Below are 72,089 nucleotides of genomic sequence, written 5' to 3'. Positions count from 1 at the left end.
GCGCCTCAGTTGGACCAGCGTTCGTGCTGGACGTGCAGACCGCGTGAGACGACGCTTCATCCAGTCCCAAACATGCTCAATGGGGGACAGATCCGGAGATCTTGCTGGCCAGGGTAGTTGACGTACACCTTCTAGAGCACGTTGGGTGGCACGGGATACATGCGGACGTGCATTGTCCTGTTGGAACAGCAAGTTCCCTTGCCGGTCTAGGAATGGTAGAACGATGGGTTCGATGACGGTTTGGATGTACCGTGCACTATTCAGTGTCCCCTCGACGATCACCAGTGGTGTACGGCCAGTGTAGGAGATCGCTCCCCACACCATGATGTCGGGTGTTGGCCCTGTGTGCCTCGGTCGTATGCAGTCCTGATGGTGGCGCTCACCTGCACGGCGCCAAACACGCATACGACCATCATTGGCACCAAGGCAGAAGCGACTCTCATCGCTGAAGACGACACGTCTCCATTCGTCCCTCCATTCACGCCTGTCGCGACACCACTGGAGGCGGGCTGCACGATGTTGGGGCGTGAGCGGAAGACGGCCTAACGGTGTGCGGGACCGTAGCCCAGCTTCATGGAGACGGTTGCGAATGGTCCTCGCCGATACCCCAGGAGCAACAGTGTCCCTAATTTGCTGGGAAGTGGCGGTGCGGTCCCCTACGGCACTGCGTAGGATCCTACGGTCTTGGCGTGCATCCGTGCGTCGCTGCGGTCCGGTCCCAGGTCGACGGGCACGTGCACCTTCCGCCGACCACTGGCGACAACATCGATGTACTGTGAAGACCTCACGCCCCACGTGTTGAGCAATTCGGCGGTACGTCCACCCGGCCTCCCGCATGCCCACTATACGCCCTCGCTCAAAGTCCCTCAACTGCACATACGGTTCACGTCCACGCTGTCGCGGCATGCTACCAGTGTTAAAGACTGCGATGGAGCTCCGTATGCCACGGCAAACTGGCTGACACTGACGGCGGCGGTGCACAAATGCTGCGCAGCTAGCGCCATTCGACGGCCAACACCGCGGTTCCTGGTGTGTCCGCTGTGCCGTGCGTGTGATCATTGCTTGTACAGCCCTCTCGCAGTGTCCGGAGCAAGTATGGTGGGTCTGACACACCGGTGTCAATGTGTTCTTTTTTCCATTTCCAGGAGTGTATGTGAACGACCTTCGTTCCTATCTGAAACAGGAAGCTGAACTGACACTGTTTGCTGATGATACAATCATCATTATTAATCCAGTAAAAGAAAGTCCAATTGAAAATGATACAAATAAGGTCTTTGGAAAAGTCGTTAATTGGTTTTCTGCAAATGGGCTTGCTCTAAACTTAGAAAAAACACAGTAAATCCAATTTTCTGCTGTAGAAACTACAGTTCCTTCAATAAATATAACACATCAACAGAAGTCAGTCGACAGAGTAGAGCATACTAAGCTTTTGGGTGTACATACAGATGAGAATCTTAATTGGAAAATTCATATTTTGGATCTCCTAAAGCGACTAGGTTCAGCAACTTTTGCGATCAGAATAATTGACAATTTTGAGGATATAGAAATTAGTAAGCTAACACACTTTGCATACGTTCACTCTCTGATGGCATACAGAATAATATTTTGGGGTGGCTCAACATTTAGATAAAAAGTATTCGCTGCTCAAAAGAAAGTGGTTAGAATAATGTGTGGGGTTCATAGCCGCACATCTTGTAGGCATCCTTTTACAAAATTGGGAATTCTTACAACAGCCTCACAATACATCTACTCACTAATGAAATTTGTTCTCAACGACATGGACCAGTTTAAAAACAACAGTGACATTGAAACTTCCTGGCAGATTAAAACTGTGTGCTCGACCGAGACTCAAACTCGGGACCTTTGCCTTTCGCGGGCAAGTGCTCTCGCAGGAGAGCTTCTGTAAAGTTTGGAAGGTAGGAGACGAGATACTGGCAGAAGTAAAGCTGTGAGGACCGGGCGTGAGTCGTGCTTCGGTAGCTCAGATGGTAGAGCACTTGCCCGCGAAAGACAAAGGTCCCGAGTTCGAGTCTCGGTCGGGCACACAGTTTTAATCACCCAGGAAGTTTCATATCAGCGCACACTCCGCTGCAGAGTGAAAATCTCATTCTGAACAGTGAAATTCATGATTACAACACCAGAAAAAAAAGAGAGACTTACACTATAATTTGTTCAACCTATCTTTGGCACAGAAAGGGGTAAAATATGCTGCTATAAAAATTTTCGACAAATTACCAGATGAAATAAGGTGTCTGACAGACAGCAGTAATAGCTTCAAAAATGAATTGAAATCATATCTCCTTGACAACTCCTTCTATACCATAGATGAATTCTTGAATAGGAATAAATAAATCTATAAATATTGTATATGCATTTTATGTCATTTAAGGGAATGGGATAAATAAAAGGAATATTAATCTTTAACTCTGTACTGTAATGTATACATATTAAGAAATTTTGATTCGTATGTGCATTTTTTTGTGCACTTGACATGTTCCACATCATAACGGCTACAGTGCCGTGCGAGTGATCAAAGGAACACGCAACCAACTAACTAACTAACTAACTAACTAACTAACTGTGAGGAAGAGCTCCGCTTATAACCGGTAAAATTTTTTAATACACGACCGGTGAACCTACGCGGTAAAAAGCAAAGTACAGTGTCACCAGATATTATGGGTATTAAAATGAATAAAAAATATACTCACAACGTTAAAAGGTCATATGCATACCAATCGCTCCTAATCAAAATTTACTGATCGGAGAATATTGTCAATACTTTGGCGATCCTTTCGATAAAAGACGTGTTACTTTCTTTAAAATCTGCCTGCATATAACACGAAAAAGGAAATATTTTATATATTAAAAATATATGAGTGTATGACATCACACTGTCCACATGGATAACTTCCGTTCCGCCAGCTAGCTAGTCTCTCTATGTGGTACGTGCAGGCTGGCTTTGCATTGCCCTGCACCGAGCTGCCCTACAGTGACTCTGTTAAGACACTGCCACCTCGTACATTCAGGTGTAGTAATTTGCCGCGACTAATCATATTAGCAGTGACAATTCTTTATCGCCAATCCGGCCTCTTTCTTTAAAAAAAAATTAGCGTCCGCTCACTATAAAATATACATTTATTTCTTTTTAGATGTAGGCAAATCTTAAATAAAGGTGCAAGTCTTTTTACCTTTCTATCGCCATAGTATTGACGATATCCTCCGAACAGTAAATTTTGACTAGGAGCGGCGGGTATGCTTATGATCTTTTAACGTTGTGAGTATATTGTACACATTGCTTTACTAATTTTATGACCCATAATATGTGGCGACACTGTACTTTGCTTGTTACCGTGTAGGTTCACGTGATAAATGCGGCTTGGAGCCGCGAAAGCGGTCGAGTTTTAATAAACAACAGTTTAGTAACTGTAAGTGGAGTTCTTCCCAACATGATACTTTTGGTACTGCTTGATGTTTATCTAGTTTCCTTTGAAATGGATTTAATAAGAGCACCTTATAATCTATGGGACTAAGCAATTACCTCGGGACTCATTCAGAGATTAATGTTGTCTATCACAACTTGCAGGCGCAACGAAAGTGTAACTTTCAATATTTTGTGTAATAGTAGAACCAATTCAAAATTTCTGAAACGTTGGCATAATCTACTCATGTAGAGGTATAATCTTATGTTAAGGGGCTCCGGAACGCCCTATACTTGCAATGTTAAAATAACGCTTATAAATTACATCTTTCCCCACAAAGTATTTGAGGTAGGAAGTTGAACTTTTTACAGATTATTTATTGGAATATGGGCTACAACTTAACACAGGGATTTTACAAAATTTTAGTTCAGTTATTAAAGATGATTTTTTTTCAATTGTAATGAAAATTCACAACATCTTTTTGCAATTTTTTATTTATATATTCAAAAATATACAGTTTTTTGGAAAAAGGCTGTGTTAAATTATGCAGAAGGTACTGTGTAACATTTACTGAAAGTTTGAAACAAATATGTTTAGAAGATCCTTAGAAAACATGTAATTAGTATGAAAAAATAAAAGTTTCGGGAATCGAGCGACAAAGATTTGATTAACTTTTTAGTGCATTCCAGGTCCATAGGATGGATTATCTTCATCCTCTGCAAACTCCTCCTGCAGCTTCCTCTTGTTCCTCCTCCTGTTTACTCTTGCTTGTATTTCTAGACTCTTTACAGCCCTGTCTGCAGCCCGAAGGCGTTCCTTGTCTAAAGCAAGCATCGCTCGTTGTTGTGTTCGTAGATTTTGCTACCATTTTCTTCCGTTGCAGTTACTGCAACAATGTTCCAAAAGGTGGTCATGTATGAACACTTATCACATTTCAGTTGTATTTCACTAGCAAATCCTACGTGCTTTATTATGGAGAGTTCCAGACCAACTTCACTACAATGAATACACCTTACACAGTTTGCAAAAATTCCTTTGAGAACCGACATATCAAATATTTCATTCACATCCGATTCGCCCATAAAACATTCATAGTTTTCACTCATTGAACCAAGCTTCTTCCGTGAAGTATTTTCTTTTCCACTCACTTGGTTATCGTCTTTATTGTTTACAGTAATAACACATACCTTTGGCTTTCCAACATTTCTCCTTTTCTTAAAAGCCTTCAGAGGATTTCTAATAACTTTACTTTTACTCATTATTATACTTCAACAAAACAGAGACTCAAGAACAGAATTAATTACGAATATTTTCGAGATAACGACAGAGTAAATAAACATGAAACAATCGACAATCACACCAGCGATATATATTGAATCATCACAGGTTAGCCACAACACATACTTTATCTCGCATCACTAAAATGTACCTGATGAACACGGACGTTAATAATAACACCATTTGACAGCAGTTTAACAGCGCCACAGTGGGTCACGCCCATGTAGAACACATTTCAAAAAAAATTTAAAAATAGTTGTAGTCTTCGGAATTGAATAAATTATATATCTATTAAAAGGTAATAGTCTGCAGATTCAGACCATTTGACAGCAGTTTAACAGCGCCACAGTGGGTCACGCCCATGTAGAACACATTTCAAAAAAAATTTAAAAATAGTTGTAGTCTTCGGAATTGAATAAATTATATATCTATTAAAAGGTAATAGTCTGCAGATTCAGAAAACGCAAAAAAGTAAAAATTGAACTTTTCATGATTTTGAGCCTTTCCGGAGCCCCTTAAAAGTTTAACGCAGTGACAAGTATTACATTTTTGAAACTGTGTGTTTTTCATGAAGCAGTGTAACTGACGACGCGGAAATACCCGAAATTTATTCATCCAATATCTGAGAACGAGATCTCATAACGTCTTCCTACAAACTTCGCATATAATTTCTTACTTTTACGATAATTTTTCTCGCCGACGTCCCGCAAAAAATGATGAAAGGATAAATTTTTATCGCCTGCTGTATTTTCGGTATTCGCACAGTAAAATTTCACACTCGCCAGGGTATCCGAGAGCGCTAATGCGCTGCTTCCTGGACTCGGGTAGGCGCGCAAGACCCCGCATCGAATCTGTCCGGTTCACGCCAGATTAAAACCCGGCGAGGATCACTGTTCAGACTATACCTGGACTCGTCCGTGAACATAACCTGGGACCAGTGTTCCAGTGACCAAGTACTGTGTTCTTGACACCAGGGTCAGTGGAATGCACCTTGCAGGTCTCCGGCGAATAAAGCGTGTCTGTAGACTGTGTGTCTGGAGACAACTGTTCCAGTGGCTGCGGTAAGGTCCAGAGCACGTCTACCTTCAGTACTCCGTGGACGTCTGCGGGCGCTGATGGTCATATCTCGGTCTTCTTGTCGTGTTGTACAATATGGACGTCCCGTACTGTAGCGCCTGGACACGTTTCCTGTCTGCTGGAATCGTTGCCATAATCTTGAGATCACACTTTGTGACACACTGAGGGTCCATGCTACGACCTGCTGTGTTTGACCAGCCTCCAGTCCCCCTAGTTTTCTACTCCTCATAACGTCATCACTATGTGTTCTTTGAGCCATTTTCAACACATGGTCACCATTAGCACGTCTGAAAACGCCTGCACACTTACTCGCAGCACCGCACTCTGACATGCACCAACACACCTCTGCGTATGTGGACTGCCTCCAGCGCCACCGTGCTACGACCACACGTTAGATGCACCGCATGGTCATACCCCGACGTGATTTAAACCCGCAAACCGCCCATCAGAGCGTTGTTTCACCAAGTACCATCATTATCCTTAATTTATGACCATGTGTGTAACTTACGCCAAGGGAAACACACCCACCCATGCACGAGGGAGGACTCTACCTCCGACGGGGACAGTCGCGCGAACCGTGAGACAAGATGCCTCAACCACGCTGCTACCCGCGCGGCTCCAACGATTGTTGCAAGGTGTTTGCGTGTTGTACACGCCAACAGCCCTCTGTAGCACAGAGCATAAAATGTTATTCAACTGAAAAGGCCATCTACGGCCAATTATTCGACGTCTAAAGGCGGAATTGGCGTGCAAATTCCAGCTTTCGTCGCCGATGGAAAGCAGACAGCATGGGTGCATAGACCAGGCGCCTGCTGCGAACTCCCATACACAGCAACATTCAATGAACTGTTGTTGAGAGGACACCGTCGGTTTCATCTGCTCGGTCAATTGCTCGACAGTTGCACCTCTGTTCTGTCATCTATGTACTGTGCTGAACCACACTTCCCTCGGCAACGGCTTCTGATGGCGCTATTTTGTCATGCACGGTACACTTTAACCACAGCGACATGCGAACAAATTCAGTCGTTTCAGACACGCTTCCACCCTTCGCTAAGAAGCCAATGATCACTGCCCTTTGTACATCAGTTAAATCGTTCCGTTTGCACTTTACAACTACGACTGCACTGCTATCCGAACCCGCTCCTCGCTCCCAACGGGCTTTACATATCCCCCACTATTAGTTCTGCTACCTCTCACGTCGACTAAGAACATAGGCGGTGTTCACACTATGCAGTGTACATGGGTGTGAAAGTTACGCTTCTCGTCCACATAATTACATACCCCTCTGTATCTCATCGGAGTTTCCAAAGTTCTCAGAACAGGATTCCACGGGTGAGAGAGGGTGCTTTGGGCAGCGGTTTGGGAGTTTTATTTGCTGTGATTTCTAATCTATTACCTGAGAACCAGTTTCACATACGAACAAGCACATCACACACTTTCCTATCTACGAGGGCTATTCGAAAAGTAAGGAACGAGAGGTCGCGAAATGGAAACAACAGTGAAAATCAAAACTGTTTTATTTGTAACATTTAGCTACAACTTTCAGTTACTTATCTCCATACACCCCGATCCGACTTAGACGTTTGTCGTAGCGTTGTGCCAACTTTCCAATACCCTCGTTACAGAAGCCAGCCGCCAGTGATTTCCGCCAGTTCTCAACGCTGGCCTACAGCTCGTTGTCTGTGCCAAAATGTTGTCTTCATAGCTAGCGGTTCATGTGAGCAGAGATGAAACTCAGAGGGAGAAAATTACGGTCAGTATTGTGGGTAATCAAACATTTCCAACTGAAAACGATGCAGGAGCATCTTCATTGCCCCTGCAGAATGCGGCTGAGAAGTGTCTTGAAGAATAAAACGCACGATACTGATGTAATGTTGGCTGCATAGCTTTAGGCGAAATTTCTCACCAGGTTCCCGTACTTGGCGGGAGGCACTATTGTTGTAGGTATCTTTACGTGCTCCGTGTGTGCTCAGAACTAAAAAGAACGACGTAATGTGATCAATGGGCATGCTAGAGACACTGCCCAACACACCTGTGCAAAACTTCATCGGATTTTCACTGTGGTTTCCATTTCACGACCGATCGTTCCTGCCATCCGAATAACCCTCGTAGCCTGGCTCTTACAATTCTCTGTACACGATTACTAAGACGTCATCGGCTTAGATCTCCGAGCAATTTCAGTTAGAGTCGTTAACACTGGGTTAAGTGCTAGGGTCCAGAAAATTGGTTCATTTACAGACTGAGGTGACAAAAGTCAAAATACCATCTGACGTCATCAGTCCACTACATTTAGAACTACGTAAACCTAACTAATCTAAGGACATCACACACATTTATGCCCGAGGCAGGATTCGAACCTGCGACCATAACAGCATCGCGGCTCCAGACTGAAGCGCCTAGAACCGCTCGGCCCCAGCGGCCGGCTGACAGAACTCACGGGATAGCGATATGGACACAACGAATAAAAGGGTAGTGCATTTCAGGATCTGTCATTTGGAGTCAACTTATTCATTGGTAAATGTGTCCAACGTTATCACGGCCGCGCGACGGTAGACACACTTTGAACGCGGAATGTTAATTGGAACTGGATGCATGCGATACACGATTTCGCAAATCGTTAGGGGATTGAAAATTCCGTTATCCATTGCGTCAAGAGTGTGCCGAGAATACCAGATTTCAGACATTTTCTCTCAACCACGGACAACGCAGTGGCCGACGGTCGTCACTTGACAGCCGAGAGCAGCGGTGTTTGCGTAGGGTTGTCAGTGCTGACAGACAAGCAACACTGCGTAAAATAAGCGCAGAAATCAATGAGGCGTGTACAACGAATGTTTCCGATAGGACAGTACGTCGATATTTGGCGTTAATGTGCTGTGGCAGTAGAAGACTGATGCGAGCGCCTTTGCTATCAGCAAGACATCGCTTGCAGCGTCTCTCCTTGGATCGTGACCGGATCGGTTGGACCCTAGACGTCTGTAAAGCCATGGCCTGATAAGATGAGTCCCGATATCCGTTGGTAAGAGCTGTTGGTAGGGTTCAAGTGTGGAGGAGACCCCACGAAGCCATGGACCTATGTTATCAACAAGGCACTGTGGAAGCTGGTGGTGGCTCCATAATGGTGTGGGCCGTGTTTACGTGGAATGGACAGCGTCCTCTGGTCCAGCTGAACCGACCGTAGACTGTAAATAGTTACGTTCGTCTACATGGAGACCACTTTCAGTCATTCATGTATATCATGTCCCGAAACAACGATATCATGTCGCTGGGCCACAGTTCTTCACGATTGGTTTGAAGATTATTCTGGGCAGTTCGAGAGAATGATTTGGCCATACACATAGTCCGACATGAATCACTACGAAGATTTATGGGACATAATCGAGAGGTCAGTTCACACCAGCCTCCACCGGCATCCGCCTGTTTAGCTGAGTGGTGACGCACTTGCCTATCACGCAGTAGGACCGGGTTCGATTCCCGGCCGCGTTGGAGATTTTCTCATCTCGTGGACAGAGTGTTGAGCTGTTCCCATCATCATTTCATCATCACCGATGCTCAAGCCACCCAATGTGGCGTCACCTGAAGTAACACTTGCACCCAGCATCCGAAATTCCCGGATGCACAACACCCTGCGCCAGCCACACATCCACTATTATGGACAGCTATAGATGCAGCATGACTCAGCCGGCCGGAGTGGCCGAGCGGTTCTAGGCTCTACAGTCTGGAACCGCGCTGCTGCTACGGTCGCAGGTTTGAATCCTGCCTCGGGCGTTGACGTGTGTGGTGTCGTTAGGTTAGCTACGTTTAAGTAAGTTCTAGGGGACTGATGACCTTAGAAGTTAAGTCCCATAGTACTCAGAGCCATTTGAGCCATTTGAGCATGGGAGACTTCCAACGACCTGTTGAGTACGTGCCACGTTGAGTTCTGCACTATGCCAGGCGAAAAGAGGTCCGAAATGTTAGGAGGTATACCATGGCGGGCGTCCGTCCCGATACCTGAGTGGTCAGCGCGGCGGTCTGTCATGCCAGGGGGCCCGAGTTCGATTCCTGGCTGGGTCGGAGATTTTCTCCGCTCAGGGACTGGGTGTTGTGTTGTCCTCATAATCATTCCATCATTACCAGTGGAAGGCAACGGAAAACCACCACCAGAGGCACTTCCCTAGAGGCTCGTGCGGTGGACTTCTCTGACAAGGCTTTCCCCATGGCAAGACCTACCGTAAGGCAGAACACAAAGTTTAATTTGTCACCGGAGATACACCACGATACCTCTCACCTCATTGAGGATGCCTGTGAACAGCCATTTGCAGTTCGCCTCACTGCTTTAGTTGATATTGTGCCTCTCTGCACGGAGCTCCCTTCGTAGTGGGCTACGCAGCTCTGGCACAAACATATTCGGACCTATAATTGTCTCATGCGGGGAAAAATGGCCACAGCCACGGCCTACGGTATTGATTCTATTGTACATATTTCAAACTCCAGCGCAATTACGGTTTTTGTAGCCAGGTGACAGGGTGGCCTGCAGTTTTGAAGGAACGAATAAAGGAAATCCAGCTCTCTAGTGAAAAATTCTGCCTGTTGCTAACTAATCGCGCGGCCCTGCAGAAGTCAAAAGAATGGAGCACAGTATTCTTTAGAGCAACGCGGACGCTTTGCCCCGGTAATACCGCTGGCGCCCACTCACGCCACGTGAACAAACAAGTGTTTCTGGAAAGCTGTTTCCGCTCACTCGGTGTTATTTCCTCTGTCCTGTTTGCTCCAGGAAAGAAAACCTCTCCGGGTCACACGTTTTCCATGTCTGTTTGCCTCGCGGAACAGCAAGCTACCCCGCCCCTTGTCGATTTTCCGCTCTTGAGCGCTGTAGCTTTATATTTCCATTCTCCGTTAACGCGAATATTGGCCACGGTACCTCCTTCTCAAAAAGTAAACACAGCCCAGTACCAGCAGCTGAGTGTTTATCGCTCTCTGTGCAGAAGGGGTAAACATGAATATTCTTTGGTCAACACATCACACGAACATGGCCATTCCTTACTGTTTACTGTAGTAAATCCAACGAATATATTATACTCGGTGCGTAATTGTAGTATGCTAACTCACTGAGGCCTGACTCGTCTCAACAAATACACCAATGACCCAAAACTTTGTGAAAAATGCCCACCGCGAAACTGAATGCCGTGCTAGGTAACAGTTGTACGATACAAAGTTAGAGGTGTGGAAATTGTGCCCTGTATCTGAAACGCATTAATTAAACACCCTCAGCTTGCCACTATGGGCGAGTGGTTCTAGGCGCTTCAGTCCGAAACCGCGCTGCTGCTACGGTCGCAGGTTCGAATCCTGACTCGGGCATGGATGTGTGTGATGTCCCTACGTTAGTTTGGTTTAAGTGGTTCTAAGTTCTAAGGGACTGATGACCTCAGATGTTAAGTCCCATAGTGCTTAGAGCCATTTTAATCCCCCTCAAAATTAATTAATTAAACGCCTGTTAAATGAAACTAGAATCACAATTAATTCAGTTAATGAAAACAATGATAGTGTTATTGTAGTAAAACCGTTGCACATTTGACAAAGGCCTTGGGGTACGATTCCAATAATCACGTAAATGGATGAACCGCCTTCACAAAGTTGCAGCATGATTGTCTTGACATTAGCGGAAAAGAGAGGTAGTACTGAACAAGGGAATCCATTGAACCTTCGGTCAGAGCTGCAAGCAAGCTGGTCACTGAATCTGCGTGCAAGTCTTCAAAGTGAAGCTTCAAGTTATGAAATTTTGTAAAATGGCTCCTATGTCCCTCTACATTGCTCACGGTTGTGGCTTATTGTAAGATCAGGTTGGAGAGCTTCAGAATCAGTTCAAATCAAATGGCTCTGAGCACTATGGGACTTAACTTCTGAGGTCATCAGTCCCCTAGAACTTAGAACTACTTAAACCTAATCAACCTAAGGACATCACACACATCCATGCCCGAGGCAGGATTCGAACCTGCGACCATAGCGATCGTGCGGTTCCAGACTGTAGCGCCTAGAACCGCTCGGCCACACCGGCCGGCTTCAGAATCAGTCCTTGGTGGCATACCAGCAACACTGCCCTAGCCAATGGCTAAGTCCAGATCAGCCCGCTACCTCTACACGGCCGGCTAGGGTGGCCGAGCCGTTCTAGGCGCTACAGTCTGGAACCGCGCGACCGCTACTGTCGCAGATTCGAATCCTGTCTCGGGCATGGATGTGTGTGGTGTCCTTAGGTTGGTGAGGTTTAAGTAGTTCTAAGTTCTAGAGGACTGATGACCTCAGAAGTTAAGTCCCATAGTGCTCAGAGCCATCTGAACCATTGAACCTCTCTACGTGACCCCATACACTTGCTCTGCAATGGATAAATTATTTCGAAATTTGTGATAAATCCCTATGGGGCCAATCAACTGACGCCCTAGGTTTATACACTACTTGATCTCACTTACGCTAAGGAGAACGCACACCCATGCCCGAGGGAGGACTCGAACCACCGACGGAGGGACCCGCGCGGACCGTGGCAAGGTGCCTAAGACCGCGCGGCTACCCCACGCGGCTCTGCAATGGAGAAGTAAAGTGAAGACAGCTCTACGAAAAAGGAGTAGAAGAACTAATTTTTTACTTAGTATTCGCTACAAAGAAAAATTGCATTTCCCCGTTATCACTCTTCATTCTTTCAGGAAAATACACTGAAGCACCAAGGAAACTGGAATAGGCATGCGTATTCAGATGCATAGAGATGTAAATGGGCAGAATAGGGCGCTTCGGTCGGTCGGCAGCACCTGTGTAAGACAAAAAGTGTCTGTCTCAGTTGTTAGATCGGTTACTGCTACTACAATGGCAGGTTAGCAAGATTTAGATGAGTTTGAACGTGGTGTCGTAGTCGGCGCACGAACGATGGGACACAGCATCTCCGAGGTAGTTATGAAATAGGGATTTTCCTGTACGACCATTTCACGAGTGTACCGTGAATGATTGGTTGGTTTAGAAGAAGGGGGGAAGGAACCACACTGCGTGGTCATTCGTCCCTTGTTCAGAACAAAACAAAGCCTCAAGCGTGAGAAACATACGATACGTGTAACACAGAACGGAAAGAAAGGAAAAACCACAAGAAAGGATGTACCGTGAATATCACGAATCCGGTAAAATATCAAATCTTCGACATTGCTCCTCTCGGAAAAAGATCCTGCATGAAAGACAGAGAATCGTTCAGCGTGACAGAAGTGCAACCCTTCCGCAAACTGCTGCGGATTTCAATGCTGGCCCATCGGCATGTGTCAGCCTGGGCACTATTCAACTCAACCTCATCAATATGGGCTATCTGAAGCGAAGTCCTATTGTGTATCATTGATGACTGCACGACACAAAGCTTCACGCCACTCCTGCGCCTGTCAACACCGACATTGGACTGTCGATGACTGGAAACATGTTGTCTGGTCGGATGAGTCTCGTTTCAAATTGTATAGACCAGATGGACGTGTACGCGTCTGGAGGCAACCTGATGAATCCATGGAACCTGGGTGTCAGCAGGGGGCTGTTCAAGCTGGTGAAGGCTCTGTAATGGTGTGGGGCGTGTTCAGCTGGAGTGATATGGTACCCCTGATACGTCTAGATACTACTCTGACAGTTGACACGTACGTAAGCATCCTGTCTGATCATCTGCATCCATTCACATCCACTGAGCATTCCGACGGACTCGGGCAATTCGAGCAGGACAATGCGACATGTCCATAATTGCTACAGAGTGGCTCCAGGAACACATTTATGAGTTTAAACCCTTGGGACGCCGAACCGCACAATAAGCCTGGGTTCGGTCTGGGGCGGCGGTGGGGTGGATGGACTGCTGTGGCCTGTTGTTGGGTTGTGAACCACTGAGGGCTACGACAGGGACGAAACCTCTCCGTCTTTTCTAGGTCTCCAGATCAATAGACACACACACACACACACACACACACACACACACACACACACACAATGTTGTGTATCACGTATCCCGGTGTGAATAAACTATTCCAATCAAATGGGTCGTTGCGTTGTGATCTTGCATCTATTACAATCGTGTAACAGCTGCCTGGTGGATTTGGAAGCAATATGCGGTATGGAAAATATCTACACAGGTCATCTGAAAAGTTTGGCGAATCGTTTCAGAAGATAAAGAAAACAATGGTTCAAACAAAAAACATTTTACTGGAGGCTGATGCTTTGTCCATCAGATTTAACAGATCTTGACCTAATGGAATACATCTGAGAAGTCACTGGGCGCCAGACAGGAGCTCACAAAAGCGGCGACCTGTAATTTACGGGAATTACGTCACCTGCGCTTAGACATGTATTGTCACTATCAGTTAGGTAATTAGTTTCTTGTTCCATAGTTCATTTGAAGCTTCTTTTTTCGGACTGATGTGGAACGGGTCAGTTTGAAGGACATGTGTACATGATTATTGTTAACACTAATGTACCTATTATTTTTCAGGCCTACTCATCAAATTACACATAAACTGTTTTTTGAGAGTACTACTCTATAAACTGAAATTCTTTCATAGACTAGATGAAGTTGTCTGCGAGAAATGATATTAGGTTCAAAAATTGTATTGATAACTATCAGAGATTTTATGTTATTGGGTAAATGGTAAAAAAATCTTTGTTGCTGCATATTGACACCTTACTGACCCAATGACAGTTTTAATAACGATCAGTAAAGATCATTTTTTGCTTTAGTGTTGTAGGTATGCACATCACTATTCTTTTCAGACTGTGACAGATTATTTATGACGAATATAATTTGTGAATATATGTCCTATGATGGCGCAGTTAAAATGCGTACCTCATTGAAGAGGTACCTACATTACTGCTAGCTTTTATTTAATTGACACTTTTTAAGTCATGAGGTGCCCCAGAAAATTAGTCTGTAAGGCATTAGTGAGTGAAAATGTGCAGATTGTGTAAGGAGGCTAATTGGTCTGTTTCCAAGACAAGTTGTCATACAAAGAACAAAGGTAGCTGAAGTTGTCTCAGAAGCTCAGTAATGTTCTCCTTCCAGTTAAGGTCTTCATCGATGTGTACCCCAAAAGTTTGGAGCATTCTACCCTATTTACTGACTCATGCTGACATGCTGCATTTATTGTTAGTTTGACTCTACTTCTTGTACAAAAATGCATAAAGTATTTTTTTTTCAAATTGTAAGGTGGGTTCAGTTTCTGAGGGCAGTTTTATAATTCGTTGTAAAATGTCATTTACCATCTCCTCTCTTGTTTTCTGGCTATGGGATTTATCATAATACATGTATTGTCCGCAATAAGTACCACTTCTATTTGCAGAATGTTAAGTGGAAGCCTAAATGAAGCAGAATTGGACCTAAAATTGAACCCTGTGGAACGGCCTTTTTGATTTCTCTGGTGACTGACATTTTCTACTCTTCCACGATTTTTATAACTATTAAGTACAACTTTTGTATTATTGATATGTAATGACCTACTGGAGACCATAGACTCCTTATGCCAAAATAATGGTAAAATATGCCTGAATAACGTGCAAAATTTGGCTACTGTACAAAATACCAGTTGAGAAAGTTATTTTCATCCTTGTCCTGTCTCTTCTTCTTCTTGTTGTGCTTCGTCGTCGTCGTTACTACAGCCCTTGACAAGCCCTGAATTCCTCTTCAGTCTACCTGCTTTTCTCTCGCACTTTAGTAGGGTCAGTCAGCACATTGTTCAGCCATCTTGCTCTTGAACAGACTAGTTTCACTATTGTTTTGGGCACCCTGTAATCGGCCATCCTCTGTATTTACCCTAAACAGCGTATTCTCTGAGATTTAATAAATTTCACTATATTTTTCCCTCCCATAAGTTGTTGTACTTCATTGTTTTTTATTACTCTCAAACACACTATCCCTCGAAGATGACCACACATTTTTCATTGGACTTGAGTTTCAGATACACTTAGGTTATTTGTGTCCACTTCTATGATGGCTCACTTTTCTCACCCATATGTATCAACTTTTCCTGCAGAAGAATAGTATACTCCTAACTTCAAACCTTCATGTAATTAGATAATTTATACACACCTGTAAAGCAGTGCAATAGGCTCTATTTGCTGCTTACATTCTTTCTCCGACACATTTTCTCACTCTTAATTAATTGTAGTGATGTGGATTGTGGCACTTTATTTTCACATCACAGACCATTTTCTAAACATATCTACATGATGATAATTTACGAGCGTTTTTTTTTAACATATAGATGTTAGTAATTCCCACCCAACACATTTTAAACTTCACGGTAATAGAAACTCTTCTTCGGCAGAGAAGGAGTTATCAAGGAGAAATTTTTCCAGTTTGTTCTCAAATTTACTTTGCTGTGTGTCAGACGTTTTACATTGTTGGACAAGTGAACTAAAATTTTGATTTCAGCTCTGTGTTTCCGTATTGGTGCTAAAAAATAACCTAAATGTGGAGTAAAGAAAGTCAGTTTTTCTTATGGTATTTCAATTATGTGCATCATGGTTCCTATTGAAATGTAGTGGATTGTTTACAACAAACATCATGAGGGAATAAATATACTGGGAAATGGCTGCCAAAATGCGTAATTCCTTAAACAGATGTCTACAAGGTGATCATGGGTGAGCACCAAGTTCTGTTCTTACAATGCGTTTTTCAGCAATCAAGAATTTCTATGTTAAAGATGACTTACCCAAGAAAATTATTCCCTAGTAAGTTACTGAATGAAAACATGCAAAACATGTCAGCTTACTGATTTGTCTTTTCCCATGATTTAAAATGATTCTAAGGGTAAATGTGGCTGAGTTCCAAAAGGTCCTTTTTGCAGTTTAAATTCTCACCAATATGGACACCTAAGTACAGGTTTATTACAAATGATTGAAGCGATTTCACAGCTCTACAATAACTTTATTATTTGAGATATTTTCACAATGCTTTGCACACACATTTTAGGCATTCACAAATGTTCGATATGTGCCCCTTTAGTGATTCGGCAGAAATCAAGCCGATAATCAAGTTCCTCCCACACTCGGCGCAGCATGTCCCCATCAATGTGTTCGAAAGCATCGTTGATGCGAGCTCGCAGTTCTGGCACGTTTCTTGGTAGAGGAGGTTTAAACACTGAATCTTTCACATAACCCCACAGAAAGAAATCGCATGGGGTTAAGTCGGGAGAGCGTGGAGGCCATGACATGAATTGCTAATCACGATCTCCACCACGACCGATCCATCGGTTTTCCAATCTCCTGTTTAAGAAATGCCGAAAATCATTATGCAAGTGCGGTGGAGCACCATCCTGTTGAAAGATGAAGTCGGCGCTGTCGGTCTCCAGTTGTGGCATGAGCCAATTTTCCAGCATGTCTAGATACGTTTTTATCGCAGAAACCGTGAGATTGCACAAAACACGTTAACTTTTGGTGAATTGCGAAGTTGCTGCACGAATGCGTGAGGATTCTCTACCGCCCAGATTCGCACATTGGGTCTGTTCACTTCACCATTAAGAAAAAATGTTGCTTCATCACTGAAAACAAGTTTCGCACTGAACGCATCCTCTTCGATGAGCTGTTGCAACCGCGCCGAAAATTCAAAGCGTTTGACTTTGTCATCGGGTGTCAGGGCTTGTAGCAATTGTAAACGGTAAGGCTTCTGCTTTAGCCTTTTCCGTAAGATTTTCCAAACCGTCGGCTGTGGTACGTTTAGCTCCCTGCTTGCTTTATTCGTCGACTTCCACGGGCTACGCGTGAAACTTGCCCGCACGCGTTCAACCGTTTCTTCGCTCACTGCAGGCCGACCCGTTGATTTCTCCTTACAGAGGCATCCAGAAGCTTTAAACTGTGCATACCATCGCCGAATGGAGTTAACAGTTGGTGGATCTTTGTTGAACTTCGTCCTGAAGTGTCGTTGCACTGTTATGACTGACTGATGTGAGTGCATTTCAAGCACGACATACGCTTTCTCGGCTCCTGTCGCCATTTTGTCTCGCTGCGCTCTCGAGCGCTCTGGCGGCAGAAACCTGAAGTGCGGCTTCAGCCGAACAAAACTTTATGAGTTTTTCTACGTATCTGTAGTGTGTCGTGACCATATGTCAATGAATGGACCTACAGTGAATTTATGAAATCGCTTCAATCATTTGTAATAGCCCTGTATTTTGACGTTTTCACACGATTTGTTATTTCCTCACCGAGTGTTAAACTTTTGATTGGTTTAGTACCTCAAGATGCACTGGACTGAAGATTTTGTTTCTTTTACAAATTGAAATTGAGGCCATTACCAGAAAAACCAGTTATAGTTACTTTTATGATCACTGATTACCGTTTCTTTTTTGCTGTATGGATGCTTGGACTCATTAAAATATTAGTGGTATCTGCAAAAAACAAATTTTGCTTGTTGTATATTAGAGGGAAGATTAAACACATGAGAAACAATAGAGGACCTAGAATTGTACCCTGGGGAACTCAATACGTGATTCCTCACTAGTGAGAATTATCACCCCTAAATACATTGGTTGAGCTGCTGAGTACAGCTTTCTGCATTGTTTTGGCTAGGTATTACACTATTCATTATTACCGCTAGTGAAATGAAAGCAGCTGACACCCTTAAAACACATTTGTGACCTTCACGTCCTATGGTGTTGTTTTAGTCTTAGAAATGGTCATTACCACCTATTATGTCCTGTTTTCGTTTTCATTAAGTGCAATTTTTGCTATTTCTGTTTCAATTATTTCGTACATTTCTTTAAGAATATTTATATTTCTTGCCACAGTACCAGTACCACCTGTATATGTTCATACTTAACAAGACTTCACCATTATTGCATCGCCGTAGTTTATTTTTTGTATCACACTGTGCAGTGCCAATTTAAAAAGGACTCCAGAGAGACTCTGTAAAGTTAAAGCTGTTGCTCATTTTGCTACTTATCTTTACTTTTGCCTTTGTGTCCAACGTCGTTAAAAAGTTTTTTATTGTTGGCTTGTATATTGTAACTGATACAAGGGGAAAGAATATACACCGCGTCACTGCCAATCCTCTTTGGCTGAGGTTCTGAGAAGAAAGTCGACAATAGCGCCGAAAAAGAAATCACCCTTCCGGTACGAGAAGAAGCGGGTGTTCATTGTTAACGCGGAGGGGCTATGTTTACTCTCCGTGCGATTCGCTGTTGCCTGGACCGCCAGTACGGGGAAACAGCCTTTGTGTGTCCGCGCTCCCGGCGACAATAGTCGCTGGCGTGGATCGTTCGCGGGAAACTTCCAATTAGCAGTGGCTGGCGACCGCCTTCTGGCGGGGCGGCCGTGTGTGTGTGTGTGTGTGTGTGTGTGTGTGTGTGTGTGTGTGTGTGTGTGGGTGGGTGGGTGGGTGGGGGGTGCTACCTGTCGCTACACAATCGACACGCCCCGCCCACGTAGCTCGTTACGGCAAGGCGAGTCCCCGCCGACAACAAACGTGGCCTCGTTACCACAGTGGCTGGAAAATACGCGACTTGGCAGAAAAGCGTTGTCAACAAGCCTGGCGTCGGAGGGATGGGGGAGGTTAGGGGAGGGGAAGCGTCGGTCGCCAAGTGCGCCCTCGCCGATACTTGCTACCCTCCCAACAAAAAAAAATAAAATAAAAAAGAATATCTCCGGAAGTTCGCCGCGCGATCCAATGGTCACCTTACAAATAGCACTTCTGAGCACTGCAGAACCTCCCCTCGGATCGGCACAATTCTGTCTGAGGCACCTCGACGCAAAGATGTAATATTAACTTCACGAACAAAAGACGAGCGTGCAGAATGTCGCAGTAGCTTTGTGACCACAATGTAGTACAGTTCTGGATCTCGACCCTCGTATTAGTCCTGTTGTTCATCAGAGAGTAAATATAGTTGCCCTCAAGGTTCAGTCCTTAGCCCACTTCTGTTCACTTAAATAAAGCTATCGAAGACAATGGCGCACTTTACAGAAATTCTAACGGTGCAGTGTATCACGTGCTCCAATTGCTGCCTTAGAAAGAATCGCTTTCGGATACTGCAAAAGCTCTCCCTCGTTTCGCTCTGGGAAGCTACTTCTCAGTACCAGATCGTCCAGACTGTGGAAATATTTCTGACTCAGGTACTTCAACGTGTAGCTGCAATGTTAGACACATGAACAGAAGGCAAGCATGTAGAATATCGTACCAACTTCGCTAGTGAATTGAAGACCAGTTCTGGTTGTCCATCCTGGTATTAATACTGTTGTTCATTGAAGATTAAATATGGTGTCCCGCAAGCTTCAATGCTCGGTCCACTCTTATTATTCACTTAGAGAATGATCTATCTATGGCACTGGAGCGCCCTCCAAAACCTGTGATTTGTGAAATGTGTTACCTGTTCCAATAGTTAGCCCACAAAAAAGCATTTCCCACTGAAAGTGTCCTGTTTCAACGACCTTTCACGTAACTATTACTTGTAATATCTAGCTGACTCTGAATTTTGCTATTTTTTGTTATTTTATTTCTAAACTTGGACCAGGATTGTGTAAGGAGCCATTTTTATTGACTATCGATTGATTTATAATGAGGAATACTCTCTTCTATCATGTGAAGCGAATATTTGGTTAGATTCATCGTTCCGTTTTTTGCGAACCATTATCATGCTAATAATGAATAACTGCTGTTGTCACTGGGTTGAGTGCCTAATTTTTGCATTCTTAATAAATTTTTGTCTGGTTGACCCATAGTAGAACCACGCAGTCTTACCACACTTTCTTTCCTGATCATAATGAATACTCTGAAGTCAGAGAAGATGTTGACAGATTTGAATTAATTGGAAGTTTTAGAACTATAACGGCATGGTTGACTTAGCTTCTTGTTTCCCTTAATATCGATCTATAATGACAGGGCATGACGGTATGCAAATCCTGTGCAACGTCTTCCTACAGGTCGCCTTTGTTTGCGATGTTCAGACTTTATTGCGTTTCTAAGAGTATCCAGAACCTGTCATGTCCAAACAAAGGCCCCTTGCTGATGTAAAGAATGTTTAAGAGAAATACAGCAACCTCTTAACCACCCATGTTGATAAAATTGTTCTTGGTATATGATGCGAGAGTCGAGAGTGAACATCCGACTCTCTGATAAATTTTTATTTTCATGGATTGTAATTCACTCTTCATTCTCCACCATGTGCATTCCCCCATTTTTCTGTGTCCCTTGTGAATCTACTTATGGAATGAGCCCTGTTCGGTAAATGAATAAATTGATTCCCTGAATCATAGTGCTGAAGTCTCAACGTTAATTCTTGTTGCTGTTTCTACAAATAATTCATTCAGTCCAATATAAGACAACTTTATACAGACGTCACCTGTAACTGAACCTGGTGGAACTGGTATATAGTTAATGCTTTGTGTACTTTTAATAAGAATCATACTGGTTTTCCGAGAAGTCCACGGAATATGGCAAAATGTGTGGTCCGAAAAATAAGACATCAGATACGAATAAGAATCAGGAATAAAAACCTCAGGGTTTGAGGAAGATATAGACACATTTTATTATGATTAATTATTAGATTAAGTGGAGTACATAATTTGCAATTCTGCAAGTATCACTCAATTCTGACTTGTGTATTTATTCACAGCACTGAACCGCAGTGTTTCATTAGAGTTAATTGGTGTCTGATGATATTTTGTTCTTAGATGTATTTTGGGGCACAAACTTTTGTGTATTTGTAATTGTCTGCTTAATGAGTCACTGTTGAAAAATACTAACATAAATTCATTACAGATGAATGGAAAAACTGGTTGAAGCCGACCTCGGGGAAGATCAGTTTGGATTCCGAAGAAATGCTGACCCTACGACGTATCTTAGAAGATAGGTTAAGAAAAGACAAACCTACGTTTATAGCATTCGTGGACTTAGAGAAAGATTTTGACAATGCTGATCGCAACTCTCTCTTTCATATTCTGAAGGTGGCAGGGATAAAATACAGGGAACGGAAGCCTATTTACAACTTTACAGAAAGCAAAAAAGTAGATGGGCATGAAAGGGAAGCAATGTTTGAGAAGGGAGAGAGACAGGGTTGTAGCCCACCCCCCAGTGTTATTCAGTCTGTACATTGAACAGGTAGTAAAGGAAACCAAAGAAAAATTAGAAGTAGAAATTAAAATCCAGGAAGAAGTAATAAAAACCTTGAGGTTTGCACATGACATTGTAATTCTGTCGAGGGCATCAAAGGACCTGAGAGAACAGTTGAAACGAATGGACAGTGTCTTGAAAGGAGATATAAGGTGAACATCAACAAAAGCAAAACGAGGATAATGGAATGTAGTCGAAATCTGGCGATGCTGAGGGAATTAGATTAGGAAATGAGACTTCTTCTATTTGGGCAACAAAAGAAGTAAGGATGGTCGAAGTAGAGAGGATATAAAATGTAGACACGATGGCAAGTTAAGCGTTTCTGAAGAAGAGAAATTTGTTAACGTCAAGTTGAGATTTAGCGTCAGGAAGTCTTTTCTGAAAGTATTTGTATGGAGTGAAGCCATGTTTGATGTGAAACATGAACGATACATAATTTCGACAAGAAGAGAATAGAAGCTTTTGAAATGTGATGCTACAGAATAATACTGAAGATTAGATGGGTAGATCACGTAATTAATGAGGAGGTACTGAACAGAAGTGGAGAGAAGAGGAATTTTTGGCACAACTTGACTGGAAGAAGGGATCGGTTATAGGACACGTTCTGAGAATCATCAATTTAGTACTGGAGGAAAGAGAGGAGGGTAAAAATCGTAGAGGGAGACAAAGAGATGAGTACACTAAGCAGATTCAGAAGGATGTAGGTTCCGGTAGTTGCTCGGAGATGAAGAAGCTTGCACAGGATACGGCAGCATGGAGAGCTGCTTCAAACCAGTCTCTGGACTGAAGACCACAACAACAAATAATTCTGTCAGTAAATGTGGGGAAAATCATTTATTTCGCAGGACTGTTTTTGTTCAGTAAATTATCGGGAGACAGTTCACTTCAAACTATTGTATAGTAAATTACCGGGAGACAAAAAAAAAAAAAAAAAAAAAAAAATGTTCCAATGTGTGTGAAATCTTATGGGACTTAACTGCTAAGGCCATCAGTCCCTAAGCTTACACACTAATTAACCTAAATTATCCTAAGGACAAACACACACACCCATGCCCGAGGGATTACTCGAACCTCCTCCGGGACCAGCCGCACAGACCATGACTGCAGCGCCCAGACTGCTCGGTTAATCCCGCGCAGCACCGGGAGACAATTCAGTTACAAATTTCAACTGCGTTTTTCGTTTTTGTTCTGATATGCGTAGGTCAACCAGTTTGCAAGTCTAATCAGTATGAGCCACTTTCAAGGAGAAATCGTGGAACAGAAGCCACTGAGAGCAAAGGAGCGAAGTTTTCTCTGAACAAAGCAGGTTTGTGGGGCAGCACAAAACCAATGATTAACCCCATGGTCCAAGTGTGTGATGGTGAGTTGACCATTACCCAAGAGTCGGGTAGCTTCGCGCCACATCCGGAGCCGAAAAGAGGGGGAACAGTGATGTCAAGGCTGTCCAGACGGAGCTGGTACAGGTTTACATGCTGCTCCAGTGTTCGATCACAGCTCTTTTCAAACGCTAATAAGCTGAGACCATTGAAAATCTTAAGTAACACTGAACGATAGTTTCACCTCACGAAATTATTTGCCACAAAAGTTGATTTCCATCTGAAAAACAATAGGAAAGCATGACAAAATGCAAGGTAGTAACGTATTGTAACTTATGCATAACACATTTATTATATGTAGCACTCCGTCTTCAGGCCACGAGTGGCCTACCGGGACCATCCGACCGCCGTGCCATCCTCAGTGGAGGATGCGGATAGGAGGGGCGTGGTCTCAGCACACGGCTATGCCGGTCGTCATGATGGTATTCTTGACCGGAGCCGCTACTCTTCGGTCGAATAGCTCCTCCATTGGCATACGAGTCTGAGTGCACCTCGAAAAATGGCAACAGCGCATGGCGGCTTTGTTTTTTTTTTTTTTAAAGGAGGTGGGGGAGGGCGGGGAAGGCAGAGCGATCAGGGGTCGTAACCCGAGGCCTGGTCGTAGTGTCCCCCTCGTCCGTCAAGGAATCAGGGATGGGAAGGGGAAATCTTTTGTGGGAATTATTACTTATTTATTTATTTTTATTTTCTGTTTTTAATACATTCTTAATGTGGTTTTACTTTATACCACAACAAAAATAAATGTATCTAGCACCGCATCGTGCTCTGAGAAAAAGAAAACAATATCTCGGCACGTTCCTACACCGAGGTAATGTATATGGGGAAAACGAAAAAAAAAAGTGCTTCATACAGGATGCAGAAGGGTGTGTCGCTACTCTCCTTACGCTTCATCATCCAGGTACGTCTTCACGTATATCATGTTGTTCCACCGAGAATCGAACTTAGTCATGTCAGCTCACTCAATGGGTATCTTCTCCTACCTGTTGATGATCCAGCTGCGTGGAGGGTCGCGTAGGGCACTCCCTAAGTAATTAGAAAAATACTGTCTGTATTTTGGATTCCGTACGATCTTGCAATGACGTTCTTGTAGGTAGTTCCGAGAGTCTAATACATCTTTAGGTCCATCGTGAAATAAGTAGTGTACCGCATGCCCACGGATCCACGTGACAGCGTTGGTCTTGGCGCGCGGGAAATACTGTTGATCCGGAAATAGTAGAAACCGAGGTGTAATGTGTTCCGGAGTCACTCGTAGAAAATACGACAAAATTGGTCGCACCAAGCGCCATACGTCTTCTGCCGCGCCACATGTGAGACGGTGTTCGTCCGTGTCTGGTATCCCGCAGTCTACGCAGAGAAGCGATTCCGCCATGTTTATCTTGTGGAGGCGTGATCGGGTGATCTGTTTACCATTGACTGTGATGTACCATGTGGATCGGACGGCTGTATCCAGTGGAATCGCGTGAATCGTCTTCCACACCACCTTCCAATTAACCTGAGGGCTTTTGGTCTCCACGATGTTTGGTGGGCGCCTCTGCTGTTGGACATGATATATATCCCGCGCCGACGCCTGTTTCGTCGGTGGTACTGCGATACGGACATAGCTGTGTTCAATGTAAAAGTTCCCGAAGTAGTAGAAGGGTGGGGGTATGTCTTGCGTCGTCAGTGGGGGCATAATGGACGGCGGAGCTAAGGACTCCAACAGCAAACCTGTCAAACTTTCCGGGTGGTGGCGCCACAGCTTGATATGTGAGCTGACATATAGGGCCACAGCTCTGTCGTGGACATGGACTGGACCAAGACCTCCCTTTTCTGGGGGAAGGGTCAGTGACTCATAATTGACTTTGAAGAGCATATTTGATTCGTGCACTGTCAAGCTGGTACGGCTTGGATGGTCACCCATCCAAGTGCCGTCCACGCCCGACAGCGCTTAACTTCGGTGATCTCACTGGAACCGGTGTATCCACTGCGGCAAGGCCCTTGCATACATATATATTACAGCCCGCTGAAGCTGTTTCGCAGATAAAAGAAGCGAAACGCGTATGGCAATAAACAAACTGCCTTTCATTTAGTTGCATAGACGCAACTGAGGAACGAACGAAAAACAGGAGAAATGAAGAAATAATTATAGATGTTCGCAGAGGGCAACAGTACTTCCATTTAAACGAAAACTAAGAATTAAATTTTTCTTAAAATATGGTACCACACTTGGGATAAAATATTATTAGCAACTGCTGTTTAATATCGCGTTTCAAAATTAGATCAAAATTTATGGTCGGTGTAGTACCGTCAATTGTGGGGACCAAGGGAACTAAACTACCTTTAATTTATAATTAACTGGAGGTTTAATTTCAACGTATATAATTTGTGTTTTTTCGCGTCTGAATACACGACACGAAGCAGTAATTTACAGTGCACGTACCGCATGTAAGCACAGAATCGGCTCATAACTTGAAATGACATGAGGCTGCACTGTGATATCCATTATGTCTGTCTTTACTACACGAGATTCAGATACGAATATAGCTTCCTGACAACTCAGAATACCGGTATGTCCAAATTAAACACAGAAAGAGGAATTATATCCGTTGTGGCTAACTGAATGTAAACTAAAGTGGCCGAAATGCTGATGATGGAAACGAGGGGTTACTAGGGAGCCGCAACCGAGATACGTGAAGGTTAACTTGTAATACATACTACACAACTTTAAATACACTTACTTACTTTATTTCACTTCGCAAGGGTCTTATCCACTATACGCCTGTTTTTCAAGTCTCTTCCTGTACAGTACACAGTTGAACCACAAGTTGTTGATATCCTTGCTACCTTTTCCGTCCCAGATGTTATCTCTCCACCTACTACTTGCTCTTCCTTTTCTTCTCGTTAGATCTATTGTCCCTCCCGAATGCATATCTAGATAATCTGGTCTCTGTTTTCATTCTACACTGATATGACAAAAGTCATAGGATAGCGCCATGCATATATACAGATGACGGTAGTAACGCGTAGCTGGCCGCTGTGGTCGAGCGGTTCTAGGCGCTTCAGTCCGGAAAAACGGTCGCAGGTTCGAAACCTGCCTCGGGCATGGATGTGTGTGATGTCCTTAGGTTAGCTAGGTTTAAGTAGTTCTAAGTTCTAGGGGACTGATGACCTCAGAAGTTAAGTCCCATAGTGCTCAGAGCCATCTGAACCATCTGAATACCACGACGATCACGTGCTACACACGCGAAATTTAACCGACAGGAAGAAGATGCTGTGATATGCAAATGATTAGCTTTTCAGAGCATTCAAACATGATTGGAGCCGGTGGCGACACCTACAACGTGCTGACATGAGGAAAGTTTCCAACCGATTTCCCATACACAAACGCTGGTGAAACGTTGATGTGATGCCTCGTGTAAGGAGGAGAAATGCGTACCACACACGTTTCCGACTTTGATAAAGGTCGGATTGTTGTCTATCGCGATTGCGGTTTATCGTATCGCGACACTGCTGCTCGCGTTGGTCGAGACCCAAGGAGGAGAAATGCGTACCACACACGTTTCCGACTTTGATAAAGGTCGGATTGTTGTCTATCGCGATTGCGGTTTATCGTATCGCGACACTGCTGCTCGCGTTGGTCGAGACCCAATGACTGTTAGCAGAATATGGAATCGTTGGGTTCAGGAGGGTAATACAGAGCGCCGTGTTGGATCCCAACGGCCTCGTATCACTAGCAGTCGAGATGACAGGCATCTTGTCCACATGGCTGTAACAGATCGTGCAGCCACGTCTTGATCCATCGCACATTGGAAGCGTATATTCGTTATCGCCATACTGGCGTATAACCTGGCGTGATGGTTTGGGATGCCATTGGTTACACATTTTGGTCACCTCTTGTTCGCATTGATGGAACTTTCAACAGTGGACGTTACGACCCGTGGCTCTACCTTTCATTCGACCCCTGCGAATCCGTACATTTCAGCAGGATAATGCGATAACGCACGACCTCATGTTGCAGGTCCTGTATGGGCCTTTCTAGATACAGAAAATGTTCGACTGCTGCCCTCGCCAGCACATTCTCCAGATCTCTCACCAATTGAAAACGTCCGGTCAATGGTGGCCGAGCAACTGGCTCGTCACAATACGCCAGTCATTACTCTTGATGAACTGTGGTATCGTGTTGAAGCTGCATGGGCAGCTGTACCTGTACAAGCCATCCAAGCTGTATTTGACTCAATGCCCAGGCGTATCAAGGCCGTTATTACGGCCAGAGGTGGTTGTTTTGGGTACTGATTTCTCAGGATCTATGCAGCCAAATTGTGTAAAATGTAATCACACGTCAGTTCTAGTATAATATATTTGTCCAATGAATAACCGTTTATCATCTGCATTTCTTCTTGGTGTAGCAATTTTAATGACCAGTAGTGTACCTTCAAGAAACGTCGCGGGAAAGTAGAAGGGTCAAAAAGAATGCAATTCGTATTTCTTTTTTATTTTTGCCCACTTTCACGTCCGTGGAATAAAACACACGCCGAAGAGCAATTTCGCATATTTGGGTCATATTGAATATCTTTCAAACCCTGATATTAAATGTGCTTCATATGAAAGTTGGAACCTAACTGTCGGCCTTTGTGGTCGAGCGGTTCTAGGCGCTACAGTCTGGAACCGCGCGACCGCTACGATCTCGGGTTCGAATCGTGCCTCGGGTATGGATGTGCCTGATGTCCTTATGTTAGTTAGGTTTAAGTAGTTCTAAGTCTAGGGGACTGATGACGTCAGATGTTAAGTCTCATAGTGCTCAGAGCCATTTGAACCATTTGAAATCTACCTAACGTTCTTGAAAACTGTACAACCAACTCTTGAAATAATTTCAAATTTTGGAAAATATCTCATCACCATAAACTGATTTCGAAAAATAAAAGCGTGTGTTACAACACAAATTGAAGTAGGTTTCACGCCTTATCTGTCAATGTGTAATAAAACTCATTTCCAAAATGTCATTTTTGGAAAATAAGCTGTACACAATGTGTCGTCGGAGTATTTCTATCAAATAGTTATATCACGTTTCAAATTCATTTTTTTCTGCTTTTAGTTTAAAATTTCACATGTAAGTGTTCCATTAATTTAAAATAATGAGTAGCTCATTATTATGATACAGAATCATTGCAATAACGATTATCTGTAAAGAAATGCTTAAAATATAAAATTTTCTTACACCATGTAAGTGACTGAACGAAATTTCTTCACATAACACAAACGACTGACAAAACAATTTAAAACAACATTCAGTAAGATTCTCAAATTTTGGCAGGCGATCCACTAAATAATCTGGTTTTTCACGGCATATTCGAAAATAATTGATTATGTTCTGGAGACTGCAGCTCGATTGTATTTTTTCTAAAGTGGACACTGACACTACATTCGTTCCACGGAACTAAATCTGAAAATCTTCCACCTAAGTTGTTCCAAGACTGTAAGTCATATACGTCCAACGGCGGTACCTGTCTCGGCGAGCGTTTTGGGATCACCAAATGAACAAGTTCCTTGTGCTCAGGTACAACACGCAAAACGGTTTTCTCTCACTGACCACTGCTCTTTTCATATCTTTTAAAGAAACGAGTGGAAAGTTTGGAGCGAGAGTTCAAGGATCTCTTTTCGAAGCCCCAAACGTTTTTGTGATGACATCAAAATCTGGTAAACTAACATCTGACCACATCAAAAGATACACTGATGGAAAGAAATAGTATGACCAGGAAGGAGTTGTGTGACATAAATAAAAGTTGTTACGCGTGTTTCTTCATCTGAGAGATGATGTCTATTGAAATTCTGCGCCATGTGATGCGCCACTATGAGGATGCAAATCAGATTTGCTTTAAATACTTGCTGTAACGGTCGTGACCGTTAGTTACCTTTGAGGTTGGGCGTTGTAAGTTGATGTTAGTCAAGAATGCCTTTTAAGTCCACAGAGACTGAGTTTGAAGTGGTCCTGTAATAGGGCTACGAGAAGCTGCATGTTCATTCTGCGATACTGCACAAAGACTCAGCAGGAATGTAGTCGCTCTACAATATGGCTGCCAGCGACGGTCACCGGAATGTATGGTCGCAAGAAGACCAGACTCCTGGCGTCAACGTGGCACTACTGACAAGGGAACCTCCCCATCGCACCCCCCTCAGATTTAGTTATAACTTGGCACAGTGGATAGGCCTTGATAAACCGAACACAGATCAATTGAGAAAACAGGAAGAAGTTGTGTGGAACTATGAAAAAATAAGCAAAATATACAAACTGAGTAGTCCATGGGTCACATATGCAACATTACGGAGTTCGTGGATTCAGGAGCGTCGTGGTATCGTGGTAACGTGAGCAGCTGCAGATGAAGAGGTCAGAGGTCCTTGGTTCAAGTCTTCCCACAAGCGAGAATTTTACTTTCTTTATTTTTGCATAGTTATTATCTGTCCGTTCGTTCATTGACGTCTCTGTTCACTGTAATAAGTTTAGTGTCTGTGTTTTGCGACCGCATCGCAAAACCGTGCGATTAGTAGACGAAAGGACGTGCCTCTCCAAAGGGAACGGAAAAAATTTGATCGCAAGGTCATAGGTCAACCGATTCCTCCACAGGAAAACACATCTGATATATTCTATACGACACTGGTGACGGCATGTGCGTCACATGACAGGAATATGTTGTCGACCGACCTAACTTGTACACTTGGCGAATGGGTAAAAAGACTCTTCTACCTTGCCCGATTTAGGTTTTCTTGTGGATGTGATAATTACTCCCAAAAAAGTGATGAAAACATAAGTTTATCACATAAACTGGAAATAAAAAATTAAAATTTTTACTCGATTGAAGATTTGAACCAAGGACCTTTCGTTCCGCAGCTGCTCACGTTACCACGAGACCACTGTGCTCCTGCTGTCTCAGCGTCCTTGATGTTACATATCTTCCCATGAACTACTCAGTTTGTATATTTTGCTTATTTTTCTCAGTTCCACACAACTTCTTCCTGTTTTCTCAATTGATCTGTGTTCAGTTTTTCAAGGCCTATCCACTGTGCCAACTTATAACTAAATCTGACGGGGGTGCGATGGGGAGGTTCCCTTGTGAGAAGGAAGACCACCGTGTTCGGCGTATGGCTCTGGTGCACCGTACTGCGTCTGCAGTAGCAGTTCGAGCAGCAGTTAGCACCAGTGATACAAAGAACTGTCACAAATCGGTTACTGCACGGACAGCTCGGAGCCAGACGACCCATAGCACACATTCCACTGACGCTCTGGTTTGGAGCCGAGTGGAGGATCTCAACCAAAGGCTCCATCGACTCTGTGACGGTCTTGCTTGCAGGTTTCTAGATCTGTGTTATCGTTTGGAGATTTGTTGGTCTGCTCTTGGTAGGTCAGGGATGCACTACACAAAGGAAGCATCCACTCGGATAGTAGAGTACTTGTGGAGTGCACATGAGAGTTTTTTTAGGCTAGGCAGTAATTTAAGATGATTTGATGAACACTTGCCAGTCGACATGCACGAAGGGAAGTCAAACTAAGTTCAGAATAGACACAATTCGGGTGTCACAATTTTACCAGTAAACTGTCGCAGAATTCGTAATAAAGTTGCCCAATTTGCGGCACTCCAGAAAATTTCTTGAGCTCAAATTACTTCTGAGACCGGGAGATGGCTGAAACTCGAAGTGGAAAGCTCTGAGATATTTGGCGAGTCGTAGAACGTATATCGGAAAGACAGATTAGAGGCCAGAGGAGGAAGAGTGTTCATTTCAGTTGTCAAAAATATTGTCTCTAGAGAGGTCGAAGTTGAGTGTGACAGTGAAGTCATCTGGTCGCGTACAACGGGTCTAGGTGAAACCATATTAATTGTTGGATGTTTTTACTGACCACCCGATTCTGCTGTGACAGTTCTACTCATTCAAAGAAAGTCTACGGCCAGTAGTGCGCAAATATCCAGATCATGCAACAGTAGTTGGAAGCGACTTTAGCCTGCTGGGTAGAGACTGGGATGTAGATGGAGTCATTGTGGAGTGGGGGGGGGGGGGGGGGAGGGAGGGGACGGTGTACAGATAAACAGTCATGCGAAATACTTTTGAACACGTTTTCTGAAAAATGTCTTGAATAGCTGGCTCGACAGGCCACACGCAATGGAAATACCTTAGACCTTGTAGCTACAAATGCGTTGGACCTTATCGACAATGTCGGGGTAGAAATGGGAATTAACGATCATGATACAGTTATAGTAACTGTAGTTACGAAAGTTAATAAATATTTCAAGAAGGCTAGGCGAGTATTTGTGCTAAATAGAGCAGATATGCAGTGAAATATCATCACTTAGTTCCAGTAAGATGGATTTAGAGGAATTATGGGCAAATTTTAAGCAAATTTTAAACTGTGGTCTCGAGAGGTATGTGCCTAGTAAGTGGACTAAACACGGAAAAGACCCACCATGGTAAAATAACGAAATTTGTAAGATGCTGAGGAAGTAGAGGTTGTTGCAATGTAGTTTCAAAACGGAACGCATGAATGACGACAAGTGAAGGTTAGTAAAGATTTGTTCATCTCTGAAAAGATGCATGTGTAACACCCCACCCGTCACTAATCTGGTTTTGGTGTGTGTTCACCCCAGGTAATTGACTAACAGATCAACAAAGAGTGCAAAACTGCCGCAATGTCGGATAACACAAAGAAAGTATTAAGGCCCTGTGACTCCTGATGAACTGTGGGGCAGTGTTGACATTAATTGGTTGAGAATTGATCCCTTTTAATTAAAAAGAGGTGCACATTGATTTTATATTCAGCTATTGAACACAGATGCAAATGTTGAACATAAAATTAATTAAGAAAGTGACTTGGGATTTCACCTACTTGATTGAAAACAGATGCAGTCGATTAGCACATGAGTCATCACATTACATGACTCTCCTAACAGGCAGTGCTAATAAATTGCGTTTGCGTGGAGTAAAGTGTGATAAATCAATAGTAATTCCTATCGACTGACCCAGGCGTAATGTGAAGAGCAAGAAGAATTCTACAATACATTGCCCATGAAACCCTCGTGGAAACTTTGCCGACATTATCCAGCAAATTAATCAGTGGCCAGAGTGGGCGCAATATTACCGAATTCAGCATGATAGAAAGGGTCTCATTGTGTGGACGTCGGCCGACCTCGTGGTGCTGCAAGGCTGTGCTCGTCTATTCACTCCTACCTATCTTGCTCAGCACATAGCTGAACCAAAACTTCCTATCTCCAAGCTCAATCGTTCCATTTGCTAAATCCTAAACTACATAGATGCTCACTCTTTCTCAGGAAAGCTGAGTAAGGAACGCCACGTCCATACTCTAGGCAAGCTGGGAATGGAAGACCATGACGGAGACTTCTCCCAGTCCACTCTTCACCTTGGTTTCCCCTCCAGCAAAATCACTTATGCCAATTGCAGTGCAAGTCGCGTTAAATATGCATCGCTTCCCAGTGCTGACCAATGCCTGCTCTGGGAAGAGAACAAATTCCCACAAAATTTCCCTTCCTCTTAACTTCTGCTATTTGGCTCCTCCCAGACCACCCATCAAGGTTAGCGTCTGCACATACACCAATTTTTCCGGAATTCTGACTCCCAGGAGAGTACTTCAAATTCCTTGGTCCTACGTTCCAAATGGTTCAAATGGCTCTGAGCACTATGGGACTCAACTGCTGTGGTCATTAGTCCCCCAGAACTTAGAACTACTTAAATCTAACTAACCTAATGACATCACACACATCCATGCCCGAGGCAGGAATCGAACCTGCGACCGTAGCAGGTCCTACATTCCCATTGGAGCCCAAGTATTTCATGCTGTCGCTCTTCACCTGATTTACTTCAGGCTCTGCAGACCGTGAATTCACTGTGAAGTTGCTATAGTCATGAACACACATATTTTGACATCTGTTGACCGCTCCACCGTAGCTTTGGGCGGCTTTCTCGCATGTTTCACAGAAAATGGGACGACGGACATTCATCAACAGGCGTAAAATTCTGCGTCTGTTTCCCGGTACACCAGCATGGAGTCGGAGTCAACAACCCACTCACTGTCACTCATCTTAAGGCGGCTGGAGGCCGCTCCACGTACCGCTTTCTCAGAGCTTGAGCTGCCCTAAGCTCCCTATTGTCGCTTCCCTTCACCATTCCCCAGCCGGCCACAGTCAACTCTAAATACTTCCCTGGGGTAAACTAGCATCCAGTAAATCGACTCATTTCCTCAAAGTTTTCATGTCGTGTGGATTACTATAAAACCATCACCCGACATTAATTATTCCAATACGTCCATACTATACCCTCTACAAGATGCATTGTGCCTTGTCAGTCATTTTGTTCAGCCCTACTGTTTGCTCAACATGAGTTAGGTGATCTTTAATGACTTCATGTAAGGGAAATAGTTCTTGCCATCTTACACATGCGTGAAGTATAAATCAACTACAACAGTCATACCTTAGCAAAACATCTGGCAGAGAACCCAAGAAATTTCTGGTCGTACGTAAAATCGCTTAGCGGGTCTAAGGCTTCCATTCAGTCCCTCGTTGACAAGTCTGACGTGGCAGTTGAAGATAGCAAAACGAAAGTCGAGTCTTACAAGTTCAAGAAATCGTTCACACAGGACAATCGTACAAACATACAGTCATTTCACCATCGGACAGACTCCCATATGGACGAGATAGTAATAAGCTTGCCTGGCGTAGAGAAACAACTGAAAGATCTGAAAGCAAATAAATCACCAGGTCTGGATGGAATCCCAGTTACATTCTACAAAGAGAAGGCTACTGCACTGGTCCCTTACCTACCTTGTATTTATCCCGAATCTCTCGCCCTGCACGAAGTCTCAAGCGACTGGAAAAAATCTCAGGTAACTCCAGTATATAAGAAGGGTGAAAGAACGGACCCGCAAAATTACAGAGCAATATCCCTCACTTTTCTTTGTTGCAGAATTCTTAAACATATTCTCAGCTTGAACATAATGAATTTTACTGAGACTACGAAGCTTACAACCACGAATCAGCGTGGTCTTAGAAGGCATCGCTTGTGCGAAACCCAGCTCGCCCTTTTCTCACAGTGTATAACTGACGACTACGGCTGAAGGGCAACAGGCAGACTCCATATTTCTAGAGTTCCGGAAAGCATTTGACACGGTGCCCTTCTGCAGGCTATTGACAAAGGTACGAGTATATGGAATAATTTCACAGATATGTGAGTGGCTGGAAGTGTTCTTAAATAACAGAACCTACTATGTTGTGGACGGCGAGTGTTCATCAGAGACAAGAATATAGTTAGGAGGGCTCTGGGGAAGTGTGATAGGACCGCTATTGTTCTCTACATAGACATATCTAAAACTGTTTTCCATCACCCCAGTTCCAAGAACTCCTGAAGATAGGCGTTGACTCGATATTCTATTACAGACACAATCCCTTTGACTGTTCAGAGATGTCACTTAACCCACCCAAAGATGTAAACAACCATTCATGAGCAGCGCCTATTAGACGGAGGGGTTCGACAGCCGATCAGTTCCAGTCATTCCACTAGGAGGGAGGTACGCGGCTCGTGTTGTTTGCAGTTCAACCATGCCTAGACGGTCGATACCGCGGTTCGATCGCGTCCGCATTGTTACTTTGTGCCGGGAAGGGCTCTCAACAAGGAAAATGTATCAGAGTGGTCCAAAGTGATGATGTTCGGACAGGGAGGAGATAAAGAGAGACAGGAACTGTCGATGACATGCTTCGCTCAGGCGGCCCAAGGGTTACTACTGCTGTGGATGACCGCTACCTACGGATTATGGCTAAAAGGAACCATGACAGCAACGCCACCATGTTGAATAAAGCTTTTCGTGCAGCCACAGGAAGTCGCGTTACGACTCAAACTGTGCGCAATAGGCTGCATGATGCGCAACTTCACTCGCGACGTCCATGGCGAGGTTCGTCTTTGCAACCATGACACCATGCAGCGTGGTACAGATGGGCCCGAACAACATGCCGAGTGGACCACTCAGGATTGGCATCGGGTTCTCTTCACCGATGAGTGTCGCATTTGCCTTCAAACAGACAATCGTCGGAGACGTGTTCGGAGCAATCCGGTCAGGATGGACGCCTTAGACACGCTGTCCAGCGAGTGCAGCAAGGTGGAAGTTCCCTGTTGTTTTGGGGTGGCATTATGTGGGGCCGATGTACGCTACTGGTGGTCATGGAAGGTGCCGTAACGAGTGCACAATACGTGAATGCCATCCTCCGACCGATAGTGCAACCACATTCGTCTTCATCGACGACAGTTCGTGCCCCCTCGTGCACATCTTGTGAATGACTTCTTTCAGAATAACGACATCGCTCGACTAGAGTGGCCAGCATTTTCTCCAGACATGAACCCTGTCGAACATGCCTGAGATAAATTGAAAAGGGCTGTTTATGGACGGCGTGACCCACCAACCACTCTGAGCGAGGCATGCATCAATGCCAGAGGACGTGCTACTGGGTGTTAGTGGTACCGGTGTGTACAGCAATCTGGACCACCACCTTTGAAGGTCTCGCTGTATGGTGGTACAACATGCAATAAAATGGGTGGAAATGATTTTTATGTTGTTCTCTATTCCAATTTTCAGTACAGGTTCCGGAACTCTCAGAACCAAGGTGATGCAAAACTTTTTTTATGTGTACAGATAAAGGACTTGGCGGACAGGATGGGCAGCAATCTGCGGTTGTTTGCTGACGATGCTGTGGTGTACGATAAGGTGTCGAAGTTGAGTGACTGTAGGAAAGTACAAGATGACTTAGACAAAATTACAGCATAAGCGTACCTGGGTCACTGGAAACAGACTCGGCAGGTTTATATCTCTAACTTTGGGAGATAAAGACAACCTCATCGACTCAATGTTAAACAGCAATTTTCTTTTAATTCTTATTTTTTAGTTGAGATTCCAAAATGTAGGCCCACAAGCAGGGCCGTATTGGCACACGTCTGTACGCTGAGGCAGTGATCTTTCCACCTCTTAACTCGTTCGCTGCGTCATTCAACCCACTTCACCCTCCCCCACCCCCATTCCCGGTCTCTATTCGACCTACATTTTTTTATTTCATACGAGGGTTGAAAATTTACATTTTTAATTTAATACGAGGGTTGAAAATTTAATATTGGCAACTATTTATTTTCAGGCCAGAAGTGGCCCATCGGGACCATAGACCGCCGTGTCATCCTTACTGAGGATGCGGATAGGAGGGGCGTGTGGTCAGCATACCGCTCTCCCGGTCGTTATGATGGTTTTCTTTGATCGGAACTGCTACTCTTCGGTCGAGTAGCTCCTCAATTGGCATCACGAGGCTGAGTGCATCCCGAAAAACGCCAACAGTGCTTGGCGGTCCGGACTGTCACCCATTCAAGCGCGCGCCACGCCCGACAGCGCTTAACTTCGGTCATCTCACGGGAACCGGTGTATGCACTGCGGCAAGGCTGTTGCCACTATCTATTTACAGCTCGTACAAAATAGATACGTGTTTCAAAGTTTTACTGACCTTCAAAGTAGTCACCAGCATTGTGTATAACTCGTTGCAGCGATGTGGAAGTCGTAGAATACTCTTACCAGTGTTAGTTGAGTTGACAGTTCAAGCGGAGCGCTCTATTGCCCAGCGAATTTATAGCAGCTGAAGCGAATGCAGTGAAGTGTTTCCTTCAGTTTAGAAATCGAGTTGAACTCACAAGAATTTAAGTCAAAGGAGTGCAGTAGGTGGCATAGCAAATTAACAGCCCCATCAGTCGAACAAATCAGTAACAGCTTGCACTGTACGTGCTTGAGCATTATCCTACTAAATGATGGTCAGGTCCTGCAGAAAGTGCCACCACTTCTGTCTCTATGCTGTTTATTTTTGGAACACAACCTACGACCAGCTTAGAGACAGAGATGATGACAGTTTCTGCAGGACCTGAGCATCGTTTAGTAAGACAATACTCAAGCACGTACAGTGCAAGCTGTTACTGATTTGTTCGACTGATGGGGCTGCTAAGTGCTATACCACCTACTGCACTCCTCTGACTTAAATTCTTGTGAGTTCAACTCGATTTCTAAATTGAAGAAAACACTTCATTGCATTCGCTTCAGAACCGCTACAAATTCGTCAGGCAATAGACCGCGCCACTCTAATTGTCGTCACAACTGGCACACTTAAGAGTATCCTACGACTTCCCCATCGGTGGCAACGGGTTATACGCAATGCTGGTAACTACTCTGAAGGTCAGTAACACTTTGAAACACGTATCTATTCTGTTCGAGCTGTAGATAAATAGTTGCCACTATTAAAGCTCCAACCCTCATACATTCTTGTTGCCCTAAAATGTATCTTACATTTCCTTTTTCCGAGGTACAGTTCGTTTCACTCTGTTCTGTACGAGTTAGCTACTTCATGCTGCCCATCGGTTTTGATACACTGTTTTTTCTCTCGGTCTATCTCTCTCTCTCTCTCTCTCTCTCTCTCTCTCTCTCTCTCTCTCTCTCTCTCTCTCTCTCTTTATGCAAAATAAGAATAGTAGCTAACACGCGCCATGGTCATCATTTGCAGACAAAGAAATGTCAACTGGTACGTTAATGGTTGCGAAACTCTACTAGACAGCCGTTGCCACCAACCGTATTAAATATCACCCATCGTCTGAACTGAACAAAGAAATAAAAATGCGCTAGACGAAAGTATTCTTCGAGCTAGCTTACCATAAATGCTTTCAAATTACATTCAGCTGTTTGTTCGTCCGTGTGTGCGTGCATGTTTGTGTGTGTATATAGACGTACACTGCCGAAAATACAGGCCGTTTCTAAAACGACTTTGTTGTTTTCATTGCCGTCTTCATTCCGATGTTTGGCCTAATACCCCACTCCACGCTGGTCTATCATAGGAAAAACTCTTCATCTCTGTTTGACCATTGCAACCGCTTTAATATGCTTTGCGTACTAATGCCTAGGTCTCCGTCTATAATCACGAACCACCAAATTTACCATATTAGCAAACTGTCGAGCCCATATCCCTCAGTATGTGACCTATCAACGGATCGCTTCTTTCACTCAAGTTGTGCCATAGATTCCTATCTACCACAGCTCTTTTCAGTACCCATCAACAGTTACTCGTTCCAGCAATTTTATTTTCAACATTCTTCTGCAGCGCCGCATTTCTACAGCTTGTATGGTTTCTAGTTTGTTTTTGGTATTCAAGAAAGCTCTGTTTGCATTACACGTGTCATATTTCAAATCTACAAACTGGGTGTTTTTTTTTTTTTTTAAAGGTAGTTTTCAACAGTGGTTATGCTACCCCACAGAAGTTGTGAGAACAAGTTGTTGCTGCTAGCGTTGTCGTTGCAGTAAGCGTTATAAGAACAGGTAGCTGGAGAGTAGGATGTAGGCAGTGCTTCTGAGCGGATGGAAATGGCTTGCAGAGAAACGAGATCAGGATACAGAGAAAGACGAATTATGAATTTTGCTTTTGTAAAGATTAATTGCACACATGACGATTACTGAGGTGAAGTGTTGCTGTATTGCTTGCTTGCACGTAATTATGATGTACGTGATTAACGGAAGGTTTTAGTGGAATCTCTCCCTCTGTTGGTTTTCTTTAGTAGAGAATTCGTAAAGCTTTCTATTCGCATGGACTGTATTCTAAAGTTACAGATTTTTTTAGAAATTTTTGCTTGGCAGAGTAAAATTTGTTAGAAATGATATGTTTTTTAATGATGATTGTTACAGTGAAGGAATGTTTGTTTTTGCAATACAGTTTTTTCATTGGTCAAATTTCCTTCATCATTTAACTAGTTCCAATTCCATCACCGTCTTCTCAGGAAAGAACTCCATTTTATGATTCTTTGTGTCGCCGCGTTGCACTCCGACATCTTTTCTTTAGAATACTCGTACGTCCTTGCATTACCCTGCGCAAGCGAGGTGGTTCAGTGGTTAGGACACCGAACTCGCATTCGGGAGTGTGACGGTTCAAACCCGTGTCCAACCATCCTAATTTATGTTTTCCGTGATTTTCCTAAATCACTTCAGACGAATGCCGGGGTGGTTCCGTTGAAAGAGCACAGCCGATTCCTTTCCCCATCCTTCCTCATCCGAGTTTGTGCGCCGTCTCTAATGACCTCGTTGTCGACGGGACGTTAAACACGAACCTCTTCCTCGTCCTTTCTCTCTTATTTAGCTTGTTTGCTACTGTGCCACATAGTTTGTGTTCATAACTTCGAGCGGTAGCAAGTGGCTCTGGGCACTATGGCACTTAACATCTATGGTCATCAGTCCCCTAGAACTTAGAACTACTTAATTCTAACTAACCTAAGGACATCACACAACACCCAGTCATCACGAGGCAGAGAAAATCCCTGACACCGCCGGGAATCGAACCCGGGAACCCGGGCGTGGGAAGCGAAAACGCTATCGCACGACCACGAGCTGCGGACCGGTAGAAAGTGTCTGTCGCCACAGGTAAACCACACGAAATGTGTTACGGGCGGTTTGGTATTACTTTCATGACTGTTAGGTCATTCACTCCTGGATTTGCTTTTCAAAGTGCATTTCCAGGTCCTTTTAGGAAGAGTTCAGTTCACATTATATGATGCTTGCAGACAGGTTTATTTTCACAGCAGTTTGTTGTTACACCTGCGCGTTTAATGTTCAGTATTTGGACTTTTCTTTAGTCGGAGTAAGTGTGTAAATTTGCAGCGCACTTTTGTAGAAACATTTATGATCGTTGTTCTTTCAAAATTCGATTGGTGATTTTATGTTTCAGTCTGTTGGCTCTGTATGTTCGAACTGCATAGAGACGTCACGTATTGTAGCACTGTGCGTAATTTCGAAGGACAGCTTATTTATCCTAGAGTTTGGATTCTCTAATTACTTTGTTAATTAAAATGTAGTTATACAGTTTTAGTTTTGGTGATTCATTTCTTAGCGGATACCGTTTCTGTAATTGCACCATATGTTCCATTCGGCATTAAAACGCAGAACAGAGCGAGGTGGCGCAGTGGCTAGCACACTGGACTCGCATTAGGGAGGACGACGGTTCAATCCCGCGTCCGGTAATACTAATTTAGGTTTTCCGTGATTTCCGTAAATCGCTCCAGGCAAATGCCGGGATGGTTCCTTTGAAAGGGCATGGCCGACTTCCTTCCCCATCTTTCCCTAATCCGATGAGAACGATGATCTCGCTGTTTGGTCTCTGTGCCGGCCGCTGTGGAAGAGCGGTTCAAAGCGCTTCAGTCCGGAACCGCACTGCTGCTACGGTCGCAGGTTTGAATCTTGCCTCGGACATGGATGTGTGTAATTTCCTTAGGTTAGTAAGGTTCAAGTAGTTCTAAGCCCTGGGTTCTGATGACCTCAGATGGTAAGTCCCATAGTGCTTAGAACCATTTGAACATTTTGTTTGGTCTCTTCCCCCAAACAACCCAATTGACCCAACCCTAAAACGCAGACACACGCGACTGTAAAGAACAGCAGTTTAAGTCACTCCAGTTACAGTTTACGAAGATAAACTCCCGAAATCTTACAAGCGTCCATTCTCTGTTCTTATCTGAACTGCTTATCGTCGACTTTTCACCTGTGGACGAAGTTACACGCTAAATAAATACCTTTAGGAAAATACATCACAAGACTTAAATTTATGTCTGTCTTAGCGGATTTCTCTGACTGAGAACCGTTTTCCTTGCTACTGCGAGTCTACACTACGACTTGCAGATTTGATTTTGGTGTAATTTGTTGGTAGGCGTGTTTCTACATTTGCAATATTACGTCTATTCAAATTTCGCGCCTGCGCATTGCTAGTACTGCTCGTATGGAAATGCAAATCAGGTTTGCTTTAAGTGTACTCTGCAACGGTCGTGAGCGTTGGTTCCTATAAGAGTGGGCGTGGTGAGTTGGTGTTAGTCAAGAACGCCTTTATCAGCAATTCACTGAGTTTGAATGAGGTCGTGTAACAGGTGTACGAAAAGCGGACTTGGCAGGAATGTAGCTACTGTACACGATGGCTAGCAGCGGTGGTCACGGGAATACACCGTCGCAAGAAGACGGGATTGCCAACGGCCTTGCCGCAGTGGTAACACCGGTTCCCGACAGATCACCGAAGTATAGCGCTTTCGGGCTGGGATAGCACTTGGATAGGTGACCGTCCGGTCTGCCGAGCGCTGTTGGCAAGCGGGGTGCACTCAGCCATTGTGAGGCAAACTGAGGAGCTACTTGATTGAGAAGTAGCGGCTCCGGTCTCGTAAACTGACATACAGCCGGGAGAGCGGTGTGCTGACCACATGCCCCTCCATATTCGCATACAGTGACGTCTGTCGGCTGAGGATGACACGGCGGCCGGTCGGTACCATTGGGCCTTCCAAGGCCTATTCGGATGGAGTTCAGTTTTTAAGAAGACCGGTTTCTGGACGCCACGTGGCACAAACGAGAGGGATGATTATCGTACCGCATTTGCAGCAGCAATTTGAGCAGCAATTGCCAACACAGTGACACAACGAACTGTTACAAATCAATTAATTAACGGACGGCTCCAAACCAGACTCCCTGTAGCGAGCATTCCACTGATCCCAACCTACTGATATTTACGACTTTGGTGGTGGCAAGCGAGAGCCCATTGGAGGCAGGGTGGAAGTCTGTTGTGTTTTCTGATGATGGCTGGTCCTGCCTCGGTACCAGTGATGGCCGTGTATTGGTTAGGGGGAGGCAAGTTGAGGGCCTGTAGCCAACCTGTTGGCCTGTAGATACACTGGACCTACACCTATTCCACTGACCCCAACCTACTGATATTTGCGACTGTGGTGGTGGCAACCGAGACCTCATTGGAGTCAGGGCGGAGGTCTGTTGTATTTTCTGATGAAAGCTGGTACAGCTTCAGTACCAGTGATAACCTTGTGTTGGTTAGAAGGAGACCAGTTGAGGGCCTGCAGCTAACTCTTCGGCGTGTAGACACACTGGACCTATACACCTGGAGTTATGGTGTTGGTTGCGATTTCGTATGAGAGCAGGAGCACTCTTGTGGTCGTATGGCGCACTCTGACTGCAAACTTGTTCGTCAGTCTGTTGATTCGAACTCTTGTGCTGCCATTCATAAAGAGCACTTGAGGGGGTGTCTTCCAGAGGGGTAACGCTCGCCCACACACAGCTGCTGGAATCATAACATGCTCCACAGAGTGTAGACACGTTTCCTTGACCTACTCGATCACCAGATCTGTCTGAAATGGAACACATTACCGGCCATTAAAATTGCTACACCAAGAGGAAGTGGAGATGATAAACGGGTATTCGTTGGGCAGATACATTATACTAGAACTGACATGTGCTTAGATTTTCACGTAATTTGGGTGCATAGATCCTGAGAAATCAGTACCCAGAACAACCACCTCTGGCCGTAATAACGGCCTTGATACGCCTGGGCATTGAGTCAAACAGAGCTTGGATGGCGTATACAGTTACAGCTGCCCATGCAGCTTCAACACGATACCACAGTTCATCAAGAGTAGTGACTGTCGTATTGTGACGAGCCGGTTGCTCGGCCACCATTGACCATACGTTTTCAGTTGGTCAGAGGTCTGGGAATGTGCTGTCCAGGGCAGCAGTCGAACATTTTCTGTATCCAGAAAGGCCCGTACAGGAACTGCAACAGGCGGTCGTGCATTATCCTGCTGAAATGTACGGTTTCGCAGGGATCGAATGAAGGGAGAGCCACGGGTCGTAACACATCTGAAATGTAACGTCCACTATTCAGAGTGCCGTCAACGAGAACAAGATGTGACCGAGACGTGTAACCCAATGGCACCCCATCACGCTGGGTGACACGCCAGTATGGCGATGACGAATACACGCTTCCAATGTGCGTTCACCGCGATGTCGCCAAACACGGATGCGACCATCATGATGCTGTAAACAGAACCAGGATTCATCCGAAAAAATGACGTATTGCCATTCGTGCACCCAGGTTCGTCGTTCAGTACACCATCGCAGGCGCACCTGTCTGTGATGCAGCGTCAAGGGTAACCGCAGCCATGGTCTCCGAGCTGATAGTCCATGCTGCTTCAAATGTCGTCGAACTGTTCGTGCAGATGGTTGTTGTCTTGCAAACGTCCCCCCTTGTGGACTCAGGGATCGAGACGTGGATGCACAATCCGTTACAGCCACGGGGATAAGATGCCTGTCATACCGACTGCTAGTGATACGAGGCCGTTGGGATCTAGCACGGCGTTCCGTATTACCCTCCTGAACGCACCCATTCCATATTCTGCTAACAGTCATTGGATCTCACCAACGCGAGCAGCAATGTCGCGATACGATAAACCGGAATCGCGATAGGCTACAATCCGACCTTTATCAAAGTCGGAAACGTGATGGTACGCATTTCTCCTCCTTACACGAGCCATCACAACAACGTTTCACCAGGCAACGTCGGTCAACTGCTGTCTGTGTGTGAGAAATCCGTTGGAAACTTTCCTCATGTCAGCACGTTGTAGGTGTCGCCACCGGCGCCAACCTTGTGTGAATGCTCTGAAAAGCTAATCATTTGCATATCACAGCATCTTCTTCCTGTCGGTTAAATTTCGCGTCTGTAGCACGTCATCTTCGTGGTGTAGCAATTTTAATGGCCAGTAGTGTATCGTACATCATCGAACAAGGCCAAATTCATCGTCCCTGTATTGCCCGAACAAGTGCAACAGACATGGAACACCATCCCACAAACTGACATCCGGCATGTTTGCATGCTTGTATTCAACCTTCTGGCGGTTACACCGGTTATTTATGTACGAGAACTTGAAATTTGCAATGGCCTATATCGCGCTTACATTAACTTGTGATCTAATTCACACAAATATTTTACCAAGAAAAATGTGTTCCCGTAATCTCATTACTTTACATTAATTACACAGGTCTGTGACATAAAAATTGTTCCAAATTTATTAAGTTTTTTTATAGTGTTTTCAACGCTGATTTCGGAAAAATAGTGAAAAAATTCCATCACGTTCAGTTATGTCACAAACTGCTTGTCTAGTTTTAGCTTTTTTCGATATTTCAGCGCTCTAGTGCGTTTTAATTTGGTTTTTAGGATCTTCATAAACTGTTATTTAGCCCTTTTCATAATACTTATACGTAAAATAAAGAGTAATTGGGAGAAACCAGCAGTATTTTCATGTCAGTGCCTGTCTGTCGCGCTGCCCCTTCCCCCGCCATCACCAACCAGTGAGCTTCTGCTGTTGTCCTCCAGTTCACAGTACCTCTTCACTCTGTGCTGTCCATGTGTTGTTGTTACTGGTGCTTTAAAGTAGTGACAGTTTTCTTGTGTTGTGAAGTTGTTTTATGGGCAGTGGACAGTGGCTACCAGAGGATGTATTAACTCGCTAGATTGCTTCTGCTGCATTTGTGGTAACTATACCGTTGAAAAGCAACAAAGAAGCATTTCCGATTTTGTTGAAGAAGTATATTTCGCCTATTTTGGTATAAAGTTAGGCGATCAAGATAAGCCTTGGGTCCACACAAAGTTTGTATTTTTCTTCTCTCAAGAAGGTGACCTGGTGTTTTGCAGTGATGTTCCTGGACTTATCGCACGTTTCAAGATACAATATGCTCCTGATGAGTGGAAACGTTTTACTGATTCTTCAAAAAGAAGTCTTAAAGCAGTACTTCCACACAATGGCAATAAGTATGCTTCTATACCAGTTGGACACTCGGTTCACTTAATAGAACTGCTTTTAAACAAACTCTGCTGTTGAGACCACAAATGGACACTATGTGATAATTTAAAAGTGATTTCAATGCTGCTTGGTCAACAAAGTGGCTATACAAAGTTCTCTTGCTTTCTCTGTGAATCGGACTGTAGGGACAGAAAGCAACACTACATAACAAAACTTGGCCCTTGAGAAAAACCTTACAGGTAGGGGTTAAAAATGTTGAGAACAAAAACCTTGTGGTCCTAAAAAGGTGTTACTTCCACAACTTCACATTAAGTTGGGGCTGATGAAACAATTGGTTAAGGAATTACCTAAACTAGGGGAGTGTTTCAGATATCTTTGTGGACAGTTTCCTGGTTTATCCGAGGCAAAGCTAAAGGAAGGAATCTTTATCGAACCAGACATTAGAAAACTAATGACAGATCCCAACTTTGTGGAAAAAATGGAAACAAAAGAAAAGGCAGCACGGATATCTTTTAAATTAGTTGTTACCCGTTTCCTAGGAAACAAAAGAGATCTAAAGTACAAGACAATCGTCGCAGTCATGATCGACAACTTTAAGAAGCTGGCCTGTAGCATGAGCATTGAAGTTCACTTCCTCCACTCACATCTTAACTACTTCCCTGCAAACCTTGGTGATGCAAGTGAAGAGCAGGGTGAAAGATTCCACCAAGACGTAAAAGAAATGGAAAGAAGATATCAAAGAAGATGGAACGTTAACATGATAGCGGACTACTGCTGGATGGTAAAAAGAGATGATCTTTAACGAGTCCACAGCCGGAAAAGCAATAAAAGAAACTTCGACAGAAAGTGAAAGCGTTATTACAATGACTTATGAGCTTAAAGAGAAATGGAAGTGTAGTTTAGAATATGGTTTATAAATAAAATAAAATTTTATAAAGTTGGAAAAAATGTGATAAATTGGTTAAATTTATTCCTATACCCAAAAATAGTCCCTTTTTTGTGAGAAAACCTGACATGATAGAAAAAAAGGATTACATTTTTGAAATCAGCGCTGAAAAGTACATAAAAGTCAGTTATCAAATTTCAAACAACTTTAAAAAAATTTTTTTGCAGACCTGTGTTATTTCTTGGCGTTGCCATTCTGTTTTCTTGCCTTGCATGTTTCGCTCCCTGCTCTTCAATAACTACGAATAAATTGTTATTTTGGAGTAAGTTTCAGCTACGGTTAAAATCTATGTGAGTTCTGAAGTCGAGAATAAATGATGGCAGCAACATTACGGGGTCAGCCATCTTTCTCACTCTGTACGTCAGTGTCTTCGTGTGTGTGTGTGTGTGTGTGTGTGTGTGTGTGTGTGTGTGTGTGTGTGTGTGTGCGTGCGTGCGCGCGCTTACTCTCTTTTTTGTGAGAGAACCTGACGTGACAGAAAAAAAGGATTGCGTTTTTTAAATCTGCACTGTAAACTACATAAAAGTCAGTTATCAAATTTCAAATAACTTTCAAAAAATATTTTTTTGCAGACCTGTGTTATCTCTTGGCATTGCCATTCTACATTCGTGCGTGTGTATGTTTCGCTCCCTGCTCTTCAATAACTACGAATACATTGTTATTCTGGAGTAAGTTTCAGCTACAGCTAAAATCTATGTGAGTTCTGAAGTCGAGAATAAATGATGGCAGCAGCATTACAGGGTCAACCATCTTTCTCACTCTGTACGTCAGTGTCTTCGCGCGCGCGCGCGCGCGCGCGCGCGCGCGCGCGCGCGCGCGCGCGCGCGTGTGTGTGTGTGTGTGTGTGTGTGTGTGTGTGTGTGTGTGTGTGTGTGTGTGTGGGCGCGCGCGCGCGCCCCCGGCTTGTTACCAAATGTTTGTCCTCCACTCGCTACCTTCTTGCCCGCCGCTCGTGCCGTGATAAAGAGCTTTGTGTATTATTTGCGAGCAAATTGGCCGTGTCAGGTCGCAGTATCGGCGGCGGTGTAAGCACAATTTGCAGAATTACCTCCCCCCTCCCTCCCCTTCCCCCACCCTGTTCCAGCTCCAGGGATCGGTCCTACCTAGGCCCCTGGAGTATTACGGCTGGCGGGACAGGCGGGTGATTTAGGACCCGCTCCCGACAGGCGGGCCTACTTTACCGAATTAAATCCATAATGCCGCGGGCTTCAGGTGGCCACCGCCAAAGTTGGCACGCCTGGTAATGGAGCTCCCGTTAAAGTTGGCGCCGCTTGCGCGCCAATTGTGTCCCCGCATTAGAGGGAGGAACTGCTCGAGACCTCTTGCAGCGGCGAGGCTTAACTCCTAATGTGATGGCACGCGATTCTGCTAAGTGTCTTACTTTCGTGCGGGATCCATCTATCCGTAGAGATCTGCCGTACCTGCACTACGCAGAAAAACTTTCTTCGAAACCCTGTAATTGTCTCAAATTGAAAAGCGTACGTTTGAAATTTTGACAATGTTGACTGGAATACTCTCTTTCAAATTCTGAGGGTGGCAGGGGTAAAATACAGGGAGTGAATGGCTATTTACAATTTGTACAGATACCAGATGGCAGTTAAAAGAGTCTAGCGGCATGAAAGGGAAGCAGTGGTTGGGAAGGGAGTGAGACAGCGTTGTAGCCTATCCCCAATGTTATTCAATCTGTATATTGAGCAAGCAGTAAAGGAAACAAAAGAAAAATTTGGAGTTGGAATTACAATCCATGAAGAAGAAATAAAAGCTTTGAGGTCCGCCGATGACATTGTAATTCTCTCAGAGACAGCAAAAGACCTGGAAAAGCAGCTGAACGGAAAGGGCAGTGTCTTGAAAGGAGGATTTAAGATGAACATCAACAAAAGCAAAACGAGGATAACGGAATGTAGTCGAATTAAATCAGGTTATGCTGAGGGAATTAGATTAGGAAATGAGACACTTAAAGTAGTAAATGAGTTTTGCTATTTGGGGAGCAAAATAACTGATGATGGTCGAAGTAGAGAGGACATAAAATTTAGACTGTGTAACACCTCCGTTTATTATCCTGACCTCGTGAGATCGAATAGCAGCCCAATATTTATTATTAACATGACCGTGAACCTAATGGGGCTGGTAATCGGAATTGACTGCTACGGAAGTTGTTACTTTCCACTTCGTCCTGTTCAATACTGTAGTACTGAATGTCTGGTAATAAGGAACACCAACATAGTTTTACTAATTACGAACTTATATTCTTCTCAAAGCACAAAAAGGAGACAGCCACTGCCTTCGTCATACATATCTAATTACGGCTAATCTCAGCACAGGCTTTCTTCATTTTCCGATATCGTCACACGCTAATCCATCACTACATCCAACACTGCAATCCAAGGTTAGGCCGGCGCGGTAGACGCGAAACTAAATATCGGCACTAGTAACGTCACTGATCACTTTCATAGTGATACTTCATCACTTTCCCGGTATTAATTTATTATTTAGGGGTCTAACCACGGCGATGGTGACACCCTTCTCGGTTAAAGACCCTGTATTTCAACAATGGCCTTCACACACACACTACACCCACCAACCGCTTTGGCGCATCTCGACACTCGCTCTCTCAACACGTCACAATCGATTGTTCGTCCTATCGACCTGTGCCAAGTGCAAAGTTATAGTAAGGGCCTATGGACCCCTTACAACTGGCAATGGCAAGGAAAGAGTCTCTGAAGAAGAGAAATTTGTTAACATTGGGTATAGATTTAAGTGTCAGGAAGTCATTTCTGAAAGTATTTGTATGGAGTGTAGCCATGTATGGAAGTGAAACATAGACGAAAAACAGTTTGGACAAGAAGAAAATAGAAGCTGTCGAAATGTGGTGCTACAGAAGAATGCTGAAGATTAGATGGGTAGATCACATAACTAATGAGGAGGTATTGAATAGAATTTGGGAGAAGAGAAATTTGTGGCACAACTTGACTAGAAGAAGGGATCGGTTAGTGGGATATATTCTGACGCATCAACGGATCACCAGTTTAGTTCAAAAATGGTTCAAATGGCTCTGAGCACTATGGGACTTAACATCTGTGGTCATCAGTCCCCTAGAACGCAGAACTACTTAAACCTAACTAACCGAAGGACATCACACACATTCATGCCCGAGGCAGGATTCGAACCTGCGACCGTAGCGGTAGCGCGATTCCAGACTGTAGCGCCTAGAACCGCTCGGCCACTCCGGCCGGCCACAGAATACAGTCTGCCGCCATGTGTTCTGCTGTGGGAATATCGCTCTGAGCTACACCGGCAATAGTGGCACAACAAATTATTATCTCTGCTCGTCTTCATGCGTCTACATGTACATCTACGGAAATGTTCATGATCCCTACGCGAGATAAAAGTTGGTTACAGTATAATGGCTGCGCAGTCTTCTTCGAATATGGGTTTTCCAAATGTACCTAACTTGATGTGCGAGCGGACAAGGTGTTCCACAATTCCTATTCCAGGCTGCTAGGCGTTCTAGAGCGAACTTTTCAGGTAAAGTTTTCATAAGAAACCTACGTCCAGAAATGTACCATTTAAACGAAAAATGGGTTTGAAGATAAAATCACTTTCAAATCTCCATTTTCACAGTACACCCACAGTGGAACGTCCGTCGTGCAGCTTTACCAGTACGTGGAGTACCATGAAGTGGGAGATTTGAAAGGGATCTGATCTTCAAATTTAGTTTATGTACAACTGATCCATTCTGAACATAGGTACCTACTCAAAATTCTATCTTCTGAGCCCTACCTACAACCCGTAGAAGCTTGTAATATATGTCTACATGAAAGTGGATGGTTATCTGTGTGTAAATTCCACATGTGCTATACTACCGGATTGATTTAATCAGAATTGGCACACGTGTGACATATTGTCTGGAAAGAGCTACTGGTGGTAAGAACTAGGTCGCTGGCGTAGGGGTGGGGTGGGGGAGAAAGCGGTTGGTAATGCCTGACATTTAAGCTGCTGCACAACTGGGGTGTTATGCAAGTACTATCGAAATGCATTCCAACGAGTATATGTGCAGATGGGTACCACTGAGCGGAGTCAGGCAGGGAGTGGAGGAAGGGATGAATAGTTAGAGGGGGAGGATGAGAGGGGCACAAAAGAGCGGCAGGAAGAAATAAGCAGATAGAGGTGCAGGTGGGAGATGGACAGACGGAGAGGGGGAGAAGGAAATGAAAAGACGGAGAGGTATGGAGGAGATGGACAGATAGAGGTGGGATAATGATGTATACAGAGTGATGGAGGAGGAGAAGATGGATAGACAGAGGGGGGAGTAGAAGGAGATGGACAGAAATTGGAGGAAGAGCAGATAAGAGAAGGAGCAGCACCACATGGATAGAGAGAGTGAGGGAAGGGGGAGATAGGCAGAAAGAGGTACGGGAGGAAGAGTTGACAAAAGAGAGGAGGAGGAAGTGATTTAAACAGCTAGGGGAAGAGGAGTTGGACAGAGAGCGTAAAGGAGAAGATGAACATGGAGGGAGAAAAAGATGGAAGGAGGTACAGAGGAGAAGGAAATGGACAGAGAGAGAGAGAGAGAGAGAGAGAGAGAGAGAGAGAGAGAGAGAGAGGAGGGGCGGGAAGGAGGATATTGACAGAGAGAGAGAGAGAGAGCAAGAGGAGACGGACTAATTGAAGGAATAACTGAGCAACACTGGGTACTCAGCTATCGGTTTGAGCATAGTTACCACAAATCCGTAGCTCTTTATAGTGTTCCGATATTTCGGTGCTCCATTCAGGCTGTGGCACATTTATAATAAGTTCCTGAAATACAATGATCACCTGATCTATGGTCACTAACATACAGAGTGGCGTCGGTTTGATAGGTTATAGAACCTATTTCTATGCTGATATAACAGTTCGATACAGAGTTTTAGCGCCTAAAAGAATTCATATTTCCCTGTTTCGTTTTTTATGTTCACTCTTTTTTTCCTTATAGAACAGCATGAATTGTCAGAAGAGGATTTTTATTTTTCGGTAGCTCCGATTCTGTATTTCATGTTTTTGTCTATTTGAATTTGTCAACGATTATTCACAGCCTTTTTCTGCTTTTGGCTTCTAAAATTATTATATATATGTAGAGAATTAATGCCTTATGTTTCAGGATTATCCCTTTCAGAACTAACTGATCTACCAGGCCAGACCTTAAAAGCATTCACATTCTTAAGGTTTATAATTTATATAAAAAACAGCTACCAGCCACATGTATGGTTTAAAAAGGTTTATTCTCTTCAGACCATGACCGGTTTCGGATTTTTCTTTACAAATCCATCTTCAGATGGCAGATTACAAGCATTCTTGGTTGGACCTAGTTTTGCTTTGTGTTATTCGTTTGCTGCACTAGGAAAGAAAAGAAATATTTTTGTTGTTATATCGGTAATGGTATTACTACGAAAGATTTACTTCTTTTACAAAATCTAATTGCTCATGAGATGGTTTTTATAAACATTAGTAAACTTGCAGGATTAGTGTATTTACGAGCTGTGTAGTTCTGTCTGATGAAATATTCGTGCGTTTATGTTTTCGATCGCCAGCTTGATACACTTTTCAATATGCACTATGTAAGTGCTATTCCAGTCAATGGACGTCACTTTCAACCTCATCATTTTAATTACACACGCAGCACACACGAATAACGTTTACAAAACGTGGCCCAGCTTCACATTACAAACGAAAACAATATTTGCAAAGAGCTTACAGTCATAACGATGTTAACTTACAGATGCTGTATAGTCGATATGGGTACAGTAAAACATCTCTTTGCTATTATATGAAATTAATCTAAAACGGAATAAATAAAATTACATACAGATAAGATTACAAAAATTATATGTAGTACAGAATTACTGTGTGTTACTAATTAGTTGTTACAATAGTAAGAGGTAAATTGTAATATATGACAAAATATGCAATGCATATGTTTTCAATTATGCAATTTTTCTTTTTTTTTTTCAGTGACATATAACCAGTTTTTGGGGCCTGTATACTGAATGTTTTTGATGGAATATTGGACTTAAGTTAATTTTAAAAAAGTAAAAACTTCTGCAAAGTTATTTAAGGAGGGGGTGTTAACTGACTCTGTCTGTTCATTCAAAATGAGATCAGGGATTCTGTTTTTATGTGTATGAATCTCAATCTCCTCTAGGAGATTCAATGTGAAACCTTTGTCTTTGAGGTGTAATATCTGCAGGTTGTTTTCTATATTCTCAACTGTATGATTGTTTTCTGCAAGATGGGTGGCAAAAGCAGATTTGCTTAGGTTTTTCAGACGTAGGGCATCAAGGTGTTCCTTGAATCTTGTTTCAAAAGCTCTACCTGTTGTAAGTAAAAATTGCTAACAATAAGTCTTTGCAACAAGCAACAGCCACAATAACTATGAAAGACAAAAATCAGTAAAATATGTAGCCCTACCATATATAGGCCCACTTTCATATAAAATTTCCAACTTATTCAAGAAGAAGAACGTCAAAATCAGTTTCTCTACCAATAACAAACTCCAACAAAGAGTCATACACTCACTCCCACACAATAGCATACCCCATAAAAGATCTGGAATTTATAAACTGAAGTGTAACAACTGTCCTAAATTCTACATTGGCCAAACAGGTAGAGCTTTTGAAACAAGATTCAAGGAACACCTTGATGCCCTACGTCTGAAAAACCTAAGCAAATCTGCTTTTGCCACCCATCTTGCAGAAAACAATCATACAGTTGAGAATATAGAAAACAACCTGCAGATATTACACCTCAAAGACAAAGGTTTCACATTGAATCTCCTAGAGGAGATTGAGATTCATACACATAAAAACAGGATCCCTGATCTCATTTTGAATGAACAGACAGAGTCAGTTAAAACCCCCTTCTTAAATAACTTTGAAGAAGTTTTTACTTTTTTAAACTTAAGTCCAATATTCCATCAAAAACATTCAGTATACAGGCCCCAAAAACTGGTTATATGTCACTGAAAAAAAAAGAAAAATTGCATAATTGAAAACATATGCATTGCATATTTTGTCATATATTACAATTTACCTCTTACTATTGTAACAACTAATTAGTAACACACAGTAATTCTGTAATACATATAATTTTTGTAATCTTATCTGTATGTAATTTTATTTATTCCGTTTTAGATTAATTTCATATAATAGCAAAGAGATGTTTTACTGTACCCATATCGACTATACAGCATCTGTAAGTTAACATCGTTATGACTGTAAGCTCTTTGCAAATATTGTTTTCGTTTGTAATGTGAAGCTGGGCCACGTTTTGTAAACGTTATTCGTGTGTGCTGCGTGTGTAATTAAAATGATGAGGTTGAAAGTGACGTCCATTGACTGGAATAGCACTTACATAGTGCATATTGAAAAGTGTATCAAGCTGGCGATCGAAAACATAAACGCACGAATATTTCATCAGACAGAACTACACAGCTCGTAAATACACTAATCCTGCAAGTTTACTAATGTTTATAAAAACCATCTCATGAGCAATTAGATTTTGTAAAAGAAGTAAATCTTTCGTAGTAATACCATTACCGATATAACAACAAAAATATTTCTTTTCTTTCCTAGTGCAGCAAACGAATAACACAAAGTAAAACTAGATCCAACCAAGAATGCTTGTAATCTGCCATCTGAAGATGGATTTGTAAAGAAAAATCCGAAACCGGTCATGGTCTGAAGAGAATAAACCTTTTTAAACCATACATGTGGCTGGTAGCTTTCTCAACATGTCGACTTTCGACAAAATAGCGTATTCACATTCTTGTTGCTTGTTGGAGAGGCACAAATAGTGTTTTGTTCTTAGCACAGTGCATTTTTGCTACGGTGCTCGACATTCTGTTCCCAGCATGAAGCGGTCATTGGTGCGTATGAGGCTACTGGTCTCGTAATATGCACTGTGAGTTTTCCGTTTCCTTGTTCGGGCCTATAATTTTCCTCTGAAGGCAAACTGACATTCTTCTGAAGAACTCGTAGCGACTTCCTATCCAATTCTGCACTCAATTTTTAACTTTCCGCCCGTTTTATAAACTAAGCAGCCTTTCCTCTTCTTTTATATCTTCCACCGCCCGCCTCCTTCGTGTTCGTCTTTCCATTCGTACCTAATTTCTAAACGCTATTTCGTTTTTAACCTGTGAATTATACTATGGTGCGAAAATTGGCAAATGACCCTAGATAACGAGAAGTTTGAGATCATCCACATGACTGCTAAGAGGAATCCGTTAAACTTCGGTTACACGATAAATCAGTCAAATCTAAGGGCTGTAAATTCAACTAAATAGGTAAGAATTACAATTACGAACAACTCACAATGGAAGAGTCACATAGGAAATGTTGTGGGGACGCTATAGTAAGAGTGCGTTTTATTGGCAGGACAATTAGAAAATATAACGTCATCTACTAAGGAGACCGCCTACATAACGCTTGTCCGTCCTCTTTCAGAATACTGCTGCGCTGTGTGGGATCCTTACCAGATAGGATTGGCGGAGTACATAGAGCAAGTTCAAAGAAGGACAGCACTTTATGTATTATCGCGAAATAGGGCAGAGGGTGTCACTGCCATGATACAGGATTTGGGGTGGACATCATTAAAACAAAGGCGTTTTTCATTGGGGAGGAATCTTCTCACTAAATTTCAATCACCATCTTTCTCCTCCGAATGGCAAAATATTTTGTTGACGCCGATCTACATAGGGAGTAACGACCACCATAACACAATAAGGGAAATCAGAACTCGCACCGAAAGATATAGGTGTTCGTGAAGGCGGTCCGATGAAGACTTTGCCAGACACTTAAATGTTATTTGCAGAGTATCCATGTAGATATTAATGTAGATGTAATTGAGATACATATGAGTGTGCTAGTAATTCAGATCGAACCTATGGTCATTAATACTGTTTGGATACCGTTCTGAAATATTTCAGTAATAATCTGTATTATGTAGAGAGACAATTAGCAAGATACGAATACTATAGTGTATGACGCATTTAACCTCTATTTGGTAGATTTATTAATACAGGCATTATACGGTCACTTGGAATATGGCACGAAATCGAACATGCACCTCGCTAAAATTTTCAGGAATTGAATTCAGTATTCTTCTTCTTCTTCTTCTTCTTCTTATTATTATTATTTAATTCAGTATTATTATTTAGTTTTTGTTTACGATAAAATTACGCACATCATCAAATAGAACAAGCAAATTATTATTAATTCAGTATTATTATTCAGTTTTTGCTTACGATAAAATTACGTACATGATCCCATCAAATAGAACAGGCAAATACACCATGAAATTGTTAAGGCTGTCGTGGCCACTTGTTCACAAATTGACTGTTGGCTTGGACGAATTGATGTGACTGGGATGTACTGTTATTTTGTAATAAACGTAAAATAAATGTGAAATGATTTTGTTGACTATTGTTCTACTACTTAAAATATTACTGCCCCATTTATGTGCTTGTATTAACTCAAATACGACATAGAATCTCAATAGTAACGGTGATTGAAAAGAAAATATTGTAATTTTCGCTTAGAACCAGTCAGTTTCCTGGTATGACACTTAGAACATTCTTAATAAATTATTTATTTTCCAGTTTGTTTCAATATTTCCATCAGCGATCAAGTGAGCAGCAAAATTCTGTGGTATCAGAATACCTTCTCAATTATTTTGGATACAAAAAAAAATTATATGCAAAGAGAGGCATCTTTTTTAGATTTTCCTGACGAATGTGAGGTTTGGCATGTGGAAACCTTTCCCATTTTCTATGATCAGTTAGTAACTGGAACTGCTTAATTGTGCTATTGCCATTTCGGGTAACACATGGTGATGAGATAGTAAATGGGGCGGAATTTTCAAAATTCTTAGCTGTCCACAGTGATGAGAACTTAAACTAGTAAAAAAACATTTTAGTGCTCCTGAAACAACGTAGTTCACCCATATTTGCTTTTAAAAACATTGCAAATCTTGGGGGGAGACAAAACAGTAAGTTGACATATTTTGCATGTTTTCATTCAGGAATGTCATGTGGTATAATGTTCTGTGGTAACTCATCTTTACGAAAGAAAGCGTTCATTCCTCGTATTGTGAGAATAATATGTGGCGCTTACCCACAGTCATCTGGTAGACATCTGTTTAAGGTGATTAGCATTTAACTACTGCTTCATAGTATATTTATTGCCTCATGGAATTTGTTGTAAATAAACTACCGTAGTTCAAAGGAAACTATACGACAAGGAAAAATGGCATTTATTATTCCACATTAAGGTTGTCTTTAGCACAAAAAGAGGTGCAGACTACTGCAACAAAAATTTTTGGTTACATATCCAGTGACATGAAATGTCCAACCGACATCAAAGTAAAATTTGAAAAAAACTATAAAAGTTTCTCCTTGACAACTCCTCGCATTGCGGAGAATAATTTCTGTTATTGTGATGTGTAGAAGGTGGTGACAAGGTTCTTAACTATCCAGATACTACAACAGTAGTTATTTGGGGACACGATGAGAATTATTAAGCCGAAAGTTGTTCTGGTCTCTTAACTGGATTGAAGAATTACTTTCAAAACAGTCGCATAAGCTTAAACACTGCTAAAATGCGTCTAAAGGACTTGCAAATGCAATACCAACCGGTTGGAGTGCGATGGAATCTTGTGGCTGATAACAGAAATAGAACTGGATAATGAAACTACTTTCCCTGGCGTAAAAGTAGAACGGCATCTCTCATGGGAGCAACACATTGATTTTTTATGCCAAAATTTAAGAAAATCGGTTCACGCATTAGGGACAACGCCACAAGTTCTAAATTATAACCAAATTAATATTATCCACTATACTTTAGTGTCTCCATACCTCACATATGGAGCTGAAGTATGTGGGTGTGTAACTGCCAAGTGCGTAAACAAAAAGGCACTAAGGATTATGAGCAGGCTTAATTATAATGAATCTTGCAAAGGCATTTTAAAAAAGTTAGAACGTACGATCACAGCCATAAGGGGATTCATTATTTAAATTTGTTTCCAAAAATCTCTAAAAGTACTTGAACGTTCACTTAGGATTTTTATGCAATCAGTCTATGTCTGTCCGAACGTTTATCAGGATATTGCGTACACTCGGACTTCGCAGCGCGATTTCTCACATACTAACAGTACAAAAACGTCTCTCACAAAAAATCGTCCTGCGCATGTTTCCGGTAACCAACAGACGTTAAAGATTGGCAATCTGGCAACACTGTAATCATTTCTACGGTATTTACGTCTGTCGGGACACAGATGTAGTGCTCTGCTGTTGGTGCAGTGAATAGCATTCTGGGTTAGCATGCAGGAGGTCCAGAGTTCGATGTTTGTTCGAGGCTTACCAATTTTTGTTTGTTAAAAATAGTCTGCGTGGTACGGTATCTTGCGTCTTAATCCTCATTCAGTGAGTACACTAGGGCTTCTACAAAACGTTTGCAGTTACGCACAACGAACACAGAAACGGAAATACAAACGTGTTACACAAATCTTTTGCATGATGTGGATGCAAATTATTTCGCACCACTGCGTCTACTAGATTCCTAACTTGTTTTGTGTGGACACTTTCCCAGTGGTCCCTTCGAGTAATATCAATCATTTTTCTCCCACATTCAGGTCCACTACTTTTCGTTAGGGCCTAACGCGACCAGTAGAATTAACAACGGGCTTTGCAAGTAATTTCAGTGGACCAGTGGAGAAGGGTAGAGAGAAAATAGGTTTGGAATCTAGTACATGCAGTGGCACAAAACAATTTGCGTCCACAGTGTGCAACAAGCTACTTTAAAAGCTGACCAATGAACGTGATTATGCCGCGTGGAGTGGCGGTTAGAGGCGTCATGTCACTAATTGCTCGGCCCCTCTCGCCGGAGGTTCGAGTCCTCCGTTGGGTATAGGTGTGTGTGTGTTGTTCTTACAAGGGAACCTCCCCATCGCACCCCCCTCAGATTTAGTTATAAGTTGGCACAGTGGATAGGTGTTGAAAAACTGAACACAGATCAATCGAGAAAACAGGAAGAAGTTGTGTGGAACTATGAAAAAAATAAGCAAAATATACAAACTGAGTAGTCCATGAACAAGATATGTAACATTAAGGATAGTACTACCTCAGTAGCGCCGTGGTCCTGTGGTTAGTGTGAGCAGCTGTGGAACCAGAGATCCTGGGTTCGAATCTTCCCCCGAATGAAAATTTTAATTTTTTATTTTCAGACAATTATCAAAGTTCAGGCACACACACACACACAATCAACTTCGTTCTCCAAAATTCCAGGACATGTTCAGATTTGCTTGGACATATGCAGGATTTGACGGTCTACACACGGAAAAATTTTAAAACGTTAAAAACATATGTTTTGACAGAGCACAGGGAAAACTGTGCGACTGTTGCAGACATTTGTTGCCGTTTATGTGACAAACTCTTATGTTTTCATCACTTTTTTGAGAGTGATTATCACATCCACAAGAAAACCTAAATCGGGCAAGGTAGAAGAATCTATTTACCTATTCGCCAAGTGTACAAGTTAGGTGGGTCGACAACATATTCCTGTCATGCGACGCACATGCCGTCACCAGTGTCGTAGAGAATATATCAGACGTGTTTTCCTGTGGAGGAATCGGTTGACTTATGACCGTGCGATCAAATGTTTTCGGTTCCCATTGGAGAGGCACGTCCTTTCGTCTACTAATCGCACGGTTTTGCGGTGTGGTCGCAAAACACAGACACTAAACTTATTACAGTGAACAAAGACGTCAATGAACGAACGGACAGATCATAACTGCGAAAATAAAGAAATTACATTTTTCACTCGAGGGAGGACTTGAACCGAGGATCTCTCGCTCGATTGCTGCTCATGCTAACCACGGGACCACGGCGCTCCTAATCTCATACCGTTCTTGATGTTGCATATGTTACACATAGACTACTCAGTTTGTATATTTTGCTTATTTTTTTCGTAGTTCCGCACAACCTCTTCCTGTTTTCTAGATTGATCTGTGTTCAGTTTTTCAAGGCCTATCCACTGTGCCAACTTATAACTAAATCTGAGGGGGGTGCGATGGGGAGGTTCCCTTGTTAGCTTAGGTTAGTGTAAGTAGTGAGAAAGTCTATGGACCGATGACCTCAGCAGTTTGGTCCCTTAGGAATTCACACACATTTGAACATGATTGTACAGCCATTTCTTTGTTTGCAGTATGAAACTGAAAAGGTTTTGTAGAAGACCCACTGTAATCACAGTAAGACGATTAAGACGCCAGATACAGTACCACGCAGACTACTTTTAGCCAAATAAAGAAAAATAAGCTTAGATCCAAAATCGAATCCTCAACCTCCTGCATGCTAACGCTAAACGCTATCCACTGCACCAACCGGACAGCACTGATCTTTCTGTTACAAATGTCGTATGACTAGGGCCTCCCTTCGGGTAGACCACCGAGCGAGGTGGCGCAGAGGTTAGCATCCTGGACTCGCATTCGGGAGGACGACGGTTCAATCCCGTCTCCGGCCATCCTGATTTAGGTTTTCCGTGCTTTCCCTAAATCGCTTCAGGCAAATACCGGGATGGTTCCTCTGAAAGGGCACGGCCGATTTCCTTCCCCATCCTTTCCTCACCCGAGCTTGCGCTCTGTCTCTAATGACCTCGTTGTCGACGGGACGTTAAACACTAATATCCTCCTCCTCCTCTCCTCCGGGTAGACCGTTCGCCGGGTGCAAGGCTTTCGATTTGACGCCACTTCGGCGACTTGGGCGTCGATGGGGATGAAATGATATGGTTAGGACAACACAACACCCATTTCCTGGGCGGAGAAAATCTCCGACCCAGCCGGGAATCGAACCCGGGCCTTTAGGATTGACACACTGTCGCGCTGACCACTCAACTACCGGGGGCGGACATCTATCTGTTGACAGAGGTAGTTACCATACACGTGATTACAGCGTTGCCAGATTGCCAGTCTTTAACGTCCATTTACTGCCCGAAATATGCGTACGACGAAATTTTGTGGCAGACATTTTTGTATTGCCAGTATGTGAGGAATCGTGCTGCGAGGTCCGAGTGCGCAAATTTTTCTTATGGGGTATAATCATATGCCTAATACGATAAAGGAGAAACTGATGTGAAGCCATCATACAACTGTTATTGAAGCAATATTGAGGATATTCAGCCCAGTTGGGCTTGTGATTATTGCCCCAAGATGTTTCGGGATAACATTATCCCACTTTCAAGTGCTAAAGACAAGGAAACCAGATAATCAATCCTTCTTATACCGACAGATACATAACAATTACAGACGTCCTAAATTATGAGCTATCTGAAAAATTTTTTATGCCACCAGGCCTCGTCACAACTTAAAAACAGGCTACGCAGGTGCGTTGACGACTCAAGCCATGAAACATAAAACCTCAGAATCCGGTGCATCCACCGTTGCAAACTGAAAGCTGCCGCCATCTCCTCAGCAGCAACGACAGTACAGCCTGTCACTACATCTTTGAGCAATGCCTGTCTGGTCCTAGCCCATTCTAACTTAAAACTACCTCTACACTGCAATCTGTACGAAAATTGCATGCGCTAATCCTATAACACTAGGTAAAATGTGTTGGTGGCTTCTTCTTAGAGAGGATACGTTCAAGCATGCCCAGAAATGCCCTTTAGACATTTCGGTCCTCACACTTAAACCTCCATTGCACTGCTGTTTCAAGGTACAGTAAATCCCTACCTCCTCTAAATCTGATGGCAACAACCCTATTTCTTCAACGTGCAACACCCTCATGCTTTCTGTTGTATCCCCCAACGAATGCTGCTCATTCTTGAGGTGCTTTGCCACAGCTGACGAGCCGTTCTCTCTATTATTATGCTCTTTAAGTCTAACTTTACCGAGCGAGGTGGCAGTGGTTACCACACTGGACTCACATTCGGTTGGACGACTGTTCAAACCCGCGTCCGGCCATCCTGATTTAGGTTTACCGCGATCACCCTAGATCGCTTCAGGTAAACGCCGAGATGGTTGCTCTGAAAGCACACAGCCGACTTCCTTCGCCCTCCTTCCCTAATTCGATGGGACCAATGATCTCGCTGTTTGGTCCCCTCCTCGGAACCAACCAGCCAACCAAATCTAACTTTAAAATTCCGCCCCGTCTCATCAGCTGTAGGAAAGCATCTTAAGAATAAGCAGCATGAGAGAGCATGGAGAGCATGAGAGTGTCGCATGTTGAAGAGGTAGAGATTTATTGTGCCTTGTGATGAGTGCGTGGACCTTATGTGAGAGTACGGATGCGTCTAAAGGGCATTTCTGGGCACACTTCAGCGATATCCTCCGTAAGAAGCGGTCGCCAACCTAGTGACACAGGATTTACGTCCGCAGTTTCCGACAGCATGGAGGTCGCTTTAGGTTAGAATGGGCTAGGACCAGACAGGCATTTCTCAAAGATTTAATGACTGACAGTAGTATCGCTGGCGCTGAGCGTTAGGCTTCAGTTAAATATGATCGCTGGTAGATGATGGCGGCGGTCTTCAGTTTGCAATTGTACCGCGGGAACGGTGTGTGCGGGGCCGCTTGTGAGATTTTGTGTTTAATGGTTTGAGTTTATAACCTGTGACGACGCCTAACGGCATAACTTTTTTTTTTAAAAGTAGGTCATAACTCAGGACGTCTGTAATAAAAAAAATGGTTCAAATGGCTCTGAGCACTATGGGACTTAACTTCTGAGGTCATCAGTCCCCTAGAACTTAGAACTACTTAAACCTAACTAACCGAAGGACATCACACACATCCAGCCCGAGGCAGGATTCGAACCTGCGACCGTAGCGGTCGTGCGGTTGCAGACTGTAGCGCCTAGAACCGCTCGGCCACCTCGGCCGGCCGTCTGTAATCCTTAGATGTCTGTCGGTATAAGGAGGATAGTTTTATCTGGTTTCCTTGTTTTTAGCACTGGAAAATGGGATAATGGTGTCACGAAACATCTTGTGGCAATCATCAAGTGATTGACAACTGGGCTGAATATCCTCAGTATTGCTAAAGAAGAAACATTGATAACAAAAATATCTCGAAATGTGCTTCATCAATTTACTTCAAACTTCTACGCGATACTCAGGCGAACATATTTATGTATTTTTTTAACCAACAATTTACAGGTCTTCTGTTAAAACTCTCTGCGAGAAAGAAAGTGCTCTGTTGTGTTGCGAAAACTTGCTGTTTCGTTTTCTTTGTCGCAGTCAGTTTTAACAACCATAGCAGGCATTAAAATAACGAAACAGATTTATTGTTTCTCACATGAAAATTCTACTTGTTTATGTAAAAGTATGACCAAAAACTGTGCACACAACAATATGGTGGTTTGTTTTTTTCCTCGCAGTCGATTTTAACGGAAGACAGGGAAGTTTTATTTATGACTTATCAGCTTTTGATTAGAATATTGCAATGGAATCTGAATCAACAAAACATTGTAATACTACGCGTTCACTGATTAAAACAATGTGAAACACTGTTATTGAAGTTACCGTGGTCACTGATCTAGCACCTGTAGAGGTCTCTTTCATACCATGTAACCAATTATCGCAACAGATTTACCCATTCATTTTAAGTAACTTCAGTTTCCGATCAAGGCTTAGTTTTCAATAACAGTAAACAAGGCACAAGGTCAGAGACGGGGGTTGAGAGGGAATAGGAGGTGGACAGAGAGAGGGCAGGAGGAAATGCACAGAGAGAGAAGGGAGGAGATGGAGTGAACGATGGGAAGGAGATGTGAGAGAGAAGAGGGGAGGAGGTGACGGACAGGAAGAGGAAGAGGAGGAGGAGGAGGACAAAGAGAGGGGGTAGGAGGATATGGACAGAGAGAGGAGGGTGGAGATGGAGTGAACGATGGGAAGGAGTATGCGTGCGGAACGATTTGAAGTGGAATGATCATATAAAATTAATTCTTGGTAATGCGGGTACCAGGTTGAGATTCATTGGGAGGGTGCTTAGAAAATGTAGTCCATCAACAAAGGAGATGGCTTACAAAACACTCGTTCGACCTATACTTGAGTATTGCTCATCAGTGTGGGATCCGTACCAGATCGGTTTGATGGAGGAGATAGAGAAGATCCAAAGAAGAGCGGCGCGTTTCGTCACAGGGTTATTTGGTAACCGTGATAGCGTTACGGAGATGTTTAATAAACTCAAGTGGCAGACTCTGCAAGAGAGGCGCTCTGCATCGCGGTGTAGATTGCTCGCCAGGTTTCGAGAGGGTGCGTTTCTGGATGAGGTATCGAATATATTGCTTCCCCCTACTTATACCTCCCGAGGAGATCACGAATGTAAAATTAGAGAGATTAGAGCGCGCACGGTGGCTTTCGGACAGTCGTTCTTCCCGCGAACCATTTGCGACTGGAACAGGAAAGGGAGGTAACGACAGTGGCACGTAAAGTGCCCTCCGCCACACACCGTTGGGTGGCTTGTGGAGTATAAATGTAAATGTAGATGTAGATGTAGAAGGAGATGTGAGAAAGAGGAGGGGAGGAGGTGACGGACAGCAAAAGGAAGAGGAAGAGGAAGAGGAGAAGGAGGAGGAGGAGGAGGAGGAGGAGGAGTAGGACAAAGAGAGGGGTTAGGAGGACATGCACAGAGAGAGGAGGGTGGAGATGGAGTGAACGATGGGAAGGAGATGTGAGAGAGAGAAGAAGGGAGGAGGTGACGGACAGGAAGAGTAAGAGGAAGAGGAGGAGGAGGAGGAGGACAAAGAGAGGGGGTAGGAGGACATGGACAGAGAGAGGAGGGTGGAGATGGAGTGAACGATGGGAAGGAGATGTGAGAGAGAGAAGAGGGGAGGAGGTGATGGACAGCAAGAGGAAGAGGACGAGGAAGAGGAAGAGAAGGAGGAGGTCAAAGAGAGGGGGTAGGAGCACATGGACAGAGAGAGGAGGGTGGAGACAGAGTGAACGATGAGAAGGAGATGTGAGAGAGAGAAGAGGGGAGGAGGTGACGGACAGCAAGAGGAAGAGGAAGAGGAAGAGGAGGAGGAGAAGGACAAAGAGAGGGTGTAAGAGGACAAAGACAAAGATAAACGGGGGCGGGGGGGGGCAGGAGGTTAGGACGTATATCCGATTGTCAGACATATTAAGCACTTGTGAAGCATTGTCAGGCTCGGTAGTGTGTTTATGAAACTAGTCAAGTAATTTTAAAATTCAAGCAGTACAGTAGTCTAAATAGAGATGCGCAGATTTACAATACCATGACGGAATATATTTATCATCTGGAAACATATTAGACAAAGTGCAGACAAGAGCCCCTACTACTACTTGGGTACCATATTTTATAAGAAACCTCCACAAAATTGAAGAAGCCCAAGTGTGGAAGCCGCTTTGAAGTGGCCTTAAACGTCCGCGGCTCGTGGTCTTGCGGTAGCGTTCTTGTACGGGGTCCCGGGTTCGACTCCCGGTGAGGTCAGGGATTTTCTCTGCCTTGAGATGACTGGGTGTTGCGTGTCTTTTATCATCATTTCATCCTCATTTACTCGCAAGTCGCCGTAGTGGCGTTAAAGAACTTGTGGAGCGGCGGTCGAACCGCCCCGCGAGGGGTCTCCCGGCCACCAATGACATACGCTCATTTTTCATTATGGCTTTCAAGGAATTGCTTACCGTTAAATGTTGTTTAGAGTACTAAGGAATCCCTTTCAGAGTACAAGAATACTTTTATTTGTGGAAACAGTATATTATATCTGATACTAAACACGTTATTTACATTGTAATTTTTGGCTTTTATGGCAAGAGGTGTAAAAAGTGTCCACAATTCAAAACAAATCCTTGTTCTTCTATAACGAGGCTAAATAAAATAAAGAAAAACGAAAGTGTCGACGGCGATAGAGCTAATGGTGCTTAAGTTCATTATTCATTATTATACGTACTCCGATTTTGCTATAATCTGATACAGTATGAAGAATACTACCGACTCCTATCCTCGAATATAATCTCTGTGCTCCTCGTCTGTGCTCTCTTGCTTCCATTAAAAATAGAAACGCGAGGTTTCGAATAGTTACACAGCAAGCAGCGTAGCAAGTGGCCGAAACCGGAAGCAATTTGGTAATGTTGGCAGCGCCAGCAACAAGTGTTTGCGGGGCCGGCTGGCGGCAGAGTTGGCGGCCGTGATTGCTGTTATGGATTGGCGGCCCAGGACAGTCTCTGGCCCGGATGGAGCTGGGCTGAACGCCGCCCGTTGCCGTGGCAACCCGCGCTTGCAAACGCGGGTGGGCAAGGTAGCGCGGCCGTGGGGGTCGCGGACAGGTGAGGGGGGAGGCGGAGGGGGCGGGGGAGGGGGCGGGGGAGGAGGGCTCCAGGCGTTGCCATGGACACCGCGCCGCCATCATCCGCGGCAGCAGCTACAAGTGGGAGGGGGGAGCAGACAACAAACAGGTGTATCACAGGGAAAGGGGGAGGGGGAGGGAAATCTCTGACATATGGGCGTGGCGAGGCCTCAATGACGGCACCTTGCGAGTAATGGCAGGCGAGGGAGGAGCTGAATGGGGGTGGTAGTGGAAGGAGGGGGGGGGGGAGGAGGGTGAAGAGAGCTCTAAATGTGATCGGAAATCTGTTGCCTGCAAACAAAGTCCGGCCGAGGGCTCCAGATGTCAATAAAACCCTGGTGGGGAGTGAGAGGCGGTGGTGGGGGGGGGGGGGGGAAGGGGTTGAGAAGGGAAGAGACGGATAGCGAAACAAAGTAGCTGTATAACCCTCCACACATTCAAAGATCTGAATGTTACCTGTGGATGAGTATCTGTGTGTGTGACTAGATGACCGTGCTAGATGGCCAGGCATCAGAAGCATGTGCCAGGAAAGTCTGCATTCATACATTCAAACAATACTGTTTATCTACTATGAATACGTGCATAGCCTGTCACGGTACGGTATTATCTGCTCTGAAAACTTCTCATATGCGCAGTGTGTCCCAGAAGGTATGGTCTGTACATAGACTCTAAAATCCATACCTTAAGAGTTATGAGCACTTCTGCATCTTCAACACTGCGAAAGAAATCTCTTCTGCTGGAAACTCTTTGCTTTCTGTATTTTGGAAGGTGGCAGTACGGACCAAAAGAAGTAAATACGCCCAGTAAACATGGGCTGTACAGTGCACATCTCAAGAGCGTTGAACGATTTATCTTCGCTTCTGAGAAACATCTCTTGTACTGGACAAGAGCTCACAGTTCTTATAGTACGCATTTTTCAGCCCATGGTTACCAGACAATTATTTATTGTCTTGGTCTGTACTGCCTCCTCGCAAAATATGTGAAGTAAATAGTTTCCTGCAGAAGAGGTTTGTTTCACAGTGTCGAAGATGAAGTAGTATTTATACCTCTCAAAACAGGAATTTTACAGCCCCTATTTATTTCAATTTTTGCTTCGAATAATAGTTTTTATCATATCCCTGAACATTGACCCTTTCCTTCTGGCGACACCATGTTAGAATATACAGGGTGTTACAAAAAGGTACGGCCAAACTTTCAGGAAACATTCCTCACACACAAATAAAGAAAAGACGTTATGTGGACATGTATCCGGAAACGCTTAATTTCCATGTTAGAGCTCATTTTAGTTTCGTCAGTATGTACTGCACTTCCTCGATACACCGCCATGGTTTCATGCGGGACACTCTACCTGTGCTGCTAGAACATGTGCCTTTAGAAGTACGACACAACATGTGGTTCATGCACGATGGAGCTCCTGCACACTTCAGTCGAAGTGTTCGTACGCTTCTCAACAACAGATTCGGTGACCGATGGATTGGTAGAGGTGGACAAATTCCATGGCCTCCACGCTCTCCTGACCTCAACCCTCTTGACTTTCGTTTATGGGGGCATTTGAAAGCTCTTGTCTACGCAACCCCGGTACCAAATGTAAAGACTCTTCGTGCTCGTATTGTGGACGGCTGTGATACAATACGCCATTCTCCAGGGCTGCATCAGCGCATCAGGGATTCCATGCGACGGAGGGTGGATGCATGTATCCTCGCTAACGGAGGACATTTTGAACATTTCCTGTAACAAAGTGTTTGAAGTCACGCTGGTACGTTCTGTTGCTGTGTGTTTCCGTTCCATGATTAATGTCATTTGAAGAGAAGTAATAAAATGAGGTCTAACATGGAAAGTAAGCGTTTCCGGACATATGTCCACATAACATATTTTCTTTCTTTGTGTGTGAGGAATGTTTCCTGAAAGTTTGGCAGTACCTTTTTGTAACAGCCTGTAGATGTATATAACAAGGAACAAGACTCAGTGTGAAATGCGTTGCCTTTGCCGGTGACATAGTTACATTAACGAACAACAGAAATGAAACCATAGTAGCACCAGATGGAGTGCATGAAATGTGCTGTGAAAGCCAACTCCAAACTTCCAATGAAAAACTCCCAGGGGAAACTCCCCATTGCACGCCCCTCAGATTTAGTGGTAGGAGAGCCCAGTGGATATTCCATCAAAAACTGAACAAAGATCACGCATGAAAACAGGAAGTAGTTGTTCTGAACTGTGAAGAAAAAAAAAGCAAGATAGAAACAGTGAACGGTCCAAGCTTAAGATTTGTAACATCGAGCCAATCTTAAAGAGTCACAGTTTTGGACTGCGACGGTGGAGATCCCTGTTGAAATCTCCTCCGTACCCCATTTTGTTGCCACAAAATTATGAACTGTCCGTCCGGTCATTGTCGCGTCTGTTCTCTGTACTTAAATTTGTGTCTGTGTCGTGGAGTAACGTCGTTACAGACGTACGTACCTCTCATTTGTTGAATACAAGTAACACATGTTACGACTCTTGCATTCCGTTTTGGAAGATTTGACTCTTCAGTTTCTTTGTTGTAACGTAGTTCACACCCATTTATTTGTTGTTTTCACCTGTATGAGAGGTCTGCGCGGCATTTCGCCTGCTCTCACAATTCATCACATTTATTAGCGACGGTAATATGTTCTTACCACACGACTCATACCCTATGACCAATTTACAGTGTGACAATTGCGAAGACTACAGAACGAGAACAGACTCTTCGATTCTTCACTAATCGGACCGACACTTCATAATCGAAAAAAAAAAAAAAATGGCAAGAGGGAGATTTCAACACTGACCTCCTAGTTTGCTGTCCGGCACCGAGACCACATAATCATACGCGTGGTTCCTCCAATTCACTCGAGGTTGCATATGTTGATCTCAGACCATTCGCTGTCTATTTTGCTTCTTCTCTCACAGCTCAGTACACATTCTTCCTGTTTTCATACTTCATTTGTGTCCACTTTTTGACGGGCTATACAACGGGCCTTCTTGCCATTAAATCTGAGGGGGGCCAAATAAGGCGTTCGCCTTGCCAGTGCTGGATACCAAGTCAACTGGAAAACTCCCACTCAAAACACAGTGTGGAAAAATCTCAGAGACGACTCATCTCAAGTACTTAGGTGCTACGATCCAACCTACAGGACCCAATACCATCTCCAACGCACGAAGAATACTCAGACAGCAAAAGGCGTACTACGTGGCTTGAAATCACCACAAAATAGTAGTATCTCGTAATATAGAACTACGACACTGCAACACCGTTGTTTTACCACAACCCTACTACGCGGCAAAAACCACAGTAATTACAGAGATGACAGAAATCAATAATATCGGGCAAAAAGGAAGACAAATTCACAGAAAAATCTACTGTGCTCTTCGGCGAGACGGAACCTGGGTCAGGCGACCAGCCGGCCGCTGTGACCGAGCGGTTCCAGCCGCTTCAGTCTGGAACCGCGCGACCGCTACGGTCGCAGGTTCGAATCCTGCCTCGGGCATGGATGTGTGTGATGTCCTTAGGTTAGTTAGGTTTAAGTAGTTCTAAGTTCTAGGGGATTGATGACCTGAGATGTTAAGTTCCATAGTGCTCAGAGCCATTAGTACCATTTTCAGGCGACCAGCAAAAGAACTCTGCGGAAACACAGACAACACCGCGGGCAAATTCAGGAAAAGATGCCTACGGTTTTACGATTACCTATGTAGGATGGATGAAAAGATACTCACTAAGAAAAGTTTTAAAATCATTAATGCAAGCAAATGAAAGAGCCGATGGTGGGGAGAGAAACATAATGAACGATAAAGAACAAATTCACAAGTAAAATTAGATACAGGAAAACTGAAGAAGTCTCAACAATAGAAACGACAGAAAAAAATTGACGGACGTAAGGATGGAAAAATACAGTGAGAGAGTGAATGGGTTTTGGAAAAAAGAAATGTCGAAAAGGAGATGAAACTCTGATTGTCTGAAATTCACACGCTCTCCTAAAGGGGAATTATCGAGATTTATGTGGGAGGTAACGTTGCTCACGTACGTAGGTTTAACCTTAAAATACCCTACACGTGCCTCCTGGGTGGTGCTAATTGAGCAACAGTGATTACAGGCCGCCAGACTATCCATAGGATCTCTTGGCAATGACATATCAACTACATAGCAGAAACAGTTCTTTTCAGAGCTCGTTAACAAGAAACATTGGACCAACTATCAGACTCCTTCAACTTAATATCGAAAGCATTAGCAGGACAAAGTGTGACTACCTGTCAAAATTTTTGCTGGACAACAATATCGATGTCATCGCCATTCAGGAAACTTGTATTTCCAGTGAAGAAATATTCCGAAGCCGAGGTAGAATTCCTGGATATTCTGCACTTGGTGTAACTTACCACGAGGTGTATGGAATTGCTACGTGTGTCCGTAACAACATAAACGAAGCTTCACTATTTCCTGTAAGTGTGGAGGCAGATACACATACAGTTGTCATACAATTGCGCGGCATTACTATTACAAATGTTTACAAACCACCCAAAACAACATGGCCCGATTTTGTCCTACACACAGCAGAGCATCCTGCAATTTACATAGGAGACTTCAATACTTCAAATGGTTCAAATGGCTCTGAGCACTATGGGACTTACCTTCTTTGGTCATCAGTCCCCTAGAACTTAGAGCTACTTAAACCTAACTAACCTAAGGACATCACACACATCCATGCCCGAGGCAGGATTCGAACCTGCGACCGTAGCGGTCGCGCGGTTCCAGACAGAAGCGCCTAGAACCGCTCGGCCACACCGGCCGGCCATTTCAATAGTCATCACGAACTTTGGAAGTACTCTCAAAATGATGAAAATGGGAGCATGCTTGCAGAATGGGTCGAAGAGAACAATCTTCACCTACTGTTTGATGTCAAAGATCAAGGCACTTTCAGGTCAGCTGCTTGGGAAAAGGATTCAAATCCTGACTTGTGCTTTGTTAGCTGCAACGAAACTGGCTTTCCCATCAACACGACAAGGAATGTGATAGACGCCTTTCCTGACAGCCAACACAGACCTGGCAACACGCGAACTTGTGTATGGAGTGCAACTCTGCGTAAAGACGGAATTAATTGTTAAAGTTGCCATGTGTTTGTGCCATGTCATGTGAATTCTAAGACCGTATGGAGTATTGTGTGACTCTTTCGGCACTCGGGAACTAACGATTAATGAGCGGGAATCTTGTGGTGAATATTAACGATAGACTGGCTATTCGACAAGTAAAACAAAATTAACTGACATCCTACTGTTTTAGATTTTCTCATTATGATTTGTACTTAAACCTACCCTTTTGCTATTTTATTACCCACTGTTTGTGGCACAAGCGTTAGAGCTCACGAACGACTGAGATGAAACGAAATGGGATCACATCTACAACACGTGAGGTAAGCGAATTGGCTACAATTCACCCATGAGTAGAGGGGGTGGGGGGTGGGGATGGGGGCACACGTATCATCACTGTGCGTTCCTCAGTACGTATTGTGGCAGACGATAGTACCAATATTCATTCGCCTGTCTGCAGCGATAGTGTTGTTGTTGTGGTCTTGTGTTTTTGTTGTGGTCTTCAGTCCAGTTTGATGCAGCTGTTCATGCTACTCTATCCTCTGCAAGCCTCTTCATCCTCGAGTAACTACTGCAACCTACATCCTTCTGAATCTGCTTAGTGTATGCATCTCTTGGTCTCCCTCTACGATTTTTACCCTCCACGCTTCCGTCCATCAATAAACTGGTGATCCCTTGATGCTGCAGAACGTGTCCTACTAACCGATCCCTTCTTCTTGTCAGGCTGTGCCACAAATTATTCTTCAAAAATGGTTCAAATGGCTCTGAGCACTATGGGACTCAACTGCTGAGGTCATTAGTCCCCTAGAACTTAGAACTAGTTAAACCTAACTAATCTAAGGACATCACAAACATCCATGCCCGAGGCAGGATTCGAACCTGCGACCGTAGCGGTCTTGCGGTTCCAGACTGCAGCGCCTTTAACCGCACGGCCACTTCGGCCGGCAAATTATTCTTCTCCCCGGTTCTATTCAGTACCTCCTCATTAGTTACGTGCTCTACCCATCTCATATTCAGCATTCTAGTGTGGTACCACATTTCGAAGGCTTCTATTCTGTTCTTGTCTAAACTGCTAATCGTCCACGTTTCACATCCATACATGGCTACACTCCATACAAATACTTTCAGAAATTACTTCCTGACACTTAAATCTATACACGATGTTAACAAATTTCTCTTTTTCAGAAACGCTTTCCTTTCCATTGCTGGTCTACATTTTATATCCTCTCTACTTCGACCATCATCAGTTATTTTGCTCCCCAAATGGCAAAACTCATTTACTATTTTAAGCGTCTCATTTCCTAATCTAATTCCCGCAGCATCACCCGACTTAATTGGACTACATTCCATTATCCTCGTTTTGCTTTTGTTAATGTTCATCTTATATCCTCCTTTCAAGACACTGTCCTTTCCGTTCACCTGCTCTTCCAAGTCCTTTGATGTATCTGACAGAATTACAATGTCATCGGCCAACCTCAAAGTTTTTACTTCTTCTCCATTGATTTTAATTTCGACTCCAAATTTTTCTTTTGTTTCCTTTAGTGCTTGCTCAATATACAGATTGAATAACATCGGGGATAGGCTACAACTCTGTTTCACTCCTTTCCCAACCACTGCTTCCCTTTCGTGTCCCTCATCTCTTATAACGGCCTCTGGTTTCTATACAAATTGCAAATAGCCTTTCGCTCCCTGTATTTTACCCCTGCCACCTTCAGAATTTGAAAGAGGTATTCCAGTCAACATTGCCAAAAGCTTTCTCTAAGTTTACAAATGCTAGAAACGTAGATTTGCCTCTCCTTAACCTATCCTCTAAGGTAAGTCGTAGGGTCAGTACTGCCTAATGTGTTCCAACATTTCTACGTAATTCGAACTGTTTTCC

Source organism: Schistocerca serialis, chromosome 12, assembly GCF_023864345.2.
Source record: "Schistocerca serialis cubense isolate TAMUIC-IGC-003099 chromosome 12, iqSchSeri2.2, whole genome shotgun sequence".
NCBI lineage: Eukaryota > Metazoa > Arthropoda > Insecta > Orthoptera > Acrididae > Schistocerca > Schistocerca serialis.
This window is presented reverse-complemented; position numbering follows the sequence as displayed.